Source organism: Pieris napi, chromosome 4 (genome assembly GCF_905475465.1).
Source record: "Pieris napi chromosome 4, ilPieNapi1.2, whole genome shotgun sequence".
NCBI classification, from domain to species: domain Eukaryota; kingdom Metazoa; phylum Arthropoda; class Insecta; order Lepidoptera; family Pieridae; genus Pieris; species Pieris napi.
Window position 1 is genome coordinate 5,579,888 of NC_062237.1, and position 60,948 is coordinate 5,640,835.

The 60,948-nt window shown below is 32.8% G+C and overlaps 3 protein-coding genes and 7 long non-coding RNA genes across 10 annotated transcripts in view; 5 read left to right on the top strand and 5 right to left on the bottom strand.

The window, feature by feature from the left end:
• The window catches only part of LOC125048987, a 1,221-nt gene extending 304 nt beyond the window's left edge, over window positions 1-917 (bottom strand). The window contains exon 1 of the long non-coding RNA XR_007116921.1: window positions 875-917. This is a non-coding gene — a long non-coding RNA (uncharacterized LOC125048987). The remainder of the gene's footprint in view (window positions 1-874) is intronic.
• Window positions 918-3,460: 2,543 nt separating this feature from the next.
• Window positions 3,461-4,034, top strand: LOC125049002 (vitelline membrane protein Vm26Ab-like). Its single transcript, XM_047647999.1, has 2 exons — window positions 3,461-3,577; window positions 3,746-4,034. The coding sequence occupies exons 1-2, from the start codon at window positions 3,566-3,568 to the stop codon at window positions 3,980-3,982; spliced, it is 249 nt and encodes an 82-aa protein (XP_047503955.1). The 5' UTR covers window positions 3,461-3,565; the 3' UTR covers window positions 3,983-4,034.
• Window positions 4,035-5,780: 1,746 nt separating this feature from the next.
• LOC125049003 lies at window positions 5,781-6,497 on the top strand. Its single transcript, XR_007116924.1, has 2 exons — window positions 5,781-5,994; window positions 6,227-6,497. It is a non-coding gene; the product is annotated as an uncharacterized LOC125049003 (long non-coding RNA).
• Window positions 6,498-10,203: 3,706 nt separating this feature from the next.
• LOC125049001 (pupal cuticle protein C1B) lies at window positions 10,204-10,900 on the top strand. Its single transcript, XM_047647998.1, has 2 exons — window positions 10,204-10,391; window positions 10,461-10,900. The coding sequence occupies exons 1-2, from the start codon at window positions 10,380-10,382 to the stop codon at window positions 10,848-10,850; spliced, it is 402 nt and encodes a 133-aa protein (XP_047503954.1). The 5' UTR covers window positions 10,204-10,379; the 3' UTR covers window positions 10,851-10,900.
• Window positions 10,901-17,688: 6,788 nt separating this feature from the next.
• Window positions 17,689-19,415, top strand: LOC125048946. The gene is made up of 2 exons (XR_007116915.1): window positions 17,689-18,308; window positions 19,010-19,415. It is a non-coding gene; the product is annotated as an uncharacterized LOC125048946 (long non-coding RNA).
• A 2,393-nt stretch (window positions 19,416-21,808) lies between these two features.
• On the bottom strand, window positions 21,809-24,270 carry LOC125049238. Its single transcript, XR_007116970.1, has 2 exons — window positions 23,989-24,270; window positions 21,809-22,092 (listed from the first exon to the last, which is right to left on the bottom strand). It is a non-coding gene; the product is annotated as an uncharacterized LOC125049238 (long non-coding RNA).
• An 839-nt stretch (window positions 24,271-25,109) lies between these two features.
• Window positions 25,110-28,394, bottom strand: LOC125049014. The gene is made up of 2 exons (XR_007116928.1): window positions 27,400-28,394; window positions 25,110-25,349 (listed from the first exon to the last, which is right to left on the bottom strand). It is a non-coding gene; the product is annotated as an uncharacterized LOC125049014 (long non-coding RNA).
• A 3,297-nt stretch (window positions 28,395-31,691) lies between these two features.
• On the bottom strand, window positions 31,692-33,233 carry LOC125049120. The gene is made up of 2 exons (XR_007116950.1): window positions 32,911-33,233; window positions 31,692-31,962 (listed from the first exon to the last, which is right to left on the bottom strand). It is a non-coding gene; the product is annotated as an uncharacterized LOC125049120 (long non-coding RNA).
• Window positions 33,234-35,544: 2,311 nt separating this feature from the next.
• Window positions 35,545-37,212, bottom strand: LOC125049112. The gene is made up of 2 exons (XR_007116946.1): window positions 37,154-37,212; window positions 35,545-35,802 (listed from the first exon to the last, which is right to left on the bottom strand). It is a non-coding gene; the product is annotated as an uncharacterized LOC125049112 (long non-coding RNA).
• Window positions 37,213-44,670: 7,458 nt separating this feature from the next.
• On the top strand, window positions 44,671-45,795 carry LOC125049241. Its single transcript, XM_047648398.1, has one exon. The coding sequence runs from the start codon at window positions 44,836-44,838 to the stop codon at window positions 45,409-45,411; it is 576 nt and encodes a 191-aa protein (XP_047504354.1). The 5' UTR covers window positions 44,671-44,835; the 3' UTR covers window positions 45,412-45,795.
• Window positions 45,796-60,948: the final 15,153 nt, after the last annotated feature.

The window sequence follows — 60,948 nt, forward strand, 5'->3', positions numbered from 1 at the left end:
TTCAATTTTTTAATTTAATGATTTGGCATTCTGATAATCAATAAACTACAAGCTCCATCGTTATCAGAATGCCAAATCATAAAATGACTGCTTCACGACTGATTTGAGCGCGACCGCCGCTGCGAAAACTGCTGTGAGAGTTCGAAAAGTGAGTTACAGAATCGCAAGGCTGGATACAATGGTAAAGTAGTCGTTGTAGTAATAATACGAAAATTTCTGTTTTGTATGGATAGAATAGGTTAAAGTTTTGTTCAAATTCCATAATAAAAATACAATATTAAGTACTAAAATTGAGCAAAAATATTTTTTATACCGTTATAAACGAATTCGCTTTTGAATATTTTGCTGAATAGCTAGTTCTCCTGAATAGTAAACATTTTATTTAATTTTTAGTATGGTTTGCATAACAATAAGGGCCTTTTCTTACAAATACTTTTTGTACATTGAATATAAAATATAAGTATTAAATTTAATGTTATCTGCTTAAAATACAAGGTTAAATAATTTACGCCCGTGTTAAATAATCATTGAGATTTTGATGATAATATGTAATTATTCATTGTTTATGATAAACAAAAAATATCTAAAAACGTAATTAAATATATTATAATATATAATATAATTCGTACACTTAGTAGAGTTGGTTTACTATACGCGATAGTTAAGGAGTTTGGGCTTGATGAAAACCATTATAATTATTAATAAATGATTTAAAAGGCAACGAAACAACTTATTTTGTTGTTTGGATCATTGAACTCACTCTGTTGATTTTAAGCGTTCTAACGTTTTGTTTTTAAAGTTCATTCTAAAGCTCTTTTTTAATTCCCTTTCGCTACGAAAACAAGGAATCGAAAAATTATTGAAAATATATTACCACAAATTTCAACATATCGAACTAATGTTAACCAAACTGTTCTTGATGTATGTGATCGATAAAAACATTTTCTATTTATATAGTTGAATTAAACTTACCCGGATAACTGGATGAATATCCTGTATGTGAAAATTAGAATTATTGTCACGTACAGCATTGGTCAGTTAAATTATAAGGTCATGGTTGATGCGACCATTGTTTGTACTCTGGCGTATGTTTTAAACGACATATTATCGCGATTCACGACTAGAGTTTATAGTCGAAACCTGTGTATTCAAAAATTATATGCCATTTTTAGAAATTAAACTAAATAAATGTATTCGTGTGTTCGAGCCTTGGCATGCACTGAATTTTATATGTCGCAATTAATACGATATCTATAAAAAAATTGCCTTTATTTCGAGTACTATACTACACTATAACTACACAGTCCATATCATTTATGTTACACTAGTTCTCGACCTCTGACAGAGTGAAGGTCTCCTCCAAATTCTTCCACTTGTTCGCAAGTTTCGGTGGGCATCCTCTAATTTTTTTCCCACTGGGCCCTTCCAAGTAAGGGTCTTTTTGACCCATCTGCCATCACAAATGCGGCAAATGTGACCGGCCCATTTCCACTTTAATTTTTTTGTATATATTACGTCTTTTATTTTTGGACGGCTTCGTATCACATCATTTAATACTTTGTCTTTTAGTTTCAATCGAAAAATCGACGATATTTATATTACATCCTAAATAATAATCCTAAGTCACTCAAGGCTAATGCATAATGAATGACCACGAATTACAGATAAAGAAACCTGAATACGGTAACTTAGTAGTACATACATACATTTATATAAGAACAAAAATTAAGTCTACTAATACGGTAAGTTGGAATTTAAATGCAAAAGGAAGTCATTAATACAAAAACATTATTATATAACAGTGTATTAAAATTAGCCCTTCCTACTTGTGATTATTTATTCATACGGCTTTATATGGAAAATTAACGCAAAGTATTCTAATATGTAGTACAATCTCCGCTTTGTTTAACAGATATTCATGTACACTAGATAAAGCGATAAAATAATTGCGTAGTTGATAGTTCTCTTGCCAATTATGTTCAAGATTGAATATTTCTGATGAATAAGATATTTATTTGAATATATAAGGGTAGTCCTGTTTATAATAATAATAATAAGCCTTTTTATTTCCTGTTGTAGAGTAGTTGTTAGTTGTTAAGGCCGATTTACATTATCTTAGTGTTTAGGAGAGTGCTTTAGTACAACTTGAAAGGCAAGTTCTTTAGCGTAGCGTTTACTAAAACAAGTAGCGTTTACATGTTTCAACTAAAGTACTATCCTAAAGCACTCTCCTAAACACTAAGATAATGTAAATCGGCCTTTATATTCAAGTAACCAAAAATATTGATTTTGTTAGTAGGTTAGCTTAGATTATGTTAGTAATGTAAATATATTATTTATTTATGAATTAACAGGAACCCCGGTTTGGGTAAAGGTCTCCTCCATAGATGCCCATTTTTGTCGGTCTTGTGCTATGGAGTGCCCGTTTATGCCAGCTGATCTTGCCTTCCGCCTCTTGCCTGGTGGTGCTTTCCATTGGGTAACTCGTTTGGTCCACCTTCTGCTAGATTCTCGCTACCTGGCCAGCACAATGCTATTTCAGTTTTTGAGCAAAAGTTAAAGCTTTTGTACCTTTAGTGACGGCTCTTACTTATTTTGTCCACTTTCTTTATGATTAAAATGCTTATTTCTAAACCTCTTTGATATTACATTGATTTTATTCACAGCTTGTGTAGAGAATTTCCAGGTCTGGCTTCCATAAGTTAAGCTGGGTAGTAGACATGAGTTCTTAACTTGAGCTTTTTCTACCGCTTAAAATATTTGTATAGAATTAATATAGATTTAAATTCAATTATTAATGTTTAGACTCAGATCTAACGCATTTTGTATGAGAGTTAATAGTAACTATGAACACAACTTACATCCATTGTATGCATATAAAATTAGGGCATAAGCTAGTCAAAGCGTTACTTTCACGTTTAGCGCTATAAATATATTACACACTAAGAAAAAATCAGTCAAAAAGTTAGTCAAAGTAATACGATATAGTTAATTCATATTGAGTACTCCAAAACTGGGCAATGATATTATCTACCAACAGCCTGTATACTAAGTTATTACATTGTTTCTTATTGTCTCCTTACTTATTCTTATACAGAACTGCCCTGCGATTCTGTAACTCACTTCACGAACTCACACAGCGGTTTTCGCATCGGCGTTCGCTCTCAAATCAGTCGTGAAGCAGTCATTTTATGATTTGGCATTCTGATAAACAATAAAGTACAAGATCCCACCTTTTCAGAAAGTTGAAACTGAAATTGTTCTATAATATAAAACTATAATCACATACTACTGCCTGTTAAAACAGTCTGGTGGAGTTTTGATTAAAATTTTAAACGTAAGATTAAATAAATAAAAACTAAAAACTATCATGTATATAAAACAAAGTTTTAACAAGGGGTGATAAGTTTACGTAAAAGGCTCACCCTCTTCATATTCCAATCATGTAAGCAAGGACGTTTCTTCATAGCGGTAAAGTATAAAAACTGTGATGTGTGCAAACACTGTATCACACGCAAGTCGATTGTCCTTCTTTACATTACTCAATTAAATCAAACTTAACAAAATGTTCAAGCTGGTAAGTTGACTCTTTATGTAATTATTGAATATATTTTTAATACAAAAAAAATCAACTGACAAAACTGGAGAGATAGTGCTAGGAGAATTGTTTGTGTATCACAGTATCGAGTTAGCAAAATAGCTTCGCAGATTTATATGTCATTAAAATTATTATTTTATTTTACAGTTCGTATTCGCCTGCTTCATGGCTCTCGCCGCCGCCAAGCCATCAGTAGTGCCATTAGCGTACACCGCTCCAGTAGCGGCAGCGTACACAGCGCCCGTAGCAGCAGCCTACACCGCGCCCGTGGCTTACAGCGCGTACTCTGCTTACTCCGCTCCCGTCGCCGCTTACTCCGCACCTTACGCAGCTTACTCCGCCTACCCATACGCTTCTCCCTACTCCTACTACCTTCGTCGTTGATTTATAAAAGCCCAACCTGTGATATTACATAAATAAATATGGTTTAAAAGCATTTCTGGATTTGATTTGATAAAATATTCGCCTCACCACATTACCTCCTGCAACAATTTTTTTTTCACTTATAAGAAATTAATAATAATTCTTGACTTCAAGAAACCATTACAGAACTTGTATTCTAGGTATTCTAGGTCTAAAGTTAAAAAAAAAAACATCTACAAAATAAAAAAAGATTGTAAGTAAGCTTAGGAAATTTCATCACTATATAACCTCAACTTTAAAATAAATTATCAGCTATGTGGCATCATTATGGGCAAGTATTGTTGAATATTTTCGGCGAAATCCAAAAGGTTGATCGACCTTTCTAAAGAATTTTTCCTTTATAATAAATAGTCTGACTTTAATAGATACATTTGCTACGCAAATTGATATAAATGGGGTTTTTTCACGATACGCACTTTGTACCATTCTTTGCCGTTTAGTGAATATGTCTAACCTTAAAATATTTCAGGTGGAGTTTCGTTGAACTTTTAAAATGTATTGTTGTTAATTTTTAATACTGCTTTTCATTAACGTCTCACTGCAATGGCTAATGATGGCTTTAAAATGAAAGGATGGATGAACGCCAATGTTAATTTTACTTAATATTACAGTGTTCCATACAACTGGTCTTGCTTTATTTTTACTATACTAGGGGATAAAAGATTTATAAAGTGTGTCTAACACTTCTAGGTTTTAAATTCCAAAATTTGCCCGAGAACCCATAGCCTTCACGTCTAGTGCATTAAGACGTCGAAACGAAAAGACCTATCGCCGTTTTAACTCCTAGCCCCTGTGGTCTAATGGACCAGTAGGAGTAAACTGTTTTATGTAAAAATTAGTAATGCCGCAATGTTGGGACTCTATATAGATAGAGATAGAACCAAATATAACGATAACAGGCTCCTGTACTTTGTGTCAATGATCCATTTAGGTCTCAAAAGTGCAGTTTTTCGTCTGAACAAGTAATGGCGCATATGGAAAAATTTATTGGGTTTCACACGATTTCAAGAGATTTCTGCACTTCTAAACTTGCAAAAACCTGATCGAGAAGGTTTACTATATCGTTGCGTATTTTTTGTAACTACATATACCTATATGTATATCTTTTGTAAAACGAATAAAATTATTTTATATGTGCGATAATGGCTTAATCATAATTTGCCTTTTACTGGTTTAGGACAATTTTTTTTATATACACCACGTAAGCACAAGTAGCGAAAAAAATTTTCGAAGTTCTGTCACAAACATTGATACGAAAATATAGTATTTCAATAGTAAGAACGTATATATTTTTCATACAATTTATTTTATATTTCTACAATAAAGAAAGAAAAACATTTATTTGATTAAAGCACATACGCATATATATACGCAAAACAAATTCAAACACGATCACTTCAATCAAATATGGGCCTAACTCAGCTTTTGTTGCTGTCACCAGCAACACTGATTTTCAGTGAACCCATACTATTTTGGAGTGACAGCTAATTTACACTGAAAAATACAAAAACTGTTAACAATTATAATAAAAAAAAAATTCTTTAAAAACAGAATAATACAAATTTAAAAATCTAATTACAAATACATAGAACATAAAATATGAGACACTGCAACTACCTGACTGGGTTGCATTAAGTCAGATACTTGCATTGTCTCTCTTTTAGCCGACTGACATTCCAAACATTCCAATAAACTAGTAGTCATACAATTATTTATTGCTACTCGATTTATTCGATTTAACATGTCGTTGTTTAAGGGTGCAGGCCGTGAAATCGTATTTAATACAGTATTTGTTTTTACTATTAAGACTTCGACTTTTCCTTTTACCCTTACGTGATTCTCATGATAAATCAGTGTTAGCTTCAGAGCGCGATTGGCCTTCTAGGTATGTATATAATTAGGTTTGAAGACTCATTTGATATCATTCAGCTCTGTAGCAGCAACTTGATAACACAATCAAAATGTTCAAACTGGTATGTATATTTTTAATTAAATAATCTTTCTATTTTCTTCTTTATTTAATTAAATTGAAATAAAGAATTAAATTCAGTACCTAATCGAAGAATAAAAATCCTATTATGATACTATACGTTAAAAGGCGGTTTGTGAAATCTTAGTTAATACAGAATTTATGTAATTTAAGTATATAATATACAAATTGTTACTGATTTTTTAAGGAAATTAACGTATTTTGTTTATTTACAGTTTGTATTCGCCTGCTTCCTGGCCTTCGCTGCCGCTAAGCCCAGCGTGTTTCCCGTGGCATACACAGCAGCAGCGTACACCGCTCCCGTCGCAGCGGCGTACACAGCCCCCGTAGCGTACTCGGCCTATACCGCTCCTGTCGCTTACTCGGCTTATTCTACTTATGGATACGCTTCTCCATACGCCGCTGCTTACTATGTGCGCTGAAAGACATATATTATTGATTGATGGATTGATTAGTTTGAACAATAAATAAATTATTTTCACAAGAGAAGGTTATTTTAATAAAATTATATTCCTTACGTAATGAAGCTTTTTTGTTAATCAATAACGATTGGTAAAAGTTAATAATTTTCACTGTAAGATCCATTAAACCGTAGTATTCTATAAATTGAATAAACACGTATACACTAGACAGATATTACACATATTATACAAATAGTATTTCATAGCTTGGCTATTTTGCCAGGACAAAACCGGATAGTCTGATGCTATGGTTTGGGGATTGAGAATTTTAAAATTTGTTTGTACTTGTTATTTTCGGGAAAAAATGAAGTAACGGTTGGTTTACTTAAGTATGTTTTATAGTAAAATCAACATGAGAATGTTATAAAAATATATCATCCCTATTTAGGTAAATTTCGCCCAGAGCTACCGAATAAGTTAATTTTGACTTTAGAAATAACAAATTTCTACACAACACGTCCGACATAAACACATTAAGTACGCTATTTATTTACGTTTTGTTTTAAAATTCTACTTCGTTGTTATCACTTTGGGATAAAACATTATCGCCCTGTTTAAATTTTTAGGTATTTTTTAATTTGTTATAATCAGTAATGCTGCAATGCTTGGTCAGACTTCTTGGACGATAGATTATGGTGTCAGACGTGTTATTTTTCTTTAACTGTGAGTTGAAACAGCACATTCGCACGTACAAAATTCCTTAAACCTTAATTAATATCGGGCGAAAAGAAGGATTTTGTATTGATTTAAAAAAACATAGACATATATTAAAACTTGCTAAAAATCTAAATTCTTGAATTGGTATTGAAACTCTAGGATTAAAGTTTTCACTCCGAAATCAAAACTAACTCAGCCCTGCGATTCTGTAACTCACAGGGCTGGTTGGATCAATTAAGTGTCAATTCAAAAAATACGATTAGCGGTTATTAAATCAATAATTAATTATAAAGAACTAGAGAATAGACTAAAGAATTTACATTATTATTGTTACATCATTATTTCTTAGCTTTAAAATGCTTTCTTGCCGAAAAGCTCGCTCCATGAATAAGTATGAACTAACATAATATTTATTTTCTATTGTGACTTATTTTTGATCGAAACTCAATAGTTTTGACAAAAAGCGTGTTGGTTTTGTCAAAGCTGCACTGTTTTGACAAAACCAACACGCTTTTTGTCAAAACTATTGAGTTTCGATCAAAAATAAGTCACAATAGAAAATAAATATTATGTTAGTTCATACTTATTCATGGAGCGAGCTTTTCGGCAAAGCTGCATAACACTTTCATACATTAGCATGGGACCCAATCGCCAATAATTTGCTTTGTTTTTTTAAATAGAATAGGGGGCAAACAGGCTCGAGCCTCACCTAGGCAATTAATCCCACGAGATCTCGAATTGACGATCGCGATTGCATTCCCGAGCCTCATCTGACGTTAAGTGATACCGTCATAACCCATCGATACTTAGACTCGCAAGTGCGTTGTCGGCCTTTGAGGAATTGTTTAGGAGGTACACACATATCTTGAAGTATCCTAGGTCGAATTGATTTAAAAATACTTCAGTGATCAGCTGGTTAGACAAACCGGCGGCCTGCTGTATAAAAGTGCCTTAAAACACGCTCAGTTGTAGGATATTATTTATGGTGGGTGAAATTTCGTATTCTGCTTCCACGACCGATGATCAAAATCAGCTGCCGGTATTAATGCTAACAACGCATCCGAACACTCTCTGTTTTATTTTTATAACAAATTGCAGAGCTGTATAATATTTATGTATTATAACTGATTTATTATAATTTCTTATTACTGAAGAAGTTAATTTAAAAGAATAACCAAAATCAAAGTAGTAACTAATAAATATAAGGTAAAATAATAATATAAGATAAATGTATCATGAACATCATTTATTCATCATTAAGGCTAATCATTTCAATCGGTCCTATGTCATGTCCTTTCAGCGAAGGTAGTAGGCAGCGGCGTACGGGGAAGCGTAGGGAGAAGCGTAGCCGTAGGCGGAATAAGCGGAGTAGGCAACCGGCGCGGTGTAAGCCGAGTAAGCTACGGGAGCTGTGTACGCTGCTGCCACCGGAGCGGTGTACGCTGCTGCTGTGTATGCCACTGGAAACACGCTGGGCTTGGCGGCAGCGAAGGCCAGGAAGCAGACGAATACGAACTGTAAAATAAATTATTATTATATAAATTTATTAAATAAATATGTAAAAATAATAAATAAATAAAACAAAAATTGAATAGGCAAAAAAATTACTGATTTATAAAATTAAATATTGTTTAGTAAATAACTAATTAGCGAGCCGTCTTGAAGCAATACATCTCAATGCTCGCAGACTTTAAATTTAATCATAAGGTTTAGATTAATTACCAGTTTGAACATTTTGGTGAAGTGATATTGAAGTTTGATACTCGAATGATTTTAGATCGACTACTCCACCTCTTTATAGTAGACGTCTTGAAGGCCAAAGCTACGATGTAGTAGAAGCATACGATTCTTGCGCAGGCAAGGGTCTACTCTAAGTCAATGGGTATGTAATGAAATCTGAACTAATCTATTCGAAATTTATAGTTACGGTAAAATTTTATATTGGTAAATTATTTGCTTTCTTTCTCTTTTATTTCCAACATTAGAAATAAAAGGACAAAATATTCAGCTACTTGAGGCTTAAATATCAATTTCTTTTGATTTATTTTAATTTATGCAGTAACCTAATAAAATGGATCAATCGAAGATACCTATAAATTTGGATTATACAATTATAAAATTGTTTTATTAACTTTTATTAAAAAATATAATTGAATTGTCGATGATAAAGTTTTATTTTTTATATATTTTAGCATAAACCAGTTCTAGTTCGTTTTCATACGACGAGCAATCAACGAGTAGTTCATAACATTTAAACTTGAGACAAATACTATACAATAAAACTTCTTAAACTAACATTTGCGCAAATAACAATAATAGAACTTGTTTTAACTTCTTTAAAAAAAAGGCGTTTCGTTTATATCACAAGGATATCAAAACCCTTGGCTCTACATTAAATCGGCACATTGACCTCCATGTGTGCAACTAGTAACGTCGTACGCGGTGCACGCACGGTGTGACCCCTGACGCAACATAATCGAGCTTTGAATTTTTAGTTGGACTATTTAAACCATAGTGTAATACGAAAAGTTGTGTAGCTTTAAATATTGTAACTTAAATTGAAAATCAATTCTAAAAACTGGTCGACAATGTTTTTCCTACCAAAATATCGTAATCTAAAGGGCACATCTTATAAATTAAATATAGCATTAATTAGTTAAAAATACACATGTCGATTTTCAGATTCCGTTTAAACGTTTTTTAGGGTTTATTTAATTCTTTCGTAGTTCATATTTCCATTGCCTTATCTGTTACCTAAGCGACTAAAAAAGTAAAGCACTTTGTATCATTAAAAAAATATAACCTTTAATCTAGCTAGATTTGCAGTGTTAACGACATATTAAATATATTACAATGCTAAATTACGTATCAAGTATTGACAATAATATATTTTTTAAGACTTTTATTACATATATCTATAGCTTACTACAGATATAGTCACCTTATAATAATAATATACTAATGTAGAATCAAGTCGATTTTAATAAAATCATATCGCCCCCATAAAAACCATACTTACATGCCAACAATACAGTAATAACGCAATAGTTAAACGATTACTTTGCGAGTAGTTTCGAATAAAACCATCCAAGATCCTTTCTTGAATGTGTAGCAGTAGTTCAGTTAGCAAACCACCAAACCAAGAGCATGCTAATAATAATGTATTTCTTATTCTGGCTATTTAAACTGTAGGCTATTGTATTCCAGTATCATTCACTTGACTTCACTAGACGAAGACAAACAAAAAAAAATGTTCAAGCAAGTAAGTAGAAAGCTATATGTATATTTTGTTAATTAAAACAATATTCTAAGAACAATTTTACTCTTATAGATTATCTTCGTAACCCTGCTCGCTGTCGCAGCAGCTAAGCCCGGCATTCACTCTGTGGCTTACCCCGCTCCCGTGGTAGCAGCCCCCGTAGCAGCAGCCTACACCGCTCCCTTTGCGGCAGCCTATACTGCGTACAGTGCTCCCGTTGCGGCCGCCTACACTGCACCCTTAGGAGCTGCTTACACCGCCCCCGTTGCAGCTGCATACACTGCCCCCGTTGCGGCTGCATACCCTGCCCGTGTATCAGCTTATACCGCACCGGTAGCCGCAGCCTACGCTTCACCAGTTGCTGCCGCCTACACCGCTCCAGTAGCCGCTGCCTATCCTGCCTATGCTTCTGCTTACACTGCTCCTCTTGCTGCATACAGAGCACCCGTCCTCCTGAAATGAGTCCTAAAAAAATAAACGACGATTAGACATGATTAAAGATATTAGCTAAATATTTTGTTTTGATCTTGACCTATAAAACCCGTTAAATCAAACTCTAAGCTTTAAATAATGTTTCTGTTTAATATCCGCCTACAAGAAATAGTTTGAATAGATAATAAAGCAATATCTTACACTAGCATTAAATTTTTTCAAATAGAATTGTTATACGTCTATTATTAATCAAGTTGTCTATGTCTGTAATTTGAATGAACCACATACGAATTTGTTATTCATGCTATATAATAAATGACACATCCTGCGCACTGAATATCACAATAGCTTTAAATATGGAATTAATGACATCATATATTGTTTCGAAGTTGGCTACTTTGAAGGTGACGTCATTGGTGTTCCCCACAATCGAGATGGCCCGATAACTCATTTAAGCATAGTTAATGTGACATTTAAGGGGACATTGCTTCGTTAGCAACCTAAAATACCCAACCCTTTGATCTACGGAATATCAATTATCGAGACGTAAAGTAAAAAGCTTTGAAGATCAGTATCTTATGATAAGAGAGATAGAGTATAACTTGGACTTGGCATCTTTTACTAAATAATCAACCGGAATTGTTCTATTCAAAAAAATTATACTACTTCAAAAGTATAAACCATTTCTACATTAATAACACAATATAATTTTTTTTTTAAATTTAATTTAATTAATAATAATAATAATAAACTTGACAATAAGCTTAAAGCTATGTATTATACTGAGAGACTGGTGCTTGAAAAAGGTTGGGAAAACCTGTTATTACAAGTCACCAGTACCCTCTTGAACATAGTGTTGCAAAAAGTATTGCTAATACAAGTCTTTAAAAACGAACGAAAATAAATAATTTATAAAAATATATAAAAAATATATATATAAAAAAAAAAAAAAATAGTAAACAGTTAAAGCATTTGTGAGTGTGTGTGTGTGAGTGTACGGGTCAGTGTGAGTGCGTGTGCGTGTGTGAGTGTACTAAAACAAACTAATGGCACTAATTACTATACAAATTAATGGCATTGCCTCAAGCTTTTACAATAGCAAATAAAACGCATTAGTTGAAAAATATTGAGATTGCATTGGAATTAATTCTTGTTGTTAAATTGATTTCTAAAATAGGTACTCGACTGATATAGGATTTCTTAAGTTTATAAGCTAAGGCTGTATTATCTCATTTAGTCTCACATTTCAATTGCGTCAAAGGACTTTGGAATCACTTTTCAAAGCAGTTGACATTACGTAATTTGTTATGAAGTCTATGAAACTCAAGACGCTTTAAATGTAGGTTCTTAATTTTAAGCTTTCAGAGTTTATTCAATATACATTTTAGATTATTATACATTTAATGGCTATCATTTATTCGTAAGGGGTTTGGATTCAATAGCAAAGAGAATATTAATTTATAAATAAGATATATTCAATGATTATTGAAACTAGTTTTTAACCGACTCCAAAGAAAAATAATCAATGTATCATGTTCGTGTCTCAACCTACACTTCACTGGCCAGCTTCACACATAATTTAATCCAATGCCGAGCGTGGACTGTCTACAATAATACCTACTACTGATTTTTTTACTGAGATTTAGATTAGAATTTATAGGTATAGTCCTTTTCATGAAAGAAGTCCCCCAGACGCGGCGCTGCAATCGCATGACGTAATGTTGCCATTTATGATGTAATTTATCAAATAATATTATTTTCTGCATACTTCGATGAAACAAACAATATTTCTGTTATGTAAAAAGTATATTTTTATTTACTTATATTAGCGGTGTTCTACCTACTTACAGAGAAAAGATGAAAAAAAAGCAATACAATTTTTTATTCAGAGTTTTATTGCATAATTTATTGTTGGGTTACAATTTTTTTTCGAAGTATACGCCGCTGTTATACCTTCGTTTGTAATTCTTGTTACAGTTTTCTCTGACACACCTGCAATTAAATTATGAACAATTAAAAATAATAGTAACTTTAAGTTTATAATGCTTATGTAATATATGTTTTAATTTCAGTTACCTAGTTTCATCACGTTATGTATTTACTCAATTTTGTCGCAAAAACGAATTTATATCATAAAAGTCCCATCAATACAGCAAAAAATTATTAAATGGCAACTCTAAAAAGCACCTGTTATGGCGGCAACTCTCTTCCGAACATTGTTTAGTGGTATTAAAACACCGTGATTCTTATGTTCCGCTTCACAGAACTCTTTCACCTTTAATATCATTTCTCGAGCCGAACTTTTTACAACTTTTGGCATTGTAATCAATCTTTAAAATGCACTAAGCTAGTTAAAAATTCACAAAAATCTACCACAACAAACGAACTTGATGAGTTCGACGAATGACAACATTGCCGACCTGTCAAATTTAGTTCCAAAAATCACCGCGGGACTTCTTTCATGAAAAGCACTATACTACAAAAATGTTTAAGTTCGTTACAATAACACGTCTAAAAGTGTAACAGCCTTATTTTAAATAGTACTCGTGGTTCCAATCCTATTTTTTTTTAAATAAAAAGATTCACAACAACAAAACACGTTATATTTTTTTTACATAAGTTAAAAAAATCTTAATGTTATGTAAACAATAAAATCAAGTTCAAGGTCTTATTTTGTGTCCTCGTGTCCGTCATCGGTTAAGGATGTACATTTAATTTGAATGCGACCACGTACACATCGAATGTTCTATACGGATCCTTATAGTAAGATTAGAAATTCTACAGGCTGTTCAATATATGTATAACTTTTAGATAAATTACCTATACGAAAGGTGCGAAAGACATATGACAACAGTAAATTAAATAATCCAACATTAAAGCTTGAGAAAACGTTCGTTGCATATTTAGTTCAGAACTTATTAGTAATGAAACATGTATTGAAATTTTCTTTTAAAAAATTAATGAGTATGCTGAACGAATAAAAAGTAAATAAATCAATGGCACTACAACCTTTTTAGGTCTGGGCCTCAGATTTCTGTATCTGTTTCATGATCATTCGGTAATCTAATAGGCAAGTAGGTGATCTTTGTAGTGATTCACCAACATCCATTTGATTGTATTGGGACTGTGTCTATAATTATTAAACAGCTTTATTTACCTCCATGAAGTCCTAATTAACTGTTTTATTATTATCATATAGTGACCTTATTTAACCTAAGCAGTGTTGGCCTAGTGGCTTCATAATGTGGTTTGATCCCCGTCTGTCCGTATCCCTCGCTCGTACGGTGTAAACATCGTGAGGAAACTGGCATGCTTTATGGTGGCTGTACACACTCGGCGAGAGCTTCTCGCCGAGAGTCTCGACCGAGAGGACCGAGAGAAGAGCGCAGCCTGTACACACTCGTTACGTTAATTGTATTTAAAACACCGTTGATAATGGACGTGGCAACCGCTGCTGCTGTTTGTCTTTGTGCAATGAGTTATTATAATTTTCTTCACGTTAACCATTAAAAAAAATACGAAGCCATGGCGAAGAAGAAGATGGTCACTATACACCGCAACAGAAATTGGTAATTAGGATCATAAAGTTTTAATATTATCCAAAATTTAATGATTGAACGAGTGTGTACTGCCCTGCGATTCTGTAACTCACTTAATTGATAAACAATAAAGAACAAGCTCCCACCTTTTCAGAATGCCAAATCATAAAATGACTGCTTCACTACTGATTTGAGAGCGACCGCCGATGCGAAAACCGCTGTGTGAGTTCGTGAAGTGAGTTACAGAATCGCAGGGCAGGTCGCTCTCGTTTTACTCGCGAGACCCTTTGACTCGTGCGCAAAAAACCGACAGGCGACCGAGAGAGGCGAGACCAACTGCGAGGAAGCGAGGCGAGACGAGAGCTCTACTCTACACTCTCGCACTCGGCCTGTCTCGGGGTGTCTCGACGAGTGTGTACAGCCACCATTACACCTAAAAAGGCGAAGCCTTTGTCATAGAAGGCTGAAGGCACCTGCTTGTCTTTGAAATAACAATGATCCATATAGGTGACCTAATTTGTCGGATGCCTCAATAAGGTATTTTCTCTTCTCTAAAACATCTATGATTTTGAATAACATCCTATATAAGAAGACAATGATGCAGTGTAAGTATATTCCAACCGCGTATATGTCCCGATAGTATGTCCTTGCGATGTACAGCCAAGAATCGGGTGTCATCATTGTCCTGTATATATTAGTTGGATGAAACAGCAGGTAGTCAGTGTTCAGTGAACAATTAAACTAAACAAATCAAAATGTTCAAATACGTAAGTGGAATATATTTATATTATTCTTAATTCTTAATATATATCGAAGTAATTGATCCGGTTTTTAAATGTTTTTTCAGTAGTATTAATTTGATTTTAAAAAATGGTTAATTAGTGTTTAAATGGTTTAAATGTCTGCGCAAATTTTGTACAATGCTGGATCGTTCTATACATAATCTTTCCATAATTTATAGAAATTTATAAATTATGGAGTTAAAAAGTTCAATTATTAATAACAATTTCAATCACAATCATTATTAATTGTTTGATATTGGTGTTTCGATTAAACAGAGAAAAAGAAACTTATTATTGTTATTAACAATACTTTTGATAATTCTGTAGATATGTCAAATATATTTTAAACAATTCTACGGCCATGAATTTTTCTATATAACATCAAAAAATTGAGCACAAAACTTAATATAAATTCACGGATTTTTTTTAAGCCATCTAAATCTACTAGCGGCTTACAGCTAACTTATGCATATTAACAGCAAACTGATAATCCTTCTAATGGCTATAAACCCATAGATTAATGCACAATGAACGTTGACTATTTGGTCTATAATGCGGTCATCTAAACATTTGGTGTAGGATAAGCTAAAACGCCTAAAAGCTAAAAATCAAAGTGAGGTAATTAACCAATAAATATTTGGCGTAATTAAAATTGTTTGTAAAATATCACGTCTGTTTGACGGAATATTTATTTAGAACAGTTAAATAACAATGATTTATCGGTTAGATATTTAATATATCGAATCATTTTGCGTATGTTTTTAATCAAAAGTACCTACCAATGTATGTGTGTATGAGCCCGAATCAGTTTATATTGATCTTTTATATATACAAACTCGAAACAATTATTGGTTTCTCGGGAATCGAACCAACTCATTATAATATGCCAGTGATATCAAATAGGAACAGGATATAAAAATCGAAATAGCTAAGAATAATGAGCCTAGTCCTTTTCGTTAGTAATGTGGTATTTCAATTTCAGGTGGTCTTCCTCGCCCTGTTGGCTTTCGCTGCAGCCAAGCCCTTGGTGTACACAGCTCCCATAGCTGCTGCTTACACTGCACCAGTTGCCGCTGCCTACACCGCACCAGTAGCCTATTCTGCCTACTCAGCGTATTCCCCAGTAGCCTACTCCGCCTACTCCGCCTACCCCTACGCTGCACCATACTCTTACTACTACTGATCTTCTGATGACTCGACTTTGGACCAACGATGTTTATATTTGAATAAGGCTAATTAAATTATTACGCCAATTTTATTGTTTCTTATTTATTTTATTACTTGGATCCATGTAGGAATATGAGCTTGACATATTATATAGTGTATCACTTACCTTAGAAATGAATACAGTACGTTGATATCTATGTAATAGGTAGCTACAGTATTAAGTGGGTTTTACTGTATATTTTTAGGTGATATTATAGTTGGTATTCATTCAAATACCCCAGATTCATAAAAAAACAAGATATTTGCATCGTTTTAAGAACTCTTTTTTTTATTTATACAGCGTAAATAAAATTTGACAGAAAGAGACAAAAGAGTACTTTAAAATACTACAATTATAGTCAACTAGCTGTTCCCTGCCACGCTTCGCTGTGGCATATTGTGATTGAATGGTTAAGAATGAGAAACAAAACAAAGAAAACATTTCATATAAGTTTAATTTGCAATACTTGTCAAAAAATAATAAAAAAAAAAAAACAAAAAAAAAGTTAAAAAACTGGATAAAAACAATCCTTGATGCGGATATATCATGCTAAAATTTCAGCTCGATCGGTGCAAAACGTTTTGAGTTTTTGAAGCGTACACAAACCAACATAACATATATATATATATATATATATATAGATTAGTTTTTATTAATATTGCACCACTACGTATATATATAACACTGGATAAACATCAAAGACTTGCATTAATTTGGAATGTGATACCAATAAATTCCAAGAATGTGTTCCTTTTATCCGTATTGGTTAATAAATCGTATTATAAGCGACGAATCGCGGTACCTGACTTTAGATTTTCCATGACATTTCAGTAAATATCAATCAAAATACGTTTATTTAGTTTTGATGCATCTTAGCGCATGTTTATGAATGTCAAAGAGCAAGACTACGCTATCCGTTAGAAAAACTACCAGGAGGATTTGTTCTGAGAAGAACGGGCAAGAAACTCAGCTCATATCCTGAAACTATCAAATAGATTACGAAAACCTTTCTAAATCATATGAAACTTCCATTCAGATCCACGGACGGAGGAGAAATGCTTAAAAACACACAAAGAATTTCATATCTTATTAATAATAACCTACTTCTTCAGTTTTTTCTTCAAGTTGATTATGAATAACTTATGGAAAGAATTTAGCACTATAAATAATTAGAATTTCCATCATATTTTAATTATATTACAAATGTCAATGATTTCCTATATCCATTTATGCAAGCAATATATTATATACAAACCATTCCGACATTGATTCGAGATTTACTGTACATTAATAATCAATATAAATAATAATTCTTCAATAAGAAATTTTACGTAATTTCAAAGTAAAATTAAAGTAGTTTTTGCAAAATATTCCAGGCCTTTAATTGCCTATCTACACTTTTCATAAGTGCTATAAAATCTATCAAAGATATGGTGCAGAAACAACTCTTTAAATTGTCCCAATGAATCTGTTTCCTACAACAATATTTATTTTTTGCTTATAATTGTTACAGACATTAATGGCATAAGAGTTAAGTATTTTTCTAATTAAATACAATTTAATACTAAAAAATAATTGATTATTAAACAGAATGTATCATTAAAATTACTTTATGCCAGACGAGCGTCTGATTCCCACGTATACTGTCACTAAACAATCCTATCTAAGCTAATCTTCCTACAGTTTTAGACATCTGCGAGACAAGGTCGCTAAAGAAAAGATCATTTTAGATGCTTTAGTTCAGCCATATTATATTATACATTCTTTTGTTTACTGGAAAACCATTCAGGAAGACCTTGGGCATTCAACTCAAATCGCAACTCCAATAGACACTGATCTATTCATGATTTTGTTACTGTTTAGCCGGGCCGAAATATATAAGCTCCAAAAAATTCATGGTGTTCAGTTGTCCATCGCAGGAGGCAAGGACTAGTAAGAAATTACAATGAATTCTGTACTGGTAAGTAATATGCATTGATAATATTTAGCGGTCATTTACTATCACTTACAGTGGCGATCGTGATTAATTAACCATAACAGCCCTGCGATTCTGTAACTCACTTTTTGAACTCACACAGCGGTTTTCGCATCGGCGGTCGCTCTGAAATCAGTCGTGAAGCAGTCATTTTATGATTTGGCATTCTGATAAACAATAAACTACAAGCTCCTACCTTTTCAGAACGCCAAATCATAAAATAACTGCTTCACGACTGATTTGAGAGCGACCGCCGATGCGAAAACCGCTGTGTGAGTTCGAAAAGTGAGTTACAGAATCGCAGGGCAGGTTATATAATGCAGAAGTGTAATATCGGTATAACTTAGTATAATTGAAGGGCTTGTTTGTTTACCTTGTTAGCCGTTATCGTAATTTATACATGTTTGACGCAGACCTTGTTTTAGAATAAAAAATGTCTTTAATATTATAATCATGAACTAAATAAGCTAAGATTTTTAATATTTAAAAAAATTATAATTGAAACAGACACAGAAATCGTATTCCCCAATAAATGTAACGGAAAACATTTATCCCCATAGAAAATCACTCAAAAAATATTGTTCAAGTAATGATTCAGATTTTATTTAAAGTTTTAACTTAATTATATTAAATAACTATAAAAATTATCTTGCACTATTTCCAATTACGTATATATCACTTCACAGATAACATTCGCCGTTATGCTCTCTGCTGCAGCGGCCGACCCAGCTGTTGTAATAAGCAATGGCTTACTGACTTCACCATCAGCCGCATACATTGCCTCATCACCTTTGGTTTCACCTGTAGGAGCACCTTTCGCATCTCTCAACTCACTCCCCGTGTCCTCACTACCGTACACGGCCGTGTCTGACTACAGATACTCCTATGGTTCAGCCCTAAGCTATCAGGATTACGCGCCAGTTGCCCTAACTGGATCAGCTGTATCGCTTCCTTACACCTTGCCTTATGCCTATGCTGCTGATTGGTACTACCGGAAGTAACCAACTAGAAGTACAGAGCGAGTTTTCCGATACTGTTGATTCCTTCCAATGTTTGTTTGTTATGCGTATTTTAATTAAAGTGTTATTTTAATACAATGTTTTCTTAGTGGCCCTGATAAATTTGTTCATTCCCAAAAATACATACACTATAAGATATACAACATCGCTAATGTAAACTGACTCTGCGAACATATAAAGATGTCGATAGCGTCGGAGTCAGCATTCAGTAGGTTAGGTTAGAAGATCAATAGTAGGCATCAGAAGATTACTAGCAACAGACTAAACCTTAGCCTTCACCGACGCACATATCCCTTAGGTAGGGGATATGTGACGAAATGTTTGTACCTACAAAGAAATATATAATTTTTTATTTTGTAAGTGTTTTTTTTTTATCTATTCATAGTTTATTTACACAAATACACTATTAACAATTTTCTTAACCTATAACGTAATAATAAAAATAAATAAAATGAAAATCAAAACAAATTTAAAAAGTTTGGTCCCTGTGGCAGTGTACCTTTAACGCTGGCAGCATTTCCTTGCTGTATTGTGAGACTTATTCGTTGAGCGAGAAAAGTGCCAGCTCTGGGGTCACCGGTACTATCTACCAGGCGCCAACTTAAATCTTTAATAAGCACCTGTGCACTTGAACCCCACGGCCCAAGAGTCTCTACTCCAAAGGGAACAAAATCGAAGTTGGAGGAAAGACTCTTATATTTGTGCCGTTTATTATTTTCTGCCTGCTCTGCGGCCGCGCCAGCTTTTTTGCTTGTCCGAAGGAGGTGAGACGTGGCAAAGGTGTCTACACAGGTAGCATCCCATACTAAAGCCCGTCCCATTTTCCAAGGGATCAAAGTCATTCCATCCGGCCGCTTGCCATCGTCTCTTATTATTATATATTTATAATATATAATTGATAATTTTTTTATTTTTTTATGAATATATTATAATGTAAGAACTATGTTGATACTATGCATAGAGGTTCTATATTGGAGTATTCGAGAAATATTGTTACGGTTTGTTTAGCAAAAGTTCCCCTACTTTGCTTTCATTTTTAATTAATTATTACAATACGGTGTGTTGTTTGTTATTTCAAAATTATGCAAAGGTTAATTATAACGTCATACTAGTCTGGAAATTTGACAAACTTACTTAAACCATTTTTATTTCAAACTAGCTGACCCGGCTAACTTCGTTCCGCCTTAATAATATCGTTGTTACTTTAGTTAAACTTATTTTAGGATTTCATTAAGGTGATAACTTTTTTTGCAAATAGAGAAATGTTTTATTGCTTGCCATTGCAAAAGAAGAATGGCAGTTTTACACATTAGGCCTCTTCTCTCTATCGCCAATATTGCGATACTGCATGTTAAAGCACTTTCTGCTTTACAACATTTTTTGATGAGGTAGGTAACACATGTTTTCGATCAAGATCAAAGCCTGGTTATGCATCTCCTCATTTACCTCAAGTTCGGAATTTCTTGAAGTGACACGAATTCGACGTAAAATGATGCGTAGTTTTGTCAACAAATGTCACCACATGCCGTGTGCATTCGTAAAATTTATTTATTTATTTATTGTTATTCGATAACTTATCCGATATTTTATTACTTATTCTGCTATTCGGAGTGGAGAAAAATCCATCAAAAAAGACATAACTAACATCGGTCCAGCCGATCTCGAGTTATAATATATAAGTGTTGTAACAAACACGACTTTCTTTTATATACATATATAGATGAAGGATCAAAAGCATTAAAAAAAACATAAAGATTTTCATCTCAATTATCAGTTTTTCGAAAGATTTGTTTGATAAAGAAACATTTTCAGTAATAACATACATATACATTTATAAAATACTTTATTATAATGTAGAAATACCTTGTAACAACATAATTAATTCAGTTATTAATTTATTATGCGTAAATCTTTGTGTTATCATTGTTACATATTTATACTTTACAAAAACGTCATTTAATAAAGCGGCAATTAATTCTTTTTTGTTTGTACTTCCTGTATTGTTATTAATTTATATTATTTCACAAAGAAGAATCTTAAATAAGACTTGACCCCCCAAAATTTTAAGGGGAATTTGATTAAGTAACTACAATCGTTGCATTATATCTATCTATCTATAATCTATATATATATAAATGAATTGCTGTTCGTTAGTCTCGCTAAAACTCGAGAACGGCTGGACCTATTTGGCTAATTATGGTCTTAAAATATTTGTGGAAGATCAGGGAAGGTTTAAATGGTGGGAAACATAAATAACAATTAAAGAAAAATACTAAAAACAACAATTACATTTTCCAATAAAAACTGTTCTTAGTTAGGAATTGGACGTCTTTTTAGAAATAAAAAGTTGTCACAGTCTGCTGTATGAGGTCCGATCTCTTTGGTTTATTTTAAAAGTTTTGTCACAAATATATGTTTGTGAAACATAGTTCACGGGGTCATCTAGTTCTATAATAAAAAAATATAAAAAATTCAAAAATTTATTTAGAAAGGCGAAACAAAGTCAGTTAGCATGATATTGGTCGTCGTGACAATTTACAATCATTTCAAATCAAGTGCGGAATTGTAAATTTGTAGGTTTATCGTACAAAGTAAGGGTTGTATGCGTAAGGGAACGTGTAAGCGGCTGGGACGTATCCGCTTCCATAGAATGCGGGGAAGGCTGCCGGGGCGGTGTAGGCTACTACTTGTGGCTCAGGTTCCGGCTTTGGGCTGGCGAAAGCTACCGCCACGATAGCGAAGAATGCGAGCTGAAATAAAACACAAAAACGTTAACATGTATAGTGTTCCTTATTTATTGTTTATAACTATTTTTTTTTTATTGAACAATTCACACCAATTGACCTAGTCCCATGCTAAGCTGGTGAAGCTTGTGTTATGGGTACCAGGCAACGGATATACATACATATTATAGATACATAGATATATAAATACATATTTAAATACTCAAGACCTAAGCACAACACCAAATGCTCATCACATCGATGTTTGTCTCAGCCGGGGATCGAACCCATGGATTCGCCGTCTAAAATTCTGGATGTACAATAATAATAACGCATGAAGATAACAATAAAAAATATTATATTTAACAAGCTGTATGCTATTCGGCCAACTCGACGGCTTAGTTGAAAATCATAATCCAAAATGCTAATTTACGGATAACAAATTAAATATGAATCATGGCCATGTTTCTACCTTTTATAATTCATTTGGAAATAATTTTAATAATCAAATGTTAGTCTATAATATCTATAACAAACTGCTAGAGGATTCAAACATTACACATTTTTTCACAATACGATAAAAAATGTTTTTTCAACACCGTTAACATAGGCAATTGCTATGTCATATCCAATATATTTGACGTTATCGAATGTGTTGTATTTATAAGAAAAGATTTCGTTCGAATAGTGTTGACAAACACTTGAAAATGAGTCTGAAGTTGTGAAGGGCGGACAGTCATATAAAAGTCACGAATTTATAAACCCCAGCTTTAATATAGAACTAATCCGTCCTTTAAAATATTCTGGAATACAACAATACAGTAGTAATTAATTTTAACTTGAAATTGAACCTAAAGCGATTAAGATTATATTGTAAGTTTTTTTTTCAATTATAGTTTGCATAAGGTATACGACCTAGATACGACAAGATACTCATATGTTTAGATTTTTTGTAGGTTACAGGTTACCTTATTGATCATACTAATATAAATCCCCATATGTACCTAATATCGTTATTAGTGTCGAAATTTCAAAGCTAAGATTAAAAATTAAAATATATTATTACTTTCGCATGAACGATTTACCAACATTTACATCTATAAATAACTCGGTAGACATACAAAGGTTGAGAAAACAATAATCAGGCTTTGGAAAATTAAATTTGGAACAAAGAAAATTAACTTGATAATACCAACAATATATTCGGGATAAGAAAGCCTATAAAATATAACTTCGCTAAAGCAATTTGCTTGAGTTAAACAATAACCCTACTAGCCGAAATGCCGTAGAACTCATATGAATTGCTAAAGATCTGTTCTGGCTTCAATTGGAAGGACGTTTTTTTAAAAATATTTTAGAAATAAATATATCCTTTGTGAAAAGCAAAACGTAACATTCTAATGGTGAGAGAATTTTAAAATTCAGTTTAGATTATTTTTTTTAATTTATTCACACATAAATCTTTCCAATTAGTAATATTAGTATAAATAAACATATAGCAATAGTTATCAATGTAATATTTAAAAATATATATGTAGTTCAAAATATATAAATAAATAAAGGATTTTACTTCGATATAATTTTTTAGTAGACGAAGTATAGACTTAACGAAGTCGATATTTTTTTAAATTAATTCTCTGAGAAAAAGATGAAGGCGCCGTTAAAATATTACATAGTTATATAAAAGCGAAGAGAATAAATAACGAAAAACAAAACGGTTTAAATATGGTCATATTACTACTTGCTTTGAATTGTTTTCGTTAGACGTAAGCGACTAAACGTAACCGTAAATCGAGTACCTAGAATACTACGAAAATATGTCTTATATCTCCGCAGGGTTGGTTCTCGATTTTTAACTTAAAACTTTCATATGAGTATTGAGTCAAGTAAAATATTATTAGATAATAACAATGTAAAACTTACGATTCTGAAGAACATTTTGCTTGTCTCTTGGATGCGTTTTCTCAAGTGATATCGATTACACTATTGCTCTAGTTTATATACAATAGAACAAGACTGACCACGCCTCACGCACTTGTCTCCATGATTGATGTCCTTGATCTTCACAGGTAATGTATTCGATGGTTATGTCAATAATTACATCCGTATTAGGCGGATTCAATTTGCAATAATCAAACCTTAGGGTTCCACAACTTTCTATATTGATAAATTTAAAGAATAACTCTTATATTAACTACGACCTACTCTGATAATTAGACAATCACTATAATATATAAAATTCTTGTGTCGCGGTGTTTGTGGTAAAACTCCTCCGAAACGGCTCGACCGATTCTCATGAAATTTTGTGTGCATATTGGGTATGTCTGAGAATCGGACAACATCTATTTTTCATTCATTTCATTTCATTCCCCTAAATGTTAAGGGTAGTCCACCCCTAAATATTTTTTTTTATTGTAAGATTTTTTTCTGTTTTAATTTTTTTATGGTACAGCATTAAAAAATACATACAACCCCTTGCTTTCACACCTCTACGATAAACCCCTATTTTTTTATTATAAATTATATACATGGCAAAACGACGTTTGCCCGGTCAGCTAGTAACAGTATATGGTCTAAGATCCCGCTATACAACGACCTTCACCGAGATGCTTATTTAATGAAACTTATTTTATATATAATTTAATATGTCAATAAATATAATCCATATTGGTTGCCTAGCAAATTTCAGTCCAGAGTATTTTTAATTAATTTAAAAAATATATTTTTTTAAACATTTCACCGGTATGATTATTAGATAAATTCTATACCAATCGAAAGTATGAAGCCCATAGAATATGCAAAAGTTAGGTTGTTTTTAATCAATTAATTATTTATGCGTATATTTTTAGTATAAAAGAAGGTTATAGTGATACATATATAATACTACCCTGATTAAAAATATTGATTGAAAAAAGTTCAAAAAATTTACTACATGCTAATTATAAAAAAAAAATTTTTTTTTAATATTATATAATTGACCTATTCTTTTATTGATATTTGTATTTTAATTTATTATAACTGACAGCGAAAATAAAATGGCAGAGTGACAGCACACTTGTTCTTTATTTTACGTCTTCCAAAAAGTAAGTTTTAATATGGCTGGCTTTGGCTTATATAGACTCATCCCCTCCAAGTGGCTGGCATTTGCGGTTGGCAGGCATGGCGGTTGGCTGGAGGGTTGGTCAACATGGCATGGCTTGGCTTTGGCATTGGCTATGGCATTGGCTTTGGCTTGGCTTGGCAGGATGTGACTGGCGACGTCACGTCCGTTACACTCGGCCATCCTGAAACAGTTGTTCCCGTGGGAACAACAACTACAATTAGCTCTCTAATAAATCAATCAGATCTTCGGTTTCAAGTTGCTCATCTGAACTGCTGGCACTATCAGATACAGTATTAATGCTTTTATAGGGTCTTAACGAATCGGCAGATAGTAATCCAGTAAAACTCTTATATCCACGTAAACCCTTGTACTTCTCATTTGGCTTTGGCTTGGCTTTAGCTTGGCTTTGGCTTGGCTTTGGCTTGGCTTTGGCTTGGCTTTAGCTTGGCTTTAGCTTGGCTTTGGCTTGGCTTTGGCTTGGCTTTGGCTTGGCTTTAGCTTGGCTTTAGCTTGGCTTTGGCTTGGCTTTAGCTTGGCTTTAGCTTGGCTTTAGCTTGGCTTTGGCTTGGCTTTGGCTTGGCTTTGGCTTGGCTTTAGCTTGGCTTTAGCTTGGCTTTGGCTTGGCTTTGGCTTGGCTTTGGCTTGGCTTTGGCTTGGCTTTAGCTTGGCTTTAGCTTGGCTTTGGCTTGGCTTTAGCTTGGCTTTGGCTTGGCTTTGGCTTGGCTTTGGCTTGGCTTTGGCTTGGCTTTGGCTTGGCTTTAGCTTGGCTTTAGCTTGGCTTTAGCTTGGCTTTGGCTTGGCTTTGGCTTGGCTTTAGCTTGGCTTTAGCTTGGCTTTGGCTTGGCTTTAGCTTGGCTTTGGCTTGGCTTTAGCTTGGCTTTGGCTTGGCTTTGGCTTGGCTTTAGCTTGGCTTTAGCTTGGCTTTGGCTTGGCTTTGGCTTGGCTTTAGCTTGGCTTTGGCTTGGCTTTAGCTTGGCTTTGGCTTGGCTTGGCAGGATGTGACTGGCGACGTCACGTCCGTTACACTCGGCCATCCGTAAGTTGGTATCTATCATTGCCCACTACCTTAGTTACGACATAAGGACCGGAATACATGTCGTCAAGTTTAGTGTTAACTTTGGATGCGCTACAAGTCGGTGTTTGTCGCCATAGGACCCTATCCTAGAAATCACCCTGCTTATAGATGTGAGCAGATTCTCGTTTTTTTTGTCAAGTAACGTTTCATTGTAGTACTCGCTTTTAGTATCCTATCAGATGCTTTCTTTCGACGCGACTCTACTGGTTCAGAAACACGACCGGGAACCGCAACATCACATACTGATCTACCGGCCCGAGCAAACATCAAATCGTAAGGTTTGTAAATGGTGGTGTTATCAATTGTGTTTTTAATTCCCCAAATTATGTCGGGGAAAGAGTTAGCCCAATTGCTAGAGGCTTCACTAGGGTCTGTGGCTCGTAATGCATCCAATATTGTCTTATTTGTACGTTCCACTTGACCGATAGAACGCGGACAAGCGAGAGTATGTCTTAATTGTTTATCGTTCGAAAACTTCTTAAAGTTACTCGTGAACGCCTTTCCGTGATCGGTGACTATGTGATCAGAGAAGAAAAATAAACGAAATATCCTTTGTAGTACTCGAATAGTTTAACCTATTGTCGTTCAAGGTTTTACGATAGAGCCTATCATCAATAATTTCGAAATTATTTTATATCCGCCGGTATTATCTTTTAATTGACTAACGATTGCGATCAACTATCGTCCTGACATTGCACCGTATAAAATTAATCCGCCACTTCTAGACGATTCATGTTCATAGCATCAACCGGATGTCTACTAAGCGCATCTACATGTTTCATATGTTCTCCCGGCCTATACTCGACACTTATATCGTAATCTTGTTTAGAAAGCCACCACCTTCGCGATATGTGGTATAATGTCGCGTTTAGTAAGCGTAGCGCGGACTGCTGCACAATCTTAACCTTTTTCCCGACAATGTATACGCGAAAACGACGCAAAGATTCCACCGACTGCCAGAGTCTCAAACTCATAACTATGATACATGCTCTAGTAAAATATATAACGGGGCGCAACGTACCGTCAGTCTGCTTTTATAGAAGTATACCGGCTATTCCCAATTTACACGCGTCAGTCATAAATCAGTAGTTACGGGTTCACCTATATTATTGGCATTATAATTGGCAAAAGTATGGCAAGCAGCAAAGGAAATTACCTGACTAGTGACTATACGGCTGTAACGGAGATTCCTGGCAGCTTTCAGCCCATGTTAGGACCTCTTCCGGCGACCACACGATAACCTCGCACCCGGTGTTGACGACTTTGATGTAACCATCTTCGCCACGGAGCAGGGTAGAGGGATAAGAGTAGACCACCAAACTCGTAGTGTCGAGGTGGCGTTACCACATCGTTGCCGACCTTATTCTCCAGAACGCGCACTTGATGGAAAGAAGAGCCAGATGGAAGTTTGTCTTTGTTGACTTCGCTGTTGATAGGTTATCTATCTATCTCTTCGCTATGGATAGGACATCGGTCAGATGAAAAGATTAACGTCGGCCATCTTGATGCTAGAGATGCTTTTTCCATTGCTCCCACGTATAATCGTAGTCCTACAGGCGCTTGTACCTCTTCTTCGCTTGACCTCGTAGTTTATCGTAAATTCCTCAATGTCAAGGTCGAATTCCGGAGTCAAAAATGCAGCACGATGTACTTGTGACTTATTTGGAGCTTCATCAACACAGTCATATTGAAGATCGCGTGGAGCCTTTATTACTTCTTTTTATTAGCAGATTCTTGAGCAGCTTCAGTGCCGGCGGTGAAGGAGTATCCTCATCTTCCTCCGACATTGATTCGTCAGAAGGTCGAAAAACTTGTGGCGAGGTCGTTTTATCCCACTTCTGAGTATAATTGACCTATTCTTTTATTGATATTTGTATTTTAATTTATTATAACTGACAGCGAAAATAAAATGGCAGAGTGACAGCACACTTGTTCTTTATTTTACGTCTTCCAAAAAGTAAGTTTTAATATGGCTGGCTTTGGCTTATATAGACTCATCCCCTCCAAGTGGCTGGCATTTGCGGTTGGCAGGCATGGCGGTTGGCTGGAGGGTTGGTCAACATGGCATGGCTTGGCTTTGGCATTGGCTATGGCATTGGCTTTGGCTTGGCTTGGCAGGATGTGACTGGCGACGTCACGTCCGTTACAATTAATTAAACATACTCTGGACTGAAATTTGCTAGGCAACCCATATGGATTATATTTATTGACATATTAAATTAAATATAAAATAAGTTTCATTAAATAAGCATCTCGGTGAAGGTCGTTGTATAGCGGGATCTTATACTAATAAGGGAACACGATTCACTTTGGAAAATAAAAATTAATAATAATAGGTTGGGGAAAAAGTTTCTTCGCATTTTTTAAGAAAATTCAAAACATTTTTTAATGTACTTTATTTACATTTAACTAAAGTATGTAGGTACCATTTTGTTCGATAACTTTTTGCCATTATTTAGGTAGGGACATGATCCCATTGCTATAGAAATTTTGGGGCTTCTGATCAAAATACCGCGATAATTGGTTTTGGCAGTCCTCTCGTGATGATAACCTGACACTGCCTAAAGAATTCTGAAGAGACTGAAACAGGTGGAAATCTGAAGGTGCAAGGTCAGGACTATACGTCGGATGCATTATCACCTCCCAGCCATGCTCTCGCAGTTTTTGCTGAGTGGCCAAAGATGTGTGAGGTCTAGCGTTATCATGATGAAAAACCACACCCCTTCTGGTGATTAATTCCGGCCGCTTTCTCTCAACTTCTTGCTTTAATCTCATCAGTTGTTAGCAGTAGAGTTCAGAATCGATGGTCCTGCCTGGTGGTAACAGCTCATAATGAATAATGCCCTTCCAATCCCACCACACACACAGCATCACCTTGTTGCGAGTTATCCCGGGTTTCGCCACAGTCTGTGAAGCCTGACCGGCCTTTGACCACGACCTTTTTCGCACGTTCTTGTCGTACGTGATCCACTTTTCATCATCAGTTATCAGCTTCTTCAAAAATGGTTCGGTTTCATTAAGTCGTAATAAAGAATCAAAAATGAGTACACAGTTCATTAGGTTTCTTACAGTGAGCTCGTGAGGTACCCAAGTATTGAGCTTTTTTGTGTACCCAGTTTTTTCAAATGCGCCAAAACTGTTTTGTGGTCAATTCCCCGTTCTTCAGCTACGTCGTAACTACTGATATGCCGATCTTGCTCCACTTTTTCAAAAATTGCATCCATTTTATCTGTCATAGGGCGACCAGAGCGACTTGGATCTTTGACATCAAAATTTCCGGATTGAAAACGCTTAAACCAAATTTGTGCTACTCTCACAGACACTGCACTAGGTCCATAAACATCGCAAAAAAAATTCGCGGCTTGTGTTGCATTTTGACCTTTTTGTAGTAAAATTTTAAAATGTATCGAATTTCTTCATTCTATTCACTCATCTTGACGGTACGAAAAATAAATAAAAAACTGTCATTATCCTAATTTGATTTTGGAATTATCTTCTTTAAAATCTCAACTTTTCTTGATAACAAAACCAGCCAGATACATATAGTATAGCCAAAGAGATTTTATTACAAGTTCATACATACTATAATGCGAAAAGACTTTTTCCCCAACCTAATATAAAGCACAATACTGTTAACTCACAATGTCACAGAGTAGAGAGAGAACAAAACAAAGACATTGCTTTGAGTGACATTTAGAAGGCGCGAAATTGAAATTGATATTTGACAATAATGATTTTGTCTTAATAGAATGCATACTTAACATTATTGTATTTTTCTGAATTTTAAGTAAGATTTAGTGGAATTTTATTAAAAATACTAAATAACTAATTCGACTGCAAAGGTTTATACAAATTAGAAGTTAACGCAACTACCTACATTATTTTTTTATATGTGGCGTATCATTGTCTGTCATTTTTATGTCTATCTATTTTTCTGTGTTAGCTTGTACGCATCACGTATTACATAAATTAGTCTTCAGTCTGTTTCAATGTTAAACAAAGGCTTATTTCTGAGGCTACATACAAAAGTTACTATCACTTATACACTACTTCGAATTTCTACAAAATAGATGCAAATTAATATATTTCTTCCCAATTTAGTATATGGATCCTTAAGTTTATAAATGCAGCAACGGGGTATCAGAGGTCCTAGGTTTAAATCTCGGTGATAAAATTACTTTCAGGTATGTATGAATGAGTTCATCTTGCCCATATACATGTGCAGCAATGAGACTTTCCACGCCCATCCTTAATTCACGCAGATGAAATTATGAATAAGAATCGGGCGTGTATGTCTAACGTTAAATAACTTAAATTTATTTATAATTTGCGCGTCTGCAAGAGTATCATAAAATAAAATAGTTAGAGAATAGTATAGTATAAAATAAAATACATAAATGTATGTTTAGAGTGGCCTTGTCACATCAAGAAATGATCAAATCTATGTTTTTCCAACAACAAAAACATATATATAGTATCCCTAATAAATGCACATAATATTGAACATTAACATGTACTACAATACCAGCTTTATTCACGTGCAGAATAATTATCAGAATAACTCAGAAATGACTTTGTTGCAAATTAATTTTAATTGTTAATATTGCTGCATAAAATGTATTTAATAATCCTGTTTTTTTTATTAAGAGCCAAGCAGGGACGTTTTTAAAGAAACCTCAAAAAATACATACTAAAAATTAATGATACGTTTAATATGTAACTGCGCAGTTAGCCTTCCGCCTATTAAATAAAGTTTATTACTTTTAATAAAAAAATATATGATTTTATAAGTACATAATATGTGTTTTATGTTCCACGAAGAAGAAACATTTTCATCTGTTTTATTAAATTATTTTAAGGCAAGTGGTCAGAATTATGTGAATTACACTATACTGGTGATTTTTTTATGTGCGGCAGGCTACATTCGGGAATGGAATCCATATTTTAATTGATAAAGTTAGTAGTCAGAATTAAAACTTTTAATAATAATTAAAGTTAAGCAAATTTAATTTCACGGAAGATACCGCATTTTCAAAAATTCCTTTTCGTTTCCTCTGTTATATACTCGTATATATAGATATTTATACTTTGTAAGTGAATAAACAAATTAAATTTACGTTAAGTTAAGTGTTGAAGGAATGAAGGATTAAGGATTTAAGGAATTAAAAAATATCATTTGTTGTGCGTAATTAAACAAACACTACAGGTTTGAATTTGAATTTATTAAAAAAGAATTCAGAAATGATACAAAAATGTTCTCCTAATATTATTTATTAACGATATTTTTACATACAATGTTCCATGAATGTTCCATATAAATATTTTTTAACATTTTCAACAATATATTTCCAAAACCAAATTATTTAATTAGCTTTTGCATACATTTCTATAAACTAAATTGAACATGTCTGACAGTTGATAACAAAACATTTTGATAAAAACAAAAAGTCAAGCGGTATTCAATTGTTTGTAATCATAAATTCAATATTCTTAAACCGACATAGTATAAAGGTTTTGCTTAGTAAAATCCGTTGTAACCATTATAACTGTTATAGGGATAGCTACTATAGCCGCCGTAGCCACTGTATGCTAATGGATTTGAATAACCAGAGTAGCCTCCATAGTAGCCTGGATATCCACCTGAGTAGGTATTATAATATCCGGAGTATAGTTGCTGAGGTCTAGCCATGGCGAAAGCCAACACGGCGAATAAGATGACCTGAAAAATTAAATGAAGTACACCATTCGTCGTAAAGTAAATTTAAACTATACATCCAACAACGCCTATGAAACAACTCATTTCGTAGATGTTGTTATCAAAAATGTAAGCTGTAAAGACTGAACATGCTACAATAAATTACTTTAACTTAAATTAATTAAAAATATAAGTAAGTTTTAACCTTGGTCTAATTTATTCTAAACCCTATAATTAGCGTCCGCCAATTTAATTGGTATACTGTTGTAGTATTTATATATTTATTGTTTATTATTGTTTTCATCAATTGTATCACTATAGCTTTCATTATAAGTGGCTAACATTTTTATAATAAATAAACGTCTAAAATATTACAAATTTTTCTTAGGATCTGATCTAAATATATGTAAACGGCGTTTCTATTATATTCATATGATACAATACATAAAAGGGTCATATGGACCTTAAATCCTTCAAGTTCACCTCATTTCTATTAAATGATACAGACATAGTAACTCTATTTTTATTTATTACACAATAGATTATTTACAAAGAAGATTTAAATGTTCAATATTTCATGAAAAGATGGATATTTGGGGTTTCCTTTACACAAAATATTTCTTTAAATAGCTCTATTGTTGTTCTTAAAACTGGTTAAAATAAATATTATTTTAATAATAAAATGTTATTAAAAGGCATATCAAATCTCTAGTATCTTTCAACACACACTTCCACAAGTGTGTTGGTTACATACAGTATTAAAAATGTAAAAGCTTCTTAAATATGAAAATATATTTCAAACTAAAATGTATACCGAATTCCAAGTGTACGTTTAAATGAGACTTTAAATTACTAACGATTTATTTAAAACGATACAACGTAAAAAAATATAAATTTATTATTTAATTATTTTTAAAATCTAGATTGGCATTGAAGTAAAATGTTTGAAGAAATAATACTCGTATATCTTACCAGCTTAGCAAACATCGTCTCAAATTTAAATAGTCAAATAAGTGTTCCTCCTCTCAGATCACAATGATACTGTTTTATTTTTACGAATTTAATAACATTTATACATAAATAAGTCCTTGAAATTATTCGTTACGCTGAGGAAAAACAAAAGAACTCATTGGGAATCAATGTGAACTACGAGCACAATAACAGTACGAGTACAAAATTTACAATTAGGTTAGCTTTGTTCAAAATAAAATGTGCTGAATTATAAACAGAGAGGAGACGTATATGGTTATGTGTCATTATAGTTATTTGCACATTAGGGCCTTAAAAGGTGACAATAATCATTAACTCTGTGAGAAACTATTTTCAAATTTTCCTCTAGCCGTGAATTCAACTTGTCGGGAAATTAATTATTGCTTTTCAGTCACGAATACGACTTCCGGTCACAGTCTAATTCGATTGAGTTTTCTATTTTTAACGGCTAATAATGTATTGCATAATTTTTTAAGTATTGGTTTTTTTAACTTAAAGCGCCGCAAATTAACGAAGCACAACAGTTTCTTCTAACTTCTTTTAAAACGCCTTTTCAGGTAATTTGGGTAATTGGTTTAATAATGATCCCTCGTGATAGAAAACAGTGTGCCATATATTATTTTAAAGTATTTCAATTTAAGTAATTGAATATATGTGGAATGGCTCTTAAGGCACTTCTTAGTGTGTTTTTTTTCTGTTTCTGTTAGTGCCCTCCCTCACCGGGACGCCATGGCCACGTCGCCGGCTACGTATCCAAACAATTAGTATTCACATGTATGGCACCTCACTCACTTGGCGACGGTTTGGCAACTTCGCCAATTTGGAAGCGTAGCCACGACGACGGGTCACTTGGATGGAGACTGGCTACTTGGCAGCCTGGCGACGTCGCCAACAAAATGTATGCGAGCAAGTTGCGTCTCACTCACTCGGTAGCCAACGGTCCGCTAAGCAAGACGCCAAATTCGCGCTCATTGCAATAAGATAGCGAAAAATGAGTTTCGATACTGAGAGATTTATCGTAGAAATTCAGAATCATCCCTGTTTATGGGATGCCTTGAAAATTAAATGTTGGGAAGAAATAGTAGATATCTTTAAAGAACCAGATAATATTACGGTTCAAGAAAAGCAAAAGGTTCTATTGACAACGCGTCATTTTCGTCATTTTCTACAAGCCGAGAGAACTGACTGGCCAGAAAATGGCTGCTATTGGCTACTCCATTTGGCATCCGAAGGAAGCCAGAGGTAGCCATGGCTACGTAGCCGGCGACGTGGCCATGGCGTCCCGGTGAGGCAGTGCACTTAGTTTATAGTATTTAAACAATAAATGACAAAAACAAGAATGCGTGCAACCCTAGTAGGGGAAACTGTCATGTCTTAGCCCCAAAAACGCCGTGTGTCATAGAATGTTGATCAGAGTCAAATGTAAACTGAAGTAGTAGGCGCCACTACTATTATAATTATTGTTAATGACAGATAGTTCCAGAATTAGAATGTATATTAACTGCTATCAAGACCTTTATTTTTAATAATTCTGGGCTTTTTATTACTGCAATGGTTTGGTGGCTAAAGGAGTTAAGTTCTTATTATTTCTTAGTCGGTAGAAGCACAAACTTGCTTCAAATAAAGTTGTTGATAAAGATAATAAAGTTCTAAAGTTGCCTAAATACTCAATTACATAATATATGAACTATCAGTATACAAATCCATGAAATCGATCCAACTACGTTGTACGTCACCTATTATGAAGTTATGCTAATGTTGCGTACATTGTTGTTTTAGGTGTTTTGATCAAACAATAGCAAAACTCACACATTAGCTTAGTATTTCTGAGGTAAGAAAGATAAGAAAATAACTGAAAAAAATATTGGTTGTTTGTTGTTGGAAAACGATTTTAAAGACGTTATCACGTCAAAATATGTACTCCTATTATAAAACATATATTCAATTTATAAATCAACTCTTAATTAAACTCAATTAAAATAGTAGTACACTGTAGCGGAATTTAGGACAGTACATATTTGTAATCGATACTTTATTTATTTTATGTTTAAGCTAATAGTAGTTATAACATCACTAAAAACATTGCTTACAAAAAAGTGAAAAGTTGTAATTTACACCTTAAAAGCTAACAAACACAGCACGCAAAAATAGACTTAAATATAAAATAAAAATAAAAGTCTAGCTTAGTTACACAAAACAAAAAGATTTAAAAGTTTATATTGCGAGATTATATATTGTAATCTAAGAAGAATAAAACGAAACTGCGATAAGGAAACAGAAAAAGATATATATTACATAATCGCTTTAGTATAGCTCTTTGTTTTAAAATAGTTTTTGTAAGTTTTAGTCAATTATTGTAAATCAGAGTCGGGTTTCAGAGCAGCGTTTTGAACACCGTGAATTTTTAATACAAAAGATATTAAGAATCCATTTATTCTTTGGTCCAATCCAGTTTATTTTATATTTATAATAAATGATTTATGTAAAAGTATTTGCACACAAGGCACCCGACACGTTTCACTAAATAAAGTCTGCTTTTTGCAAATTCATACATGATAAAACTAAAGGTTTTTGTGAAGAAATAAATGATTAGGTAATAAATAACTAACTCCATACAATTATAACTATAAGTATTTATTAATATAGTCAGTAGATTAAAAAAAAATCAGTTATATTTTATTTTCTGCGCAGGTAGTATTCTGTAGGATATCCACCATATGAAAGAGGGTAGAATGATGAAGAATACGGCGAGATAGCAGATGGAACATTTCCTGGATAAATGTAGTCCAAGCCTGCTGTATACGTCAGATATTGAGGTGATGGAGCAGGTTTTGGAGCAGCCAGGGCTCCTGCCAGCATAGCGACAATGACAAACTGTAAGAATAAAATACCAATATTATACCTGTTGTTCGATGAACAAAACATTACACTGTTGGTTAGTGAATAAGATATAACTGTTGCTCGGTGAATTAAACGGGTTGGGTAGGTATTATAGCTGTTTTCTTTTACCAATATCTTATACAAAAGACGGAAATAGAAATGTGAATATACTCATTACTCATAATATTTGACGACTCATTGGTCTAGTGGTTAGTACCCCTGACTGCGGATCCATGGGTCCCGGGTTCGATCCCCGGCTGAGGCGAACATCGATGTGATGAGCATTTGGTGTTGTTCTTAGGTCTTGGGTGTTTAAATATGTATTTATATGTATATCTATCTATAATATGTATGTATATCCGTTGCCTAGTACCCATAACACAAGCTTCACCAGCTTAGCATGGGACTAGGTCAATTGGTGTGAATTGTCTTTAAAAAAAAAAAAAAATCATTCAGAAATGTAAAAATTTAATTTTCTCAATTGTACCACAACGAAAATGCTACACAAGGATTAAAAAGTCATGAAGTTAAAACTATTGCCATAATATTTAAAAAAAAATCATGAAAAATACAAGTTAAAAAGCAATTGTGCCACAACCTTTTCGGTCTGGGCCTCTGAATTTTGGAATCGTTTCGTACTTGTTTTTTCTTGTCTTTAAATACCTTTTTCTAACATGGCATAAAGTTTAACCTTGTGTAGTATTGAAGTAATAATATTCTATTATAGTTTAATTATAAAAATAGTACTCGAAACAAAAGTCTAGTCTATGCATTGTTCTATAACGGCCAGTAATTATAATGCATCGCATTTTTATTATATTAAATATAGTGATGTCAGTAGAATCGATCTAAAAAAACTTTAATTAAAAACTCCTTTTATCCTCTATATATACTTTCAATAACGCTATACCTATAGCACGATCTCGCAAAAAGATACACGTGTAAGTCTAATGAAAAGACATCAACGATACATTGTTAACAGTGACAGTAAAAATTCTATGAAAATAAGTTTTGCCTGAAATAGTTGTGACCTAGTTTTTTATAGTCTGTTATTCTGACTTGTCAATTTACCTGTACTTTTATTATCTATTATTTGTTTTTTTATCATACTTTCTATACACATATTTCATAGTACATGCCGTTCTTTAAGTATTTTTAGGGTTGCCATATGTAAAAATAATAAATATATATAAAAGGCCTGGTGCGCTGTAAATAATATTGATATATATTTTATTTCAGTTGTATCAATGTCGATAACATTGTACACGCTGCGTGAATCTACAGCCAACTCACAATTCTACTCAAAATAAAAAATAAAAAAACCTCAATAATAAATTTGACTTACCAGTTTATAGAACATTGTTGAAGTATATGTGTCAATTTACTAACGAATCTATCTTACTCTTAGGATTATATACATAAAAGTTACCCTTGAACTTCAAAATACAATGAGCCCCAATATGGTAACTAATAAAATCATAATGACAAATTACCGTCAACATTAGATGTACTTTTAACCGACAACAAAATTGAAAAAAACCTGCCAACGCAAGGCTAATGATTAATGGTGTTACTATTAGTTCTAATCTGTCAAGAAAATATGACATTTAAAAAGCAATATGTATTGGAAAATCGAAAATGAATGTAATTTTTTTTATTTTACAGTCTGAGAAGAGCAATGCGTTGTAAAAATTTATCTGTAAATATTTCAGGCTAAAGCTAGTATTTTAATATTATTACTGTTCAAGGTCATTCGCTTCTAACTAGCTTCATTATTGTTCTATCAGAAACGCGTTGAAAGATCTAATGGTAAAATTCAAATTTAGCACGAACTCTTGAATACGTTTTTAACATTGCATACTTAGCATTCGACTCGACTCTGAATCTCACCCTAAGCGTAGAGATGGCTGTGGCATATTTTTTATACTCTACGTAGAGCGTAGTGGTATTTAATTTACAAAATCAATCGAAGATGACCCACCAAACGTACGCGGCATTCAAGCACTCAAAACCAAAAGGAATCACTTAAGGTAGCAGGCAATGTCCCTCTAAGAATATCGAGATAGATCAGTAGAGAAAATAAATAGAATGCTTAGGCATTTGAATTATACGGTAACTTCAAAACGGACATAACTTTAATTCGATTGGCTGATATTTTGATAGAATGAGGCTCGATCACAATTTTCCTTATGACGCCTTTAATACCAATAAGGCACTGCATTTTTCGTGAATTGTACGTGTGTCGTGTATCTATTGCCTTAAACAACATGACTAGTATGTTAATGCATGTCCATACGCTGTCATGAATAGAACCTAATCCGGTTCGGCAAATGTATTTGTCATGGTATTATGATTTTTTGCTTGTTCCGTGTTCGCGTGAGACAATACTATAATATAATAATAATTTTGTGACAGCGAAGTTCACATGAGATATATGAAACGATTTAAAATGAATATTAATATTTTTATTGTAACTATAAAGTAAATTCTTAGATCTATTCAATAATTATGTATAACTTCGCTTTTCTACAATATTAAATATTCGCATTAAATTTATTTGGTGTTCTTTAAATTGGCACTATGATCGTGTGTTTTAAAACAATAAATTAAACAAATAATTATTATTTCAAATAAGCGAATATTGGGGCGAATAAATTAACAAAAAAATCCCTAAAAAAAACGTTAAATTTTCTTGTTAAAGTACGACGTTATTTTTATATATAAATGGTCATCAAAACATGATACACCATGGTGATAGAAACACTAATATCTTCAGTCCAGGTTTCATAATATCGATTGAGGCTATCCTTTATGGACAAATATACAAGAATCTCTTAAAAATTTTATATTGTGTACCAATAGCTCAAAACAGCTACGCTCCGAAGCTAAATTTTATAAAAACATATTGTTGTTATATAATATAGATAAATTATAGAGATTAGAATTAATAACCCTCTGAATCTTCGACGCATATCGGACTGTTATCTACACCTAAGCAGCGGCCCGTGTAATTTATAATTATCATATTTAACTTAAAAACTGTATATTTATTTGGTGAAGGGCACACTTTATATTAAACATTTGAAAAATCTTTAATTGTGTTTATCTTAGAGCCTAAAGCAGCGAAACTGTAAAAGCCTGACGGAAACTCTTTTTTACTCGTTTTAATCTAGAATATACTTTCTTTCCTTTTTTCTATAATCTGTGGATTTTTTCCTGCCGTTACAGTTTACCTGTTATTATAATCAGTAAAACAAAGGCGTATTTTAAGGCCAAGAATTGCCAACAGTACGAGTACCAGGTCAGTAAATTCTTTAACAATAGATCATGCTAGGAATATTGATTGGAGTTCACAGATTATTAAGTGATGATTATCATTGCAAGGATTTCGCAATTTGTGTAGAAGAATACTTTAGACGTAAATAAAACTGATTAAAGGTACTTATAATTTAAGTTACTTTCTAAATAGAAACAAAGTAAAAGCTACTTCTTTAATTATAATAGTTAATCACTGTTTTTGAAACAAATTCTCCGTCTGCGTACTGGATTAGAAAATTAACCAGTAAATAGAAAAGAATGTCCTTATATTTGGTCGACATAATTCATTGAAAAAAATCATTGTTAATTTAAAAAAATATTGGTTGTTTGTAAAGTAGGTTTACGATCGAGATGTTTACGTGATAACGTCTTATTGGTGATATAAGTTTTTGGGAAGTAAGGAATTAATGAAGATAACAATTTTTTCAAATTTTAAATTACATCTATCGTTTTATTCACACTTTTGATGATAAATTGCGGGTGTAAAATGACAAGTTTACTTATTCGTCTATGATATACATTTTTCTTCATACATTCACGGAATTACTGGCAGCGCTCGAGATGAGACGGGAGATCGGTCCGTCTCTCTCTCGTTATACCTGCGATCGCGCTCGTGAGGTTTTGGTGTGACACAAGTTTCTGAACATGTCACCCGACTAAAACGATTTTAAAGACGTTATCACGTCAAAAAATATTTTATTTAAAATGATTTTCTTAGTAAATTTTCTTTAAAAGCAAGTAGAGGTTAAGCCTCCTGGTATACATGATAATTAGAAAATTTTGTGTCTAAGACATTCTCCTCAGAATGTTGAGGAACCGTTGCTTAACCGGAGTTTGAACGGACGATATTATTGAGAAGTGCTTTACCAATACTCTAATATTACTTACTTCTTCTCATCTTATTTTCGAAATAAACAAGACTAATAAATGGTTAATCATCACCATTATCTGGTAATTAATGCTTTAATCAGTGTTAAACTAATGCAAATCGTAAGCTTTTAATGAGATTTGTTAAGCTTTGCTGGTTCACAATAAGCTTTGTTATATAATACAATTTAATACCTCATCAATAGTAATGCTCCTATGACGTAATACTCGAGGTTATTGCATAATTTTGTATGCACAAACCATTTCATTTATCAATGTTTTTAAGTAGAAGTTGCTTTCTTGTTAAAAAATACAAGTTGTAGTAATATTAATTAAAACTAATCATAATATCTTGATTGTGTTTATTGAAAAATTAAACTGGCGAGATGATATCTGTGTTATCATTTTTCACCTATGGTGATGGAAAACATCGTGTCTTAAATCCATAAAACGACTTGCGTCAACCATCTTGTTGGGGCTTCACTGGATTATTTCTGTTTATTAGAACCAGGTTTAATAGGTAAAATCATAACATACCATTTAAAAGTCTTGATCATATTCATAATTATTTATTATATTTATTTGCAACGCGATGAGAACGATACGGACCATGGCGTCTAATTACCTATTATTTAAATTTTGTTGCCTACTCATATACCTATGTACTTGATTTTGTTATGACTTTGCTGTGGAATGGAAGTCTGGTTATCCATATAACAGGTTCTTAACTAGCTTGGAAACCAGTCTCCCAATACCGTCTTAATTTTAATCGTACTGTTGTTTCAAATGTTATATGGGAAAAAATAAGAGTTATTATTATTATTAAGTGTAAGTGTTTAAGATTTACGTAAGAAATCTATACCGGAACGGAACTTCTTTGGTTGTATCGCATATTATCTAATTCGATTTTCGTTTTTGTCATAATTTTGCATATGTAGCCATTATTATTATTATTATTAGGGCTTTATTAATCCATACAACAATTGGTATGAGTTTTAAACAAAATTTAAGTTAGATTTATTTTTAATTTTTTAGTGGTCTAGTTTTTGTATGGCCCCTTTTAGGGTAAAAGCCTCCTCCATGTTTTTCCATTTCTCTTTGTCTTGAGCAACATTCATCCAGTTTTCCCCCGCTAGTTCTACAATGTCATCTGTCCATCTATTCCTTTGTCACCTCTCTTTCCAGTAGGTCCAGTCCATTTCGTTATTTCTAGTGTCCATCTTTTATCCCGCGCTCTAGCAATGTGACCTGCCCATATGTAGCCATAGAAGCCATGTATTTTTTTACATAAATAATGCTTTAACGTTAACTTCCTCTCAACACAGAATATATGTTAACGTAAAATTGTAAACACCGTTAGATTGTAATCTATCTCGCGAGATTATAAACTGTCGAAAGATTGTGAACCTCAGCTCACTGCTTACAATTTAACGTATTATTATTCGGTAGATTACTAACTTAGTTATCATTCAAACTTCTTTGGTCAATTACAGATTAATTTTACTTCCCAACAATTTCATATAACTACCGAATAATAATACGTTAAATTGTAAGCAGTTCGTTGAGGTTCACAATCTTTCGACAGTTTATAATCTCGCGAGATAGATAACAATCTAACGGTGTTTACAATTTTACGGTGACATATACAAAAACTTGACGTCATATAGCCAAGCAAAAGAATAGTACAAATTCTTTACATACATAACATGCAACAAATACTATTACACTTTAAACTGTCATCGAAACACTATCTAATGAACTTGACGTACTCGGTACGCTGCGTTATGTAATTGATTGGGCAGATGATTAATCTAATTAAGAACCTGTCCCAAACATTGACATAACATATTACGGTCTATATTAGACTATTACATATAACATATGTTTTACAGGCTTCGAAATAGAATATTATGACACTTAAACAATTGCCTTTTTCATGGCTAAAATGGTATGGTTTTTGCTTTAAATAAATAATAATTATTTAAAAGACAGGGTTAATAGGGTTTGTTAAACAATTAGACTGAACCTTAATTTAGAAATGTTAATATCATATTTGTATTTCATTAAACTTTTTACTAAAACTATCTCTAATATTTAAAATAATAATAAATGTATTTATTATTGTTGAGTTTATTTAAATAAAATCTATATGTTTATTCTGTAAAATTAAAAAGATTAATAATATAAGTAAGAGATAAGTTTAATCTCTAATAAAAATTTCATTCTTTTATTTTTTTTTAATATTGTTAGCAATTTATTAATTGTTAATAAAACCACCATAGTGTTTTTGTTTTGTTTACTAACCGACATACTGACTAAGACCGAATTGTTACTAAACCATTTAACTAAATATCGATATAATAACTGTTATACGTATATATTATTATAACAGTATTATTATGTTCCTTTCTTAATAAAACTCCTTGCAATAATTTAATAATGTCTTAAAAGAGCGGAGCCATCGCCCAGGCAATATCATATATAATCTATATAAAATATGATAATTAAAGTATTATTACGTTAATTTCTTCACATATATTGGATATAAAGGTATATATTTTGTTCGTCTTCTTAGCAAGCAAGAATATGGTTAGACAATGCTTTGTCCCTTTAAAAAAAAGTTATAGTTAGTTATCGGCATATTGTTTAAAAATTAAGGTAAACCTTATAAATATAAAATGTATGAAGTCTCGAACCCTCCAAATGCATAAAAAAACAAGGTAATTCTCTGTACCTTTATCCAAATAAATATGTTGATACAACAGTGTAAAACACAGACTTTGTAACAACAAAGACAAACTGTTTATATTTATAATATTACAAACATAATAGTACTACTAACATCAAATTCTATTTTCTATGGTGACTCCGATATAGAACCTGACCTGTTATGAATTCCTTGTATGACGTACTTTAAAATGGCCGGGACTTCATTGTTTACTGAATCATGTAACAACTACGCATCTGAAAATATGGTTATAGTTCAAGCTTGAACATATAATTACAAGCTTTCAGGGTATTAGTTAAATATAAGAAATACAACAATAGTATTAAATTTTTTGTTCAATTAAGGTTAAATAAAAAACTTTGAAAGTCAACTCTTTTCTTTACGTCACAGGAAAAAACACGTTTATCACAATTAGGCTGTTTGCGGAGGTTGCCAACGATTCATACGTATATTTTTCCAACGTTTTGATTTTATATTTATAGTTAGTTTTTTATATTTAGTTTTTAACACGCAGCGCTTCTGGAAGTAAAATATCATTTTATAACATGTAATCGGAAATCTTGTTTAGTGAATATACCAAAATACATTCTTATTTCAATAGAACAAAAGACTTTCACATCACAGAAAAATCCATAATATCGCGAGAAAATTTTCATGTTTGGTAAATTACATTTCTTTGTCAGGAACCGATTTAAGTCATAAGGATCACGTGCAAAACAGACGGGAATAAAGGATCCTGGTGACTCACGTGCTTACACGACACCTGTCAAAGATCAAAAGGGCAAATTAGTTGCACTTTGATGTAAACTTACTAAATAACATGTGATTTTCAACATTTAGAATTCTATTGACTTTCTAAGTGTTAGACGTATACTAATAGTAATATTGTTAAAACTAGTTATTATCAGACTTCGTGCGCGTGGAAGCAAAGCTAAGTTTAAAAGATTCAAACATACTGGGAGTATTAGTTTTACACTATATAAACATCCTTCCTCTTTAATTGTTGTCTCATGATCTACGCATTGAAATCTGTTACATAGTTTAAAATATCTAAGCGCAGACAGTAGGAGTTGTATACTATGTATAGAATAAATTATTAGTTTAAGCGTGAGTGAAACTAACTCATTACTAAAATAATGATTGTTTAACAATAATTATCTATTTTAGTAATAATCTTTCTTCATTCTGGAATGGGCAATAATATATATGTTATCTGCCATTACCTCCCGGACGTGGTACTTTTATAATAATTCTGGTACGCTTGCATGCAAACGAAATCTTTCTTACAATCTTTTTGATATATATTAAATCATATATTAATCGAAAAAGACCAGTATTAACTGATACTATTTTCTATTGTTGTAAAATAATCCTTAATTCTACAATCATGCTCTCTGATGAGGGTTAAAAAAAACAGAAATAAAATTGGTCGCTAGTTCAATGAAGAATAAGAAGAATTATTAAAATTCTATTAAATTTTATTACATAGACACTTTACCGTGGCATATTCAGAGAATTTAATGAAGCTTCTTAACCTTTAAATGTTTTATGAGTAAACTTAAAAAGCTATTAAGAAAACTGTGATACGTTAAAGGAAATGCATATGTACGTGGGATAGATTTAAAAGCATATACATATATGGCGACTGCGATTATCCTGAAATTTTTATGAACATTATTTCGAATAAATAATACTTATCAACGCATCTGTTAAATTTTAAATAAAGTTTTAAAATATATAACCTAGAAGAAGCTCTACAATATCATGTTTATTAATTTCTTTAATGAAATATTCTTACTCGGCCCTGAGCCTAAGAACTGCGGTAAGTTTATGAAGCAAATAGATACATGATGTTGAAATGCATAATTGGTGCGAGATTCACAATACGCATGCGCCAATTTGTCTATATAAGCAAAAATCCCGGTTTCCAGACATCAGTTTACGACCTACAATCGTGAACAGCCCCTACGCTCAACACTTAAATTGTTATCGACGATAACTGTGAAAGTTTTTAAAAGTACAAGTCACATTTTCAATTCTATAATAGCAATTATAACTTTGTCAAAATTCATCCGTTCTGTTTTTGTCTCACAAGTGCCAGTTTTGACGGACTTATGAAAAATAAATTGGAAGGTGAATTTAAATCTAGTGAGAGGTTTACCGGAGATCTGTCGGTAAACGTAGTAAGGCAACAAGCACCGAAACCTAGACGCGAATCCATGGCCCCTAAGATTGTGGTGTGTCCTCCAGTTGAAGAAATGACTGAACCCGCGGCAGCACCTCGAGGATCCCGCCTGCTCAAAGCGTTGAGTCGGCGGCTCTCTCGCCGCAAATCCGATGACGACTCTTTAGGAAGCTCCAGCAGCAACGAAAGTATGTCATGTGATACCGGCCGAAGTGATGACCCTTCATCCTGCTCAACCAGCGACTCTGGCGACGAATCTGACCGACGAAGACGTCACAGATCAACGGTGTCGTTGAGGCGAGTTTTTCAAAACTTCAGTATATCAAGTCGGTCACAATCATCTTCACCAAGTGACCGCCACCGCCAGCCCAAGAAGCAAACCCAGCCAAAACGAATTCTTCGGCCCCCAGTCACCTACACATACGTACGAGGGCTATCCGGCTTGCCAACACAGCGGGTGCCTCGTCATACAGTTTATTGCGCTTCCGTGGGTCTCAACCGATAAAGATGTAATGCATCGATATGTGGATACCTAACAACAGGAATGGGAAATCAAGACTGTTACGCATAGATTTAGTCGTGAAAGGCTATTACGTCTTACCATATCAGTAGATAGAATGGACTGATGAGCTCGACGAATGGAAATTTCAACATGGACCAAAATCGGACACCATTATGTACTCCTTTGAGGGGAGTCTGTTGAAAATTGTCTATTTAAAAAAAATCTATAAGACTGGACTGCGAAAATCGCTTGGATAGCGATTTTCATTAACTTTACTCCTATTGGCTCTACTTTTTATCTTAAAAAAGATGAATGTAATCAATAATTAATTTTTACGGCAGTTAAAAGATAACTATAATGGATTGTGGCCACACATGTTTGTTGTATCTCTAACGGCCAAAACCAATATGCAATCTCAATCCAATTTTAGCTGTCATAGACTGACAATTCAATCCATTTCTAAAGAAAAGCATGCCAATATTCAATACATGGACTGAGATACCAATCTAATTATTCAACCAATCGTTCAGAGGGCGGATAAGAGATTGAAGATTGCCCTCTGTATGAAAATGAATGTTTACTCATGCCAACAACCTATCTGTCCATTTTGACAGTGCTTCGATTGGCCAAATCAATCTCGGATTGCTATCGGTGAAACTCGTATGATTTGGGTTTGGGATTGCGACCTAACTTAATATTCATTGGGAAAATTTATTCATCTTCGTCATCTTCCAGTTCTAGTGATAGTGATTTGGAAGTTTAAATGCAATTATCCGATTGGGATAGTAATTCTGAAGCTGGAAGAAGACAACGTACTTCTGTGCGAAGACATAAGAAGACAAGAATTTATTATATCCAGAGCCTGAATGACGCCGAATTCACATTTAGATTTAGGTTAACAAAAGAAGCTTTGGAGACACTTTTACACAAAGTGATGTCTATATATGACTTCTAGCAGGTTTCATCTTGTCATCAACTTTTGTAAAAAAAAATTTAAATATTAGCTACAACCAAAAATATTTGTTACTATAGATACTACCTACTAACTCCACTTCAAAACCTCAAGACTCCAGCAGAACATCTTTATAACGAATCTCAAATGCGAAGCAGAAATGTGGTGGAAAGGACATAATATGGTGTTTGGAAAAAATCGGTTTGTCAAAAAAGGTTTTGCTTCAATTATCTCGTGTACAAGCCGTGATAGTGGCATGTGCAGTGTTGCACAATATTGCTATTGATATGCGAGATGAACATTTTGAACTACTGCAACAAGTAGATGAACAAGCTGATGATATTGATCAAAGCGCAATTGACAACGTGGGAAATGCAAGTGTGCGAAGTAATCTTATAAGTGATTATTTTGCTTTATTACTATAATATTTTATAAATTACAACATTTTTGAGATAAATTAAATAAAAATTCAATGCTTTTATTTAAATAAAAATACAATTTTTTAATACAATACATCCTCGCTCCAGGCACAAAATCTATTATTTTTCTAATTTATTTAACAATATATTTTTTTCTATGGCCCATAATTCTCTTTTATGCTCTCTTTCTTCCTCTTCAAATGCCCATTGCTTTCTCTTATTTAGAAGCTCTTCCTTTCAATTGACTTTCATTTCCTTCGACAGACAACAATATCATGTCTTTGACTTTTTCCTCGATAGGGGGTAAGAGGAGTAGCAGCACTAGGGCCACCTCCTGTACGATATGTTTCAGCATGTATCAAGGCAGACTTTTTTCTTGTAGCCCTCTTTAAGCTTTGCGAAAGTTTACCCCACTTGTGCTATTAAACAGCGCCTCCAGCGTCTTCCAGCACCGCTCTTTCTCCTGCCAGGTGACTGAGTCACTCTTTTTATTTTCTAATATATTTTTATGGTCAGCAACAAGCGAAGTTAGAAGGTCAACTTCTTCCCGGCTGAAATTGACGCTTCTTTCACGTTTTTGCGTAGACATTTTTTTAAGTTAAAGAACCAACCTCGAATCACAAAAACAACATACACAAACTACTCAGAGAAAATATATATTTGTAATAATATGTACTAAAATACTCAATAACCTAACAAACAATAATACCATATGACAATGACAGCCCGTTTCATTACAAGTAATATTAAATGACCAACAAAAAGGTTAAGGTTCTATGTTTTTCTATAGAATTTATTTGTTCGTAACAAAAAAACAAACAAAACGTTGCATAGCTATTTGCTACTTTATCCATACATTGTGAAACAGACATTAAGTCTTACTTATTTTATTTCGTTCCAAAAACAGCAAACTTTTGGTATGCTTGAACACAACATATTGCATTGAACGAAACGCGGTCGAGAGGCAAGGATCACGCAAAAGATTGCTGTCAATCTTTTGTCAAATAAACAATCGGATAGCAGAAATGTTTATTGGCATGCAGATTGGAGATCGGTCTTTAGATATGAATCAGTCCAAGATTGGTTATAATCATAGATTGAGGATACATTATTAATTTTGGCCGTAAGTGAATAGTGCCTTTCCACATATTGACGATTTTGATATGTATACCTAACGAGGCTTAAGTATTACTCAGTCAAACCTTGCATTATATATTTATAACGGAAATTTTCACAGATACACCACATGTTTTCATAGTATAACGTTTTTTCACAGTATTCACCAAAGAGTTAACTAAACTTGTTTTGAAACTTGGCAGATTTTTTTCAAAATTGTTAGTAGTATTTTAAAAAGTTTGCTCATTAATGTAAGAGTCTTAAATCAGTAGGAGTATTGTCTTTTTCGAATATTGAGATTGTATTTCTAGGCACTAATCAAATAGTGAGTATTAGATAGACTAAATATTAAAAATTGTAAGCCATTTTTATGTAATTATAGGTTTGATATTAAATAAACAATTTAAAAATTACATTGTCTTAAATATGTTCCCTACGCCTTCTTTATCACCTTATAAATAAAACTCATACCATTTTTTCTCTTTAGAAAATGTATGAAATATCTTTAGAAATGGTATGAGTTTTAATATGAATCGATAGGTGTATTATATTTTGTATAATACAACTATCGATTCATAATAGTATTCTTACTGTTTCTATTATAATTAAGACATTTCACGGTAGACAAAGCTTCATTAATTAAACAAGTTAAGGTACTTGTAAAAAGATTGACTCATTTATTGCTAATTAACTTTCCACCCACCACAACAAAATTTTCAATTTAATATTTTAGACCTATGTTTTTATTTAAACAAATATTTATTAAACTATTGAAGCTGAATATTGAATATCATAGAGTTATACAAGCATGTTTTAAACACGTATTAGACATCGTTTTATCCTAACGTAATATTAATATTAAGAGAAAGACGATTCTGTTACTAAATTCGAAAGGATTGGCGTTCACTTCACTTCTCTGAGATTAGGTGGAGATACGTTATCGACCATAAGAGTGAGTTGGAGAAGTTGAAGTGAGTTCGTAAGTGAACTCAATAATTTACATTTACAGAACGAGGGCGGAGATATTCGGAAATAAACGGTACATTACTTCTACAAGTTAATCGATAGTTAACGTATAAAGTAACGTATTAGTATTATTCCGACTAAGACAATATAAAATCGTTTAAAAAATAATATTTACCCCTAATTTTAACTCTTAACTGTTAGAACATCCCCAAAGTCACTGGCAATGTGTGTTTTTGCGGTATCACTTAACATCAGGTGAGTCTGTGAGTTAAAAAAACGTTGCTTACATATGTTTAATACAAAAAATTCCACAACATTGTATTTAAGGATTTCCTGGATTCAATCCTAAACGAACATATATAATCTTATATACATTCATTAGATTTACATCTATATTGTCGTACTATCTATACTTTCTTGCTCACTCGTTGACGGCTTGTTAAACACACAAGGCTGGTCATCTACTTGCCTATTAGATTACGAATGATCACGAAACAGTTACAGAAATCTGAGGTCCAGACCTAAAAAGTGGTTGCGCCATTGCATTATTTTCTATATGATTTATTTATTACCAAGTAAACATATCATACAATATATAACATTAATAAAAGATATAATTCCCAAAGATAGCCATTTTGAATTTAAATAGATACATATTTACCCTGAATTTCGCCTCTTTCTTAGAATTTGATTTTAAACCTTCTAAATTTAAATAAACGAGACTACCAAATTGAATAACAAAATTGTTCTATTTCCAATAATAGACTTGTTATTTTTTCACATAGAAATAACAAGTGTATTTTAATGTATATCTTTTACTTATTGTACTTTATTATACTTTTATGTCAACTAGATTTCTCCCTATTCGATGATGATATTTTTTCTTTTGTCAAATAACAGCAGCCTATCTACTTATCCCAAAAAAAAATTAACCAAAGAATTCCATTTTAGCCATTAAGTTTCCTTTTTACTAGTAAATAAAGTTATAAAATTACATAACTGTAGGGGCTTGCTTTAGAACTCATACGTAATAAAAGACCTCGAGCCCCGAAGGTTGTTGGGTACGGGCAACACTCACACAATATAATGGAAGTTGCAACACAACCACACTACGGATTCTCCTCAAAGAAGCACCTTCCATTGAACACTCTGAAAATATGACCTGCAAACAAGTTTTGCTCTCCCCATAAGGACGTAGCATATCTCCAGAGCAGTACTAATAGGATGGTTGTACAATACTCTACGTCACTTGAACATAATTTTGGGTTAGTAGGTCATGAGAGGGGCCTGCAGTTGTAGTGAGGAAGGGGGTGTGATTTTTAAGCCCAGTGACGTCATAACGGAGCCTTGGACCCCTCCCTCTCAGAATGATGAATGAAAAGGTCGATAAAGATAAACTAATTTAACTGCAGTCCTATGACAGGTAAACTAGTAGATTAACCACGGAATTGCGAGATGTTTTTTCTATGTATATCTGTCCGTTAGGCTTTTGGAAGTTGATTTTTATTTCAAATTATATTAGAGTGACTTTATTAAAAATCAGTAACAGAATATACGTAAATAGTCTAAACAAAACGTATTATGAAGTTTTGGATAGAAAATATGATAAGTGACAACCTATCGACACGTGACAAGCATGCTTTTACCGTCTAAATCTTATGCTATACAAACGGTATACGTCAGGTATGCGAGAGTTAATTTGCTAGTAGCCCCTGAAAGACCTGCGTAATTGAAATATTTCTCCGCCTCCGATCAATTAATATATTAATTATAAGATTCACGTGACTACCCTTTTCCAATTAAAACGATCTACGTCAAACAAAAAAAGAATCAAAAGTAAAATTTGATTGTCTCAGAGGCTTACTCAAGTTGTTATATACAAATTTTAAGACATTTTATATCGTAGTTTTATCATATTTTTTTTTACGTACTCTACTTCTGTCAACAAAAATTAAAATTGATAGCTTTCGCTCTACTTAAATTATTATAAAAAAAATTTAATTTGACGAATTTTACATTTTGACTTTGACTTTTTACATTCAACATATTATATTTATTTCGACCATGAACGGAGACAGTTATATGCTCCTTTTTTATAAGTCCTTATATACAATATGGAATTCTTATATACAAATATTGTTCTTAGATTATCTTAAGCATTATCATATTGTACGTAAACGTAGGTACTCTTTATTCGGCGAAAACTACCTCTCGGAAATCATAACCTATTTTTGGTGTTTCCAAGAACTGTTCTTAACGAGGCAATTCATGTTTATCTTATACCATTATAATCATTTAGATGAAATCATGATCGAATTAAACAATCGAATCTCTTACGAAATTATAGTTTTGTTTTGTTTGCATAGTAGATGGCTCTTTCACAATCTGCAAAATTTGTCAACATACTCATATTTTCAAACATCTTTAAAGAATATATAATTTAAGGTATACATGCGTTTATTAATAAATATTCTAGATGATTATCTTTTTATTTAATATTTACTTAAACTAACTAGAGTAATTAATATTCATTACTTTTAAAAGTTTACTTCAAAAGTGTAACACGAAAGCAATACGCTATCTAAGGCAAATAAAAGAAAATATTATTATGAATTATGTAGTAGACTGTAGACCATTTTGACCGTCTCCACGTTAAGAGGGTTCGATGCTAAAAATATATAAATAAGTTAACAAACGACATTTCGCTGTATGCACTTTTTGTACATAAATTTATTGTTACGAAAACATCTCAAAAAATAAAATTCTTGATTAAATATGAATTATTTCATATCTTTAACAAGATCAAAGGAAGTCAGTAATTGCTTTAAGATGTTTACGTAGACGTAACTGATGAATAACGCACAATTACGAGACGACAATGAGGCGTCGATGCCCAATGGACATTCTATTTTTAGAAATTTGCGTAAATATTTCTCCCGAAGCTGAGATAATTTGTATCGAATATTGATAGCCTTTTTTCTTTAGCTTTTGAGGAAGATAGTCCTTTTTTTTTAAAACTGCAGTTGTAAAAACTATTTTTATTAACATGTTTTACCTGTTGTTTCGTGTTGTTCCCACGAGAATTAAGTGCGTGCTCCTATTTCAACATGCCTCCTGTTGATAGAGGACAAATCTTTGTTTTTAATTTATTTTATTATGATTAACTATTAATTACTTAAGATTTCATGGGGAACATGGTGTAATGGTTGCAGCTCCTTACAAACATTGTGTTAAACAAATAACTTAGCGATTAAAAAGAGTGACGGAGAGTTTATTGCCAGTTCTTCTCTTCCGTTTCACGCCCTTGATTTGGGAACTGGTAGTAAATGTAAAATTAGAAGCATATAATTTACATTAATTTTTTGACGTTCATTTACATTGTGTTACCTAAATATGAATAAATGATTTTGATTTTGAATTAAACAGAAAAACAATTAATTCATCATCAATTTCGGTAGTGACGAATGAGTATTTTATTAATGACTGATCTTATATTGGTAATTAATAATATTTACCAAATCAGGTTACTATCATTCAGTCAGTTTCTGTCTATGAGCGGCATCAAACCTTAAGGGGGGCTACCATGAGCTTTCTTAAAATAATCCAGTTGCGATGCAGATGAGTTTAGGTTCTAAAATTCAATAGCATTTGAAACGTATTGGAATCCCAAGACCGAACGAAAGAACGATAATTTATTTGAGGTTTCTATAGGTACCTAAAAGATTTGAAATTTAACTGCCAAACTTGCTTCGATAATAATAAATAAAATCTAAAAACTATTTTGAATAATTCATCAATCACAATAAGATATTATGTTTTAGTAAATATATTAAATAATTAGTAAAGCTTTCTGGTGCTTTCATAGTTGACAGTTTACATTTTTACACGTTTCCGTCATTTTTTCATTTTACATTTTCAGTTTTATAATTTCAGATTTTCAAATTTTTTAACTTATAAATATGAGATGAGGTATTATTCACAAATTTGTTTTCCAAAAATAAAGAAATAAATACTTCTATCGAAGTGAATTATTGATATAAATTCCTTTGCAAAAGTATTGTTGTAGTTTTTATATAATACAGGTTCCTAAAGAACATTTAGGTGTGTAATTCATTATGCTATATTTTATTACACGGAATTAACGTTGAAAAAGTTATAATAATAATTTATTTATTGCAAGAATATGGTACGAAAATGTGTAAGGTGGTACAATCGTAAGTTCGCATATTCTGCCACACACAATGGCGCGCAAATTTGCCATTGGAATGTCATGTCAAAGGAATTTAACATTTTGCATTATTAGTCATATGAATTTTTATATTATTTGTATCGTGCATATCATATCATACTTTATTGAATTTATATCAACTACCGTGTCTAGTTGCAAGAGACTTTGGTAAAATACACGAAATCAACGCAGTTGGAAGCTGGTATAGATAATATATCATATTTTAAGGAACAATATTTCACTGTTTTTTAATTAATTAATAGGTATGCACATACCTGTTAATTAATTGATTATTATAAAATAGTATGTGCAATTGTGTGTACACTGAAATCTTCAACGAATCAAAGTCGTTGATGTACAGTAAATTATAAGTTACATCTTCGATGTCGGTAGAAGGGGATTGTCATCTTATTTCTTATCTCCATCGATTTTTTAGAAATTTCTTTATAATCTCCCTTAACTCAACATAAAACTTTTCAATATCCGAAATATAAAAGTTAAAAAGTTTTTACTATATATAAGGCATAGTAAATCCTATTAATTTAACTTATGAACTAGTTTTAAAGAAAATATTGAATTTTATAATAATAATAATAAAATAATAATAATAATTTTATATATTCTAAACGAAATTTCATACAAATTGAATGAACGCAATCTGATTATCGCTAAGACCACGTGGAAACATAACCCGGCAGATTTTTTCGCCGTCATGGTATGAATAAGCGATGCATCTCAGTTGTAGGTGATCAATAGTATCGTAATAAGATCTGACGGTAGGCCCCACAAACATAAGATTCATTTTCATTTTAATCTTTCAAAATCAAATGTATAGAATTAAACATCCCAGATCAAAAATATGTAAGATTCTTAATATTGTATTTTTACAAATCTATTTTCACTTCGCCCCACACACGAAAATGCTAAATATAGAACTTTTAATCAACCACGGACGTCCGATATTCCAAGAAAGGGGCTAAAAATTCGAAACTCTGACTTCGTCGCAGTGTTACTGACGATTGTCAACGTGTTTTACAGAATTTTCGCACGTGATCGAAGAAAAATCCTGAAACGTTTTACTCGGCGTGTTTCGTGAAATGCGAATATAGTTACACAACAGTTTTTACGAAACGTACACGTTTTTATTTATCACGTTGAAATTTGTGTGATGCATTAGGAAACATTAAGCTGTGAAGTTATGAAATTGGATTTCACTACAAGTCTTCACGCAGAGATTAAAACACCTGCCTATATAATCTCTTTGGAGCAGTTTTTGCTTTAGTTTTCTTTGAAGTACTCCTCAAAGTTGAGAGCTTACTCAGACGGCGGAGATTCGATCCCTGGCTGTGTACCAATAAATTTTCTGTCTATGAGCGCATTTAACATTCACTCGTACGGTGATAGAAAACATCGTGGGGAAAGTGCCATGTCACAAAAAGTTGACGGCGTGTTTCAGGCAGAGAACACTTACTTGCCTATTAGAAATAAAAAATGTGCGTGTACTAGTGTACACACGTTAGAAGTGAAACTTCTTTATGACCTTATTTTTCGAAAAATTATCTATAATATGCAACTTTACAGAAATTGGTTAAATAAAGTTAAATTAGATAAAGTTTAACAAAAGGCTTTTAAAATCACAGACTTGAATACAAATAATACAATTATTTCATTTTACCTTATTACCACTAAGATTATTACAGAATTTCATAAATTGTAATAGAATTTTTAGTATCATTGTTATCGTTATTATACATTTTTGTTATTAATGGTTTAGAATCTCTTTGAATCAACCCTGGTAGGGACAAGAAAAAGACGCGCGTAACGGTCAAATGTGACGCGTAACCGAAAAATGTGACGCGTAACGAAAAAATGTTACACAAAATTTTTTTCCAACCCCGATAAAGAAGTTTCACTTCAAAAACAAATGATTGCAAAACAGATATTCAGAACAAATAAGTTTGAATCGATTTTTTTAGTATAATCTTTTTATCTACACGCAGTATTTCCAATATTCTGGTCATAACTAGGTACAAGTTTTTATTAATCATGTGACAGCTGTAGGGACTTATTTTATTCAGTATGAGAAACACAAAAATTATTATTATATTATTAAGGGAAACCGGACTTCAAACATATATTCTACTAATTATAGTTCATAATAATTGTGCAATAATTAGATAATCATTGCACAATTACTAGTTTAAACCTTTTGGACCCTTTGGATTCATTGGCACGGTATCAATAAGCCCAGTGTGCAATTCTCGGCAAAATAACTGTTTTGGATGCATAAAATGGAGAATTAAGAAACATTTTATGGATATGGGAACTCAAATTACATCACTATTTTATGGCTAGCTTGGAATATAAAAAATAAACGCGCGTTACTTAAAAAGTTATTGTTGATTATAAGGATAGCGACATTTTCCACATTATTAAAAAGTTCCATAAATAAGCTTCCATGCGCTCGGAAATGTGCTGTTGTATCGGATAACGGTATCTTCCATGTGCCTCGTTCCGATACATTTCTATTGTTTTCTTCGATTGAACCCGTCTCGTGTTTATAAACATGTTTTGTTGGAATAAAACCAATAGCTTTCTATATCTTATATATGTTAATGCTTCTGTGTACATACAACAGGTGAGGGACCGATAAAGGCGCAGGCGAATCTTCGATTGTGTAATTATTGTATGTTATTACAGGTATCAAATACTGATATAACAAATGCAATATAAAATAATCATAGGGCAAACATTAATTACTTTATCCTAGATACAGTGTTCGTGAGATGTTGCAACTTTCTTCACTATAGAGAACGTGAATCACATAAGTTTACACTAAAACACATTTATCTATTGAAAATAGAAGTAGTTGATGACCATCTAGTAATCGATAGTTCCATACTACACAATACTGTTAATAATGTTATGAAATATTTATAGTATTGCATGGGTATGTTAATATTCCTTATCTTTTCAGTTTTAAATGGCCAGGAGTATAAGCAACACCGTTTGACCAATAAGAAAATACTTCCTAAACATAAATATACAAACTAACTAATCAGTTATGATTGATGAAGATGCGACAGATATTTCTATATTAAAATTAAATTCCTTTAATAAAGTTCAAGCCTAAATATAGGTGGCGTAAAGACTAGTACAAAAAACTTACGAAAAGTTTTGAGAAACTTGGCAACTAACGATATAATTAATAAATTATCTGGTCATCCAAACATAGTGTGAAAATAGTAGACTTCTAGTTAGTCTTGTATAGTTTAAATTTGTGATGTAACTTCTATAGAAACTAAGAATATTCAAGAGGTTTCTCGACCGCAAGCTCTTATAAAATGTATTTACGTCCGCGTCTACATCGTGGCTCGGAGGGTGCTGTTCTTTAGCGTGCAATACAACGTGACGGAAAGATGTGTTTCTTACACTTTTACGGGATTGAGAAAACGATTTGTCCCGCTAGACCTCATTTTAATCAGTAACAGCATTAAGGAAGATTTATAATCACGATACTTTAATCGTATTACAAATATTCAGACTTCAAGGCACTAAGACCAAGGGTTGTAGTGCTGTTGTTTATGTGTTTCTAATGTATAAATCTTTTTAGTGATAACAGTATATGGGTTACCTAAAGAAGATCGCGTCTTAGTGAGAGATAGCCAGTCGTCCGTCTAATCACGTTGTTGCTTGATTTTATTGCACTTTTATGCAACACATTTAATTAATAAATAAATGTCATTTTCTTTTTCCTTAATGGATCAAGGGTTAAGGTTTTTCCTCATATTAACGGATTGGCGAAAAGACATAGTTCTGCAGCTTACGCGTTCAAAAAGAATCGCTCACTTATAATGTTGATACAGCTAGACTTGTTTATTTTAGTAACTTTCACAGCTTAATGACTTATGGCTTATTATTATGGGGTCATGCTGCTGATGTCGAAACTATTTTTATGCTGCAGAATAGGGATATTCGTTCAATCTATAATTTAAAATGTAGGGAATCTCTGAGAGATAAATTCAAGGAAATTAATATACTTACCATTCCCTCGCAATATATTTATGAAAATATTATGTATGTATACAAACATAGTTTACTAGAATATATTATATAACATACACCTAAAGTTAATACTCGGAACAAAAGCAGGCTGAAATTTTCCCGTACTAGACTATCTAGTAAACTATATAATAAAGTTAGTAATTATTTTTTGGGAAAAGGGTTACTTTTCTTTAATAAAATCCCAGAGGCTCTTTTATATCTGCCTTTTAATAAATTTAAGTAATGTATTAAAGAGAGAAATTATTATATGAAAAAGACTTACTATAAAGTTAACGATTATCTAGTTGATAAAAGGGCCTGGGACTAGTGCTAGACAGGCTACTTCTAATTAATTTGCGATAAGATAAAATAAGTATTGTTTGCCATAGCCATTTTGTATAGTGATTTCATATTTTAAAAGAGTACCGAGAGTTTTTTACGCCGACTTTTTCTCTCTCTGTCTTCTTTGCCGATGAGTAGGGATGTACTCATCGGCAAAGTATCTGTACCTGTATCTTATAGTCCATAATAAACATATTTTATTTAATTTATGTTTGATGATCTAGAATAACAATACATCTAAACCAGGCATCAACTAGCAGGTGGAAGTACCACTTGAATAATCGCTAGATTAGTTACCCAATTGCCTAGTATACCAAGGCCTAATCACAAAGCCATCCAGTTATCTCAAGTAAAAAATCATCTATGATAATCTACCTAAAAATCGGATTATATATGTATCTTTGTGTCATTTAAGTAGAGCTAGGTCGTGTCACAAAATGACGAAGCATTAAATGGAGTAATAATAATTTTATTGCCCATTTCAAGTAACCTTCCATAAAAATCCGTGCAAGGTTAATAAGGATTTAAACGATTTCAACGACAGTTTTACGGTTAGTCTATAACAAAACTACGTCTATGAATAATGACCATTCTCGTTGGACAAATATTCTGCATCTATGGCTCAAAAACCAGGTGTGTAAAGCGAGTCGATCCTTTCTCAGGATATGAATAATGCTGATATATCTGTAGAGCCTAGTGCTTAAAGATTCATATCACTGTACGTCGTGCATTCTTGTAAACCAAAACCTGGCGATTAAAAAGGCTGGCGGGTAGTTTCTTGCCAGTTCTTCTCGCCCGCTCTCCGCCCTTGATTTGGGTATTGGTACTAAATGTAAATTTAGATCCTTTTTTTTAAATATTGACATTCATAAGTGTACATAGTTATCATTATAAGGCCCAGATCTAAATCGATGACACGTGCCAATAAAGAAAATTTATTTTTGTATAAAAACTACTTTTCCAAAATGAATGTTGACTTTATTGAATAAGTTTAGAAGTTGGGTGTGCCCTCACAATGACAGTAATCTAATATATAAAATTCTCGTGTCACAGTTTTCGTTGCCATACTCCTCCGAAACGGCTTGACCGATTTTGATGAAATTGTGCTTATCCGGTATCTATGAGAATCGGCCAACATCTATTTTTCATCCCCCTAAATGTTAGGGGTAGTCCACCCCTAAATTTTATTTTTTAGACAAAATTTTTAATTTCTATTTTTTTATGATACAACATACAAAAATACATACAACCCCTAATTTTCACCCCTGTACGATCAACCCCTATTTTTTATTATAAATGATATACATGGCAAAACGACGTTTGCCCGTTCAGCTAGTTTGATATAAAAAGCTATTAATTTGTAGGTGCGGAATTCATTTTCAGGAAATAAACAAAGGCACAATTTTTAAAAGAAGGATATTTTTTAATGAATGAAGCATGCCAAATATAAGGCTAAGTATTAATTAAACTTATAATGGATGTTCATTTCAAACGTTTCAGTCTGAGTTTTCATTGAACAAAACCTTCAGCATCACCGTGCGCTCTCAAAAGGGCATGACCCTCGCGATTTGTGTCAAGGATCGTTCTATAAATAGATCTTTCAAAATGATTTCAAATTTCTAGTCAGCACTGCTCTAGTTTGCCAAGAACCACGTAATAATCACAAATTTCTACATTTTTCAAGTTTAAAATAGTAAACATTTAAATTTGGAATGGCTATATTTAATCAATTTCTATAATCTGTGTTACCAATTTATTATTGTTCCCGGTTATTTTATTTCTATTCATATGAATAACGAATGCAGAGAAAAACTGATGTAGTCTCCATAGAAACAATACCATTATTATATTTTACAATTTGACATGTTAGACGCAGTGAGGCGGTAATTTGCGATTTGCATAATTAAGTTCATTCAAGTATAGCTTTGCGCGTCACTGTTATTTCGTATCTATTTTGCGAATACCCTTAAGTTAAAGGAAAAAACACAGTGTACACGTTTAAATTGTATGTATAAGTCTACACGTCTAAATAATAATAAAAGGATCCGCAAAAGTACGTTTTTATAACCCTGAGAAGTTAATAATATGATCAAATGCTTATAACAATTAAAACTTACTTTATCTATTTCGTGGTATATTTAACTGTTTGTTTGATAGACTGATTAAAATATCTGCATTCGCCAAGTTTTAACTACATTTACTATACTGATTTCATTTTTTAACTGTCTATACTAGCAAAAATTAAATAATAATACCTCAAATCAATAATATCATTTATTATTTTTACACATTATGTATAAAAAATCTTAACTCAACAAGGTACGTGCTGGAGTAAATAAAAGACATAGCCATACTTACGTAACTTCTATAAAGTGTGAAAACCAACATAAAAATAATTATAATATTTTGTGAATTACGTAATTCTTGAAACGATTAAATCTCCTGTGGTTTCGAACTAAATCTGTCCAAAATGTATCTTCATATTATCAGTAATGATTTAATAATTTAATAGTGACCTTTCATATTTCCTGCTTTATAAATAGAAGGACAGAGGGGTGAGATGACCTCCAGTGAATACGACCTGCATGTTGCAGAGGTGCCTATGTTCCAGTTTTGAATGGGGCCCGTTGTGTGACGTCAGAGGGTGTAGCTGTGACGTCAAACGTGAAACTGGGACACGCGGTCAAAGACCTCGGTGCAAGCGTCGTCCTTCGACTACCGCATTCTATTCAACATGAAATGCTTCATTGAGTTATGAATATTTTTATAGCTCGCGAGTACTTTGAAATTAAATTTGAAATTAAATAATATTCAACAATACTTAAAAAACTGAATAGATTTGTACGTTTCCAAAATATTAACCGATCTGCCTTGCGATTCTGTAACTCACTTTTCGAACTCACACAGCGGTTTTGGCATCGGCGGTCGCTCTCAAATCAGTCGTGAAGCAGTGATTTTATGATTTGGCATTCTGATAAACTATAAACTACAAGCTCCCACCTTTTCAGTCATAAAATGACTGCTTCACGACTGATTTGAGATCGACCGCCGATGCGAAAACCGCTGTGTGAGTTCGAAAAGTGAGTTACAGAATCACAGGGCTGGTTACAAGAAAGAAATTAAACACTAAAAAGAGTGTAATATTTAAAAATTTAAATGTTTTGATAATTATACGAAACACACTCCACGTGAGCTTAGTTGCAATGTATAAAAGTATCATTATTCAATTAGTTCAATTCATTTCAGTTTAATCAGGAAAATGTTATGTAAATAATTATAAGTTATATTTGACACATAAAGTAATGATGGTTTGCTTGAGTAGTTCCGCAATCATTGAGCGTGGGAACTGGGTCAGTGGTGCAGGCCCGAAGCCTTCAAGTATCTACTCATCCCCTAAACGTAGGCTCAACTATAAATAACTAAAAGTATCTGCAAATAACGACAAGGAATCTATTGAAAACTACGTTTTCTGG

Excerpts from the sequence above, each read along its gene's own strand:
- LOC125049241 (XM_047648398.1), top strand. The coding sequence starts at position 44,836 with ATGAAAAATAAATTGGAAGGTGAATTTAAATCTAGTGAGAGGTTTACC.